The sequence below is a fragment of the Acanthochromis polyacanthus genome, chromosome 3 (assembly GCF_021347895.1).
Source record: "Acanthochromis polyacanthus isolate Apoly-LR-REF ecotype Palm Island chromosome 3, KAUST_Apoly_ChrSc, whole genome shotgun sequence".
NCBI classification, from domain to species: domain Eukaryota; kingdom Metazoa; phylum Chordata; class Actinopteri; family Pomacentridae; genus Acanthochromis; species Acanthochromis polyacanthus.
This window is the reverse complement of record NC_067115.1, coordinates 31,776,985-31,844,248: the sequence shown is the minus strand read 5'-3', so window position 1 is coordinate 31,844,248 and position 67,264 is coordinate 31,776,985. Positions and strand designations below refer to the sequence as shown.

At 38.0% G+C, this 67,264-nt stretch overlaps 1 protein-coding gene and 2 long non-coding RNA genes across 6 annotated transcripts; 1 reads left to right on the top strand and 2 right to left on the bottom strand.

Annotated features, from left to right (window-relative positions):
• Window positions 1–20,442: 20,442 nt before the first annotated feature.
• Window positions 20,443–21,997, bottom strand: LOC127533390 (uncharacterized). The gene is made up of 3 exons (XR_007941129.1): window positions 21,753–21,997; window positions 20,916–21,024; window positions 20,443–20,756 (listed from the first exon to the last, which is right to left on the bottom strand). It is a non-coding gene; the product is annotated as an uncharacterized LOC127533390 (long non-coding RNA).
• An 8,980-nt stretch (window positions 21,998–30,977) lies between these two features.
• LOC127533385 (uncharacterized) lies at window positions 30,978–43,301 on the bottom strand. Its single transcript, XR_007941124.1, has 4 exons — window positions 43,207–43,301; window positions 42,726–42,811; window positions 41,900–41,973; window positions 30,978–31,811 (listed from the first exon to the last, which is right to left on the bottom strand). It is a non-coding gene; the product is annotated as an uncharacterized LOC127533385 (long non-coding RNA).
• Window positions 33,757–40,449, top strand: LOC127533370 (sterile alpha motif domain-containing protein 3-like). 4 transcript variants are annotated; one of them, XM_051946215.1, is made up of 7 exons: window positions 33,757–34,021; window positions 34,520–34,562; window positions 35,942–36,057; window positions 37,276–38,246; window positions 38,809–38,967; window positions 39,124–39,216; window positions 39,444–40,449. In XM_051946215.1, the coding sequence occupies exons 3-7, from the start codon at window positions 36,027–36,029 to the stop codon at window positions 39,762–39,764; spliced, it is 1,575 nt and encodes a 524-aa protein (XP_051802175.1). In that variant the 5' UTR covers window positions 33,757–34,021; window positions 34,520–34,562; window positions 35,942–36,026; the 3' UTR covers window positions 39,765–40,449. The 4 variants fall into 4 exon arrangements, with proteins under 4 accessions (XP_051802175.1, XP_051802177.1, XP_051802174.1 ...); XM_051946217.1 differs by lacking the exon at window positions 35,942–36,057; XM_051946214.1 differs by lacking the exon at window positions 33,757–34,021 and having other exon boundaries at window positions 34,088–34,562.
• Window positions 43,302–67,264: the final 23,963 nt, after the last annotated feature.

Sequence of the window (67,264 nt, the reverse complement as noted above, 5' to 3'; positions counted from 1 at the left end):
GGGAGGGAGCAAGCAAACTCAGGCAGCAGAGGGAGGGAGCAAGCAAACTCAGGCAGGAGGGAGGGCAAGCAGGGCAGAGGGGGGAGCAAGCAGAGGCAGGGAGCAGAGGGAGGGAGCAAGCAGAGGCAGGGAGCAGAGGGAGGGAGCAAGCAGAGGCAGGGAGCAGAGGGAGGGAGCAAGCAGAGGCAGGGAGCAGAGGGAGGGAGCAAGCAGAGGCAGGGAGCAGAGGGAGGGAGCAAGCAGAGGCAGGGAGCAGAGGCAGGAGAGCAGAGGCAGGGAGCAGGGGAGAGGCAGGGAGCAGAGGCAGGGAGCAGAGGCAGGGAGCAGAGGCGGAGCAGAGGCAGGGAGCAGAGGCAGGGAGCAAACTCAGGAGGGAAACCACAGGAAGACTAACAGAGGAGACAAACTAAACTAGACAAAGGCTACAGGAACACAAAAAGACTACAGCAGGGGAAACTAACAGCTAACTAAAGAACAAAACTGGGATCTTACAACAATGAGTCCTGTGAGGGTAATCCGGAGAGGAGATGAAAGATGACAAAGTCCGATAACTGAAAGTCCAGCGAAAGGCGGTAGTGAAGAATAACTTGCATGAATTGTCCAACTATGCACCAGCAAAGGCTGAGGGGAAATGGCAGAGCTTAAGTAACAGGGAAGGGGACCAGGTGAATTGAGTGGAGCTGATTGCGACAGGTGAGGGTGATGAGCTAATGAGACAGAGCCAGGGACGAGCGAGTGGAAGAGGGACAGGATGAAAACACAGCCAGAGGGAGACAGAGACAAGCCAAAAACACACTAAAGGGCAACAACAAAAATGCACACAGACAAGCAACAAACAGAAGGAACAAAACAGGCCGCAAGAGGGCCGAATCCTGACAACATGAGCATGAATGCCTCCAGTCTCTCCTGGGTCAAAGTGCTCCTGACTCTGTTTTTTATTAATTTCACTTTTGGGAAACTTCTCTCACAGGCCACTTGTGTGATGTACAGTGTTAATACTTGTAGGCAAGTGCAATCATATGGTAGGCATCAGATTGTACTGAGAGGATGAAATGAACACAAATGACAGTTTTTAAAGGAGGAACAAATTTTGCTCTGCAGTTCAACATCCTGCTGTTCCCTGGAAGGATCCCCACCGCTTCCTTGTGGCATTCCACTAGCTGTCCTGACAGTGTAACCCTCCTGAGGGGGCATCTTTAGTCTGTCCCACTGACATGCGACGCTGCAGAGTTCACGATATAAACATACCAAATGCAGCTCTATTGTGAAATTTCAGCAGACATTTGCTTACTTCTTCCAGAGCCGAGCTTGGGAGTCTATTTCCCCTCACATGAACACGAGAAAGGCAAAATCTGAGCAAAGTTTGGCATTGGCAGAAAACCTTCTCTGGATACTGTCTACAAGCTCTTCCTGGCATTTGTTTCGTTTTTCTGAACCTTCTCTCAGGAAGGGCAGTCTGCACTACTAGCTCACAACTCTTCCTACTCTTTTTCATCAGCCCATTTCACAAACTCATCAGCTGCACACTTAACTGCTTTGAAGTCCACAGCACACTGCCCTGAGATCCTCCGCTGTTCCCTCAACCAAACGCTGAGCTGCCGATTATATTCATTCCCCTTGTCTGCAAGTATCTTGAAAGGGGGGATATCGTCTCAAAAATGCAAAGGAAAATTTGAGCAGTGATCGCTGTCTCACTTCAAAAGGCCTTTTTTGCTGTGATGCTTTTTAAACTTTGTTTCTATTAATATTATTTTTAACATAAGAACAAGAACATAACAACAGTCGACTTTAATACAATATTATAAATTCACTTATAATTGAGAGATGGAAAAAATCAATAAATAATAAACCTTGTCATTGTGGTTTCCAGGTTGGCATAAATCATGCATTAAACATTTTTGACCATTTGCCCCATCTAGTAGAATAGAGTTCTGGTTGTAGCCTTAACATGAATGTTAACCTCTCTAACTTGTGACTTTCTTTCATAACTTCAAGCCAGTCCTCAACTTTTGGAAGAGGGATTTGGAGTCATTTGCGGGTGATTGCTTTTTTTGCTGTGGCATAAGAATATTAAGTAAATATTTGTCATTATTATCTGGTTTGTAGGTAGATCTCCAATGTTAGTATTGTTTGGGATATTTTAAAACCCAAGATTTGTTCGATCGTCAGTCTGACTTCAGTCCAACGGGGTCTTATTTTTATACAGGACCAAAAATGTGTGTATGGTGAGCCTCGCCACATCCCCTCCAACATGTAGAACTGGCTGAATTTATTCTTAGTTGTTGCTTTGGAGTTACAAAATATCGTACCATGTTTTTCCAACTAAACTCTGTGAGCAGAGCTGGAAGTGGCATAAACAGTCTTACTTATATTGTCCCATTGTTCAGGTGATATGTCCATATTTAGTTCTTTCTCCCGAATTCTAATACAATCTGTTGAGGTCCCTTGACTAGTTATTAAATTTGGTACAGCTTGGAGATAACTGACTTGTGTGCCTCAGTATAGGCTTGAGAGATCAAAATTATTAATTTGTTGAGTTTAGAATTTCTGGATTTTATCATTTTAAACTTACATATTGTCTTGATTGTAGATATCTAAAAAATCTATTGATTTCAAATTATATTTTGTCTGACATAATGAGGATAAAGCGGTGTATAGAGAATGGATGGATGGATGTTTGAAAACTTGGTAAAGTATTCTTGTCCGCTATCCTACAACAAGCAGTCATTCCTTCCTGAATCCAATCTTTAAATCTTGAATCTATTTGATTGGGCTTAAATTCTAAATCAAAAGCCACCCGTCGAAGCACCCAAGTTTGCTTCAAAAACTTTAGATCCATTAACAAATGGAACCATGTTGATTAAGTAAAAACAAACAAAAAAAACGTAATGGGGTTAAGTTCTTTATGACAGGATAGCATTAATTTTTGGTCCCCAATTATAGCATGTAGAGGAACTTTTCCACATGTGCTTTCCATTTCCTTCCACCTTGTCTCACAAGAATGATCACACCACTGTACTAATGCTTTAAGTTGTGCCGCAAAATAGTAATTTCGGAGATTTGGCAATGACATGCCCCCTTTTCCTTTACAAGCTGTTAATGTTGAGTACTTAATTCGAAGTTTTTGTCCTTTTGGACTTCAAAGGGCCTTTTATGAATCCCTTTGCCTTGGCCCTGGGACTGTAGCTAGCTTCCCTGGACGTGGCCACAGGAGGAAAATTGATGACAAATGGAAGAGACGGATAACACGAATGGTAACAAAAGAGCTCATTACAACCTCTAAAGACATTAAAGGTGAACTCCAAGGTCAAGGTACATCAGTGTCAGATCGCACCATCCATTGTTGTTTGAGCCAAAGTGGACTTCATGGGAGACGACCAAGGAGGACAACATTGTTGAAAACAAGTCAGAAAAAAGCCAGACTGGAATTTTCCAAACTGCATATTGACAAGCCACAAAGCTTCTGGGAGGATGTTCTATGGACAGACGAGACAAAACTGAGACTTTCTGGCAAGGCACATCAGCTCTGTGTTCACAGACACAAAAATGAAGCATATCAAGAAAAGAACACTGTCCCTACTTTGAAACATGGGGATCTGTTATGTTCTGGGGCTGCTTTGCTGCATCTGACACAGGGTGTCTTGAATCTGTGGAGGCTACAATGAAATCGGGTCATTCCAGATGAAATGACTAGATATTCCTCGGGGGTGTTGCTGCACCATCTTCAAATTAGTCCTAAATTTGTATGCCATTAGATAGTCACAAAAGTACTTTCTATGCAAAATTGTAGGCCTGTAGCTCAAATAGTTTCTGAGTTGAGGGGGTCTGAAATTTTCAGAATTTGGGCTATAAAAAGCCTCGCCAGTGTTTTTTGCATCTTTAAGTGGTTATTTCTCAGCCTCTAGACATACCAGAGAGCTGTGAGTTGGTAAACAAGGCCTCTGCATGTAGCTAGTGCCCCACAAACATCCCCAGGTGTTTCCCTACACTCTGCAGGCCGTGGGGGCTTGCTAAAAATGCTAAAAAATTAAGAGACACCTACTCATGAGTGGAGTTTGGGACCTTAAAAGTACTAGAAATACTGCACAGAAGTGTTCTAACAGCCCTGGGTTCCATTCTACACAAACTTGTGTGATAACTTAGCAAACTGGAGCTTTCTAGGTACCTCAGTTTGGAAAATATGAGCTCCCAAAGTTGGACGAGATTTTAAATTGGCTATTTTGGGGGGCAAAAATCTCAGTGTAGGACAGGTACCAGAGACCCCAAATTTTTCTACAAGACAGTTCCATCTGTCGTCTATCACTGTACAAAAAAGCAGCAAGGTTATATTTGTAGTTACTGAGATATTCTTACTCAAAATGGCATGGGTGATGTCAAAATCGTTTTTTGCTTTTCAGTACTTTAAATTGGGATACAAATATTAGTAGTCATTCCAATGGTATTATGATGTATGTTTTGTTCTTTTTGAAATGTTAGTTGTTAAAAGTGAATACTTTCAAAAAGTGTAATGGTATAACTTAGGTATACCTAAGTTATAACTTAGGGATAGGTTCTTTTGCTTGTAACATGACATTGTACTATTAAATTTAACATGTTTAATCCCACTGCACTGATACTGTAAAATTCAACATTATTGTCGTATTTTTAAATTAATCAACCATGAACTACTACAGAGCTCCCTGAATTCAAGTTAGTACATGTAATTTGTATGTGTATGTTATAATTACATGTATGCATTGCAAATGGGTGTCAGCATGTCATGATATCTACAGGTATGGCTCTAAACCAGACCTTGTGACACAAAAAGGGCATTACACTTTTTGCTTTTCAGTACTTTAAATTGGGATACAAGTATTAGTAGTCATTCCAATGGTAGTATTATGTATGTTTTGTTCTTTTTGAAATGTTAGTTGTTAAAAGTGACTACCTTCAAAAAGTGTAATGACATGTTGCACAGGGAGTGGCCTGTTGCACAGGCTGGTATCCCTTTTATGAACCGTTCTGCCTTCATAAGAACATAACGACACAAAACAAACTAATTAACTGAACAAAAGTGCTGATTTTGGTTACTGCCACTCTGCTCCTGTGGGACAGAGTTTAGTGTCTGATTGTAATTCTGTTCAGTGAATGGATAATTTAAATTATGAAGTTATGTTTTGTTTTTGCACTTTATATTGTTTAGCTGGCTGATGTGGTCAACTTGGAGCTGTTGATTGTGTGCATTAAAATCCTCCAAGACAAATGTTACAAAGTGGTTGCATATACACACACTTGGACAAAACTGTTGGTACCCCTCGGTTAATACAAGAAAAGCCCACAATGATCACAAAAATGATTTGAATCTGACAAAAGTAATAATAGATAAAAATTCTATGAAAATTAACCAATGAAAATCCATTGCTTTTGAACCGTGGTTCAACAGAATTATTTTTAAAAAATAAACTCATGAAACAGGTCTGGACAAAAATTATGCTACCCTTAACTTAATAATTTGTTGCACAACCTTTTGAGCCGATCACTGCAATCAAATGATTTCTGTAACTGTCAGTGAGACTTCTGCAGCTCTCAGGTATCCTGGTCCACTCCTCATGAGCAGATTGCTCCAGTTGTCTCAGGTTTGAAGGGTTCCTTCTCCAGACGGCATGTTTCAGCTCCTTCCACAGATGTTCAATTGTATTTAGATCAGGGCTCATAGAAGGCCACTTTAGAAGAGTCCGATGTTTTCCTCTTAGCCATCCTTGGCTGTTTTTAGCTGTGTGTTTATCCTGTTGCAAGACCCATGACCTGTGACTGAGACCAAGCTTTCTGACACTGGGCAGCACATTTTGCTCCAGAATACTTTGATAGTCATGAGATTGGGTCATTCCGTGTGGTTTCACCAGATGGTGGTTGCCGCACCATTTTCAAATTAGTCCTAAATTTGTATGCCATTAGATACATCTGTGGAAGGAGCTGAAACATGCCGTCTGGAGAAGGAACCCTTCAAACCTGAGACAACTGGAGCAATCTGCTCATGAGGAGTGGAACTGGTTCATCTGGTTTATTCGGTTGTGAGCTCATGATGTGAGCAGTACCCGTGATTTTAATTTCTAATTATTGTTATTTTTAATACAACAGCACCGTATAGTACAGGGGTGTTCAGATAAAATTCGAAGAGGTCCAGTTAGATGAAATGTATTAAAGCACAGGTCCAGAATATCATAAAGTCTAACTTGAATTAGTTTATATATGGTGTTGTAACCTGGTAGTTTTATTAGTCTGCATTTAATCGATAGCTGACCGTCAAATAAATTCAGTACGGGTCAAAAACATTTTGACATTTATTAATGAATAACTTTTGGTACAACTGTACATCTTAAAATAAAGTGCAGAACTTTTAAAAAAAATAACAGACGGAACAGCTTGAAACATCTATAACATCTATACATCTATAACAATACCTAAATCCCAGAAAATTCATTGAACAGATTTACACGTTGTTCCTGTCCTCCATCACTCCCCTTATATCTCCACTGCTGAATGGGAGAACTGAGCTGCCAGTGTTTTAAATACTGACCTGAACGGTGTCAAGGTCATTCTCAAACACATTTGGAGCTCATCGATGAGTCTGGAATCATATTTAGTTTGGATCATATTCATAGCTGAGAAAGCTCCTTCTTCTCGGTGTCACTTTGTTTTTCTTTTTGTCTGTCCTGTCGTCTGTTTCTTGCGTCTCAACTGTTTCCTGAACGCAGCTTTGATGTTTATTGGCCGCAGTACAAACACACAGTGATGTCTGAACTCGTTCATAATTGGTCTGTGTGTTCCTGAGCTGATGGTCAATGCCAAACACTGGAAAATGTGCGCCGGTAAAATAGAAGCGACCCTTAACATCCCGCTACAATTTACTAATTACAGGTCCGGGTTCTTTTAAGACGGCGTTTGGGTCCAGATCCGGAACATGGTCCGCCAGTTAGTGAGCCCGAGTCCAGCAGCAGAGAAAACGGCGGTCTGTCAGGACTCAGTATGGAGCCGCCAAGAGACAGAGACTCTCTGTGTATGAATGTTTGACTTTATTCCTGCTTTGATTTTGCTCTTATTTAATAAAACAGCGGTGAGGACGAAGCTAACCGAGCAGTGGAAGGTCTGCTGGCAGCAATGAGGAATCTTGAGCTCACAGACAGAACCGAGCAACAAGTCGTAGATGAGGAAATGATGGATGTGGATGAAACAGTGAGTAAACCTGAAACACCATGATGTTTTATCTGACGATATCTCTGATACCTTTACTTTTTATGTCGGTCATAAATGCACCAATAAAGATTAAATTAGATGTAATTTATTGTCATTATACTTGTAATGAAATGCAGTTTGACTTAAAACCAGAAGAAGTGAAATAAGCAGCAAATGTAAGATTTATAAAATGTACAGAGATTTACAGGTGAATGAGACCTGATGAATTAAAACCATGAAATATGAATGGTTTGTTCTAAACATGTTACTGAGATGTTCTGCACATTTACAGATTATAAAATACAGTTGGAGGTGCGATGAATATGCAGATAAACAGAGTGTAGGCCTGTTAAAGATCTGTTAAATGTTCGTTTGTAAATAGAAGAAGACCAAATGTTATCTTTTCCTTGCCCCCCCCCCCCCCCCATAGTTATTTTATTTTAAATGTTTAAGCAAAAAAGCAAAGATTCCGTTAAAACGTTCTCGTTCCTTGATTGCATTTTAATTTAACGAATTCAATTAAATGATTTTTTTAATTAAAAATGTAACTGTTTCTGCCGTCATGCAGACATGAGCCTTATTTTTCTGGTTCTTGGTAGTTTGACACTGAGGCAGCAGAATAAATCAGCCTTCTTCCAGAATAAAGAACAAGTCTTCTCCATATGGGACTCCTTCATGTGCATATAGCTCTAAACTGAAGGATGTACACAAGAAGTGCAGAGTTCTCCTGTAAAACTATCAGCAGGCTTCACCTGTAAACATTCTGTTCCAGTTCTAAGCCTCGTTAATCCACTGTAGTGATGTCCACCTTTATTAATGCTTCTAACTGAAGTCTGATGGTTCTAAATAAACTGATGTGTTTTAAAGATTTGGTAAAATGGGTTTAATTCCTCATTTCTCTTGGTCCTAAATAAAGTGTCTTCTTCTGCATATTTCCACCTTCACTGTGATCAGGATCCAGAGGTTAACCTGCACACCATCACTACACCAGAACCACCTCCACCTCCAGAGCAGAGACCTTCCAGGTATGAACAACGAATCCAACGAGCGAGTAGATATTAAATTAATGTCCACACAGTTTTATCTTGCTGAATTATTTGCTGTTGTTCTTAGCAAATTACAAGATTCATCTTTAATTTTTTTTTTTTTAAGTTCTGGGCTAAAGGAAAGCTTTACTTAACATCAAACCAATTTTAATAAAATATCTAATTAATTAACTAATTAAAAATATGTTTAAAACCTCTCATAAACCTGGTTAAAAACTGTAAATATTGTGTCTCTGGTACAAGTCATTCCATCTTTAATATCAGTTTTTAAAAAACAATTTCTGTTCAATCATCTCCAATTAATTCAAAAACTACATATATGTTTAATATCTTTGATGCATTAGGTGTTAGATTGATAAATCAAATACTTGCCAGGATACATGATTTATTTATTTTTAATTTGCGGCTGTTGAACAACAATATCTCAGAAACTATTAGAGATAAAAACCTGAAACTTTCACCGTTATTTCTCATCATGCCATGGTTTAAAAATGTACAGTATTGGATCAAATCTCTGATTATTAACGAGTTAAAATATGAAAAAAATTAATCCGTCATGAAAAGTTCCATCTTTAAGCTCAGATGAACAAGAAATCTGATAATATAGAAGTCAGCTAGTGGTATTTTCTGAATCACATGAAGCCGTTTGTCACAATAATATTAAACTAAACATGCAGTAGAGTAGTATACTCTACTGCAGAATATTTCAGTTTAATATGAAATATTCTGCAGTAGCATTTAATAAGAGATCTGGAGCAGAATAACTTTGCAATGATACGCTTTATTCTGTCAAAAGCTAAAGAACTAAATCCTCCAGTCAGTCTTGGACACTAAAAATAAAATCCAAAAAGAAAAATGAAACGAACACGTTACCAGTTTACAGAAGAGGGTCTTTAAACTGTGAAATATCTGCACCGCTGAACATATTTTGATTACCTAAAACCAGGACACTCGGTCAAATGCTATTCAAAGAAGACTCAAAGATGCCTTATAACTTCAACAGATTTAAAGTATACCTCCTCTGTATGGATAGAAAATTGTTATTGCAATGCACTAGTGCAATCCATGGATCTGTAGCCGTTGTGGTGTTCCACAGTATGAAATGTGAACACACCTTCCTGCAGTCACAGCATCCTCGGGTCGAACAAAGATTAGACAAAGACAAAGAACTCCGTCAACTTTGTTGAACTACTCTCACCTCGCACAGCCTTTTCATGTTTTTCGGTGTCCGTGTGAGCTTTAAGATCACTGGCACCCCCACTGGACACCGAAACATATGTGCCAGCTTTACACACGGTGCACGCAGCCTCACACTTGTCCCGACCGGGAAGGTAAGTGGGGAACTGCTTGTGCAACTCATCAGTAAATCTGCATTTGCGCTTGGGCATGTTGCAGGGAAACACGTGCTCTGATGGCTGTTTGTTGTGAGAAAGGGAGCCGCCCACATGTCAGCCAGGAATGACATCACAGCAGCACGGAGAGCGCACTAAAAAAAGAGCCGGTCAATGAAAAACAATGAAGACCCGGACATTTTTGACGTGATGCATCCCATGCAAATTTGACAGTGGGTAACACCCACTATGAAGCATGGAGGTGGTAGTATCATGGTATCATGATGTTTACAGCAAGATCATGACCCTAAGCATTCTTTAAACCTCTGTCAGAGTTACTTAGACAAAAAAGAAGAGGAAAGTGTTCTTTAGAAGATGGTTTGGCCCCATCAACCTCCAGACCTCTCTGGAATTGTTACCATCAGTCAGAAAAGTCTCCCATGAATCAGTCTCTGACTGATCAACTTAAAAAAGCTTGGAGTGCAGTTCCTGGCACATACTTTAAAACTTGCAGGACACATGTCTCGTATATCCCATTCTGTTAAAGCCAGAGGAGGTTACTTTGAAGAAAGCAAAGTCTTAGCAGAAAAACACAAAAACTTGATAATTATTATAGTAAAAATGTATTCTGATGACTGACTTTTTATATTATAATCATGTTTTGTTGTTGATCTGACACTGAAACTATGATCTTTTTTGTCCAAATTTGATCTCGTTGGCAAACATTTGGCCTAATTGAGTTACTAATGTCCAAAAGAGAAGGGTGTAAGAAACCGGTTGTTAACAAAATGAGATGCTCTAACTCGGAGTGTCACTTGTTTTCATCCAACCTACAGCTGTAGGCTTGTTTCATTTCACTTATTTCAGCCTTCTCCATATTGTTGCATCATAACAAAGGAGGTTTTATTTCCTAGAATGCGTGTTGAGGATCAATGAGGCTGATCAGTCTCTAATTTCAATGTGAAGGAAAAAAATCTGCTGAAAATGAATCAGAGTTTTAAAAGGTCAAAGTTTCACAAATACCATTTTGAATATCCACAGTTTCTGATAAACTAAAAATCTAAAGCAAATCTGTGATGTTTGAGCAGAATCTCCTGATGATGGAATGACCCAGCTGTAGTTCAATGGATGAAAACAGTGATCAGTTCTTGCTTTCATGTTTGCTTGTTGTTTTTTTGTGCTTGCTTCCTTGACTCCCATGGGACAACAGTGGACCAAGCTCGCTCTCTGACTGACTCCTTCAAGTGCCTTTTTTGCAGAGGTTTGTAATTTAAATGTTAAGTAACTTTGCACTGGAAATGGACTTTTCAGTGATGAATCAGTAACAAGCAGGACTGTTCCTTAACCAATAGTCTACCACTAAAAAAAATCCTCAGAAAATCTACTGAGGCTTGAAATAAAAGAAATAAAGTGGATGCTTGCTGTGGGAGAGCCTTCTCCCAGCTTATTTAATGGAGTATGGAGTTTAACACTATCCTTGCAGAAAACATGTTACTCCTATAAAGAAGCTTGCCTTCAGTGACAACAGAGCTGTTGATGAGACACTTCAGAGCAGCAGCAGTAAAATGTCCCCCAGCAGCCTGACACCTGCAAGGAGAAATCCTACAGCTGATGTTGTAATGGAGGAAAGATCAAATCTTGAGGAACTCCTCATCCAACCAGCAGATGACCCACTGAGCTGGTGGCAGACCAAGGCCTCAGTCTGCCCCACCTGGTGAAGGTGATGGAGAAGATACTGTATTGTGGCATCTTCTGGTCCATCTGAGGGAACACTGGAAAGCTGCGCCGGTAAAATAGAAGCGACCTGTCATATTTACACCCGTATAGACGGAGTCTGGGTCCGGATCTGGATCCTTTTAGTGAGATATGTTCTCAGCCATACATCTTTCCCCGTCCCATACAACTTCACCGCTTCCTGACACAGAGAAGACGAATTTATGAACGAAAGGTGAACGTTATGTCAAAAAAAACTGATAGATATGTTTGCGCATTTTTAAGTGGCTATATGGAAATTCGGGACCTTTTCTAGTGGGTATACAGTGTATACCTGCGTATCACGTAGACTACACCCCTGGTGGTATGGACGATGAATTCAGTAATCTCACATGAAGTTTCTTAAGGCTCTAAGAGGCTGTTGTAGTTTATTCTTGCTGCTTGGCAGTGTTAAAAAAATAAAAGGGCTTTGGAACTCAGTACAAAACTAACAAAAATATAATTTCTAAACAGGTTTACTGCCAATACTATAAGGTCAACCACTATAAGTCCAGTGTTTTCTGATCAGTTTCGCTCTAGGCAGGTAGAACAATGAATTGTCTCTGAAATTAACTACAGCTCTGCAAACTCAAACCTTCTCCTCTCATCTGTGCTCCAAGCTCTGCTGGTGCCACGCCCTTTGCCCTGGATCCAGGTTTATCTTTCCCTCTCTTCCTCCAGCCATAATTGTGACACAAGCAGGTGGGAGGAATGAGTCATCTACCACTTCCTCCATATCATTCAGACAGTACTCATCACTGGACCGTTGAACAAGTCAGTTTGGACTCCCGCCTGCTCTTGCCCACCCTGGACCTTCCTTCCCCTGCACCCATCCCACCTGCGCATCTGTTGGATTCTGAAATTCTCCCCACACAGGAACCCCGTCTGATTGGAACTTGTTCACGCTGGAGTTCCTCAGCCACAGAACCTGTCTTACCACTAGACCATCAGTCACACATTGCCATCTCACACTACCCTAAGCCCCGCCACAACATCCAGTACTCTCCCACCCCCACCCCTCCATGTTTTTGCTTCAGTCAAGTCCAAGCTTGATCACTGCGCCAGATTTAGTCCTACTGTTCACTGTAGTCTCAGACAGTTCTAGCCAAGTGAAACTGTTTGTTTTCCAGTTTAATCCAAGTTATCTGAGTTCTTGCTTTCTCACCGAGGTCAAACCTTAGGTGGGTAATCTAATCAACAGGGTGGGCCATAAGTTTCCATACATGGGAAAAATAAACATTTTATGTTGGACAATTGTTTTTATTTCTATAATGTGCTCTCTATGATTAGCCTACCATTGTTTTGAAAACACATTAATTCATTCAAGTGCCCCCAAAGATAGCGTTAAATGCATCTTCTGGGGTATCTGAAACAAAAAAATATACATTATATATTTTCCTATGTATGGAAACTTATGGCCCACCGTGTAGTTTGTACATTGACTCTGGTTGTTGTATCTCCACCCATCCTTTAGCTCTAGTCAGCACTTGCTGAGTACCTCATGGGTACTTCCTGTTGTAGTTCTGCTCTCCATAGTCCTGCTAGGGATGTTTGTGTTGTAAATTAGTTTTATTTACCGATGCTTTGTGTTGAGCCTCTTTACCCTGCATTTGAGTCTCTGCCAGTGAAGGTGTTTGAAAAAAGCTGCAGTCATTTTGTTTTTGTTCAGTTTTACAGAAATATCCATTTCTAAGCTTTGAGAGCTTCAAATCATTTAAAAATGCTTGTTTATTAAAACATACCTTTTATTGTTGTGCCTGTTCTTGGATTCTTTATTTTTAATCTTGATCAGAGTGTAAAAGGCATACAGAATTAACTTTCAGGAAGTAGTTTTTATAGATTAATATCTATTAGTATTCATCATTGGTGGCTCGGTGGGTGGTGGTTAGCATTGGCACCTCACAGCTAGAAGGTCAGCAATAACCTTTAGAGTGAATGCTTTTTAAGACTCATTTTTTGACGCTGCTGGGGGACCTCTCTTGATGCACTGAGCCCTTCTCTAACTACCTTTGTATTGAATATATTGCATTACACTCACTATGTTTGTCCCTGTGTTCTTTCTCTGAGTGTCCCTGGTCCCAGAGTTGGATGCTTCAGGTCTGTGGTTGCTGTCCCACCAACTGGTCTAGTCTCCATCATGTCCACTATCTGACCTTCCTCCAGCCCACTGCTTCCAGCTGCCCATTTCCACCAATCTACTCTGCATCACCCTCACTATACTTGATATGCTCATTTACACACTGGTTGAATTTTACTACCAGTTATATATGTAGTATATTTAATGCCAGAGCCTTACATCATAACAGTAAACTATGAATCAGTTTCAATGTTAGCTTCTACTTTGTCTGTAACATCTAGCTTATCATGCATGTATCCAATTGTGTTTTATGCTCCTCGTTCCTTACCCTCCTCTTCTCCCATTCCTCTCCCTCCACCTCTCTCTCCCCCACTCCTTCCATCTCTTCTGTTCCTCTCAACCCACCACCAGCAGCCAGATGTGTCCTCCTACATAAAGAGCTGTGTTCTGCTCACAGTTTCCTCCCATTAAAAGAGAATTTTTTCTTGCCACTGTCGCCTTAGGGCTGCTCTGGGGGTTCAGCTATATGGGTTCTGTAAAGCATCTTGAGACAATTTGAACTTTAATTGGCGAAATAAAATAAAATTAAATTGAATGTAGAAGAAAAATGGAAGGACTTTAGTGTCTATATTTATAAGAGTTATGGAAATTGTACTGTTTCCTGTCCTCTCCAAATAAAGACAAAATTTTAAAAAATTTAATGTAGAAAACAATTAAATAAAAGAGCCTGTCCTCAAACCAAAAACGACCACATAGGTCGTCTGTACACGCCCGTATTACGACCCAGTGTTACGTTTTGACTATGCGACCTCTGGCGGTTGAGTAAATATCGACACTCTGGAGTCGCAGGTGAAACGTCATCATGAACAAACTTTTATCTAACACTATCCCTGTCCCTATCCCTAACCCTAACCTTAACCATAACCCTAAAAACGTGTTGGGAAAGTGAGAAAAAAGCCGTTTTGCGACGGAAAAGCCGTTTCGCGAATTAAATCCCGTAATGCGTTCGTTTTCCCCGTAGGGGCGCAAACGTTCATACGACCGCATAGGTCGTATTCCGGTGCACGGTGCAAACGACCAATGCGGTCGTATGAATTGGAGGACAGGTTTTGTTGAAATAAAATCCACTGAATGAGAAGATGTGTCCAAACTTTTGACTGCTAGTGCACTATACATGTATAAGTGTGCATGTGGGCATAAAGAAGTTGTTTATCAAAGACAAGTTCACATTTTATCTTTGTTCAAAGCAGAATTAACAAACACAACACTGAGACACCCACCAGCTCACATGGACATGTGATCAGAAACATGAAAGTACAAGAGTCCACCACTACAAAGGTCAGTTAAACACCTAAGTTTAACACCTACAGTTCTACTATTTCATTTAGCACATGGTTTGATCCAAAGCCTTGAAGGTTCACTGGTCATCAATCAGGACACCCAAGTTTCTAGCAGACTTTGTGGGTTTGAGTTCACACCTGATAGTTTTCTGCAGACAGAGTTACTGTAACTTCTGAACATCATGAAATCAACAAATGTTTGTTTGTAATGAAGCGCACAAATATAATCCCACTCAAAGAGCATATTACTGATCTCTACTAGGATGGGATTTTTCATTTTCATGATAAATTCGTACACTGGGTAGATTTTAGTAAATAAACTAAAGTAATAGCTGTTTTTAATGTATGGCGTGCTGGGTAAAAGCAACTGCAAATAGATCTGAAACTACATTCTCCAACATGCTGCAACTTGATTTGGTTACAGGGAAAGGGACCGCCCAGCTTTTATCAAATAATATGTCAACAGGTCAGACTGGTTCAGCAACAGATCTCCATGTAGGATTTCACCCAGTAAGTCAGAAACACAGAAATAAAGCAAAGCAACAACACGTTGATTGCTTTTTGTGAACCCCCCTGACTCAGACAGTCAGTAACTACTAAACCCTGTAGTGTTCTGTACACTGAACCTCTGATAACTACAAACCAGACACACATTCAGAAACCTCTACAGACCAACAAACACTTCACACTGAACCACAACTTCAGACACAAAACACAAGCAGCCTTCACAAAGAAAACAACACATTAAACATTCCTTATAGAGCAAATTGGTTCAGTTTTTCTTACCAGTCGTGCGATCAGCAGCTGAACAAGAAGGTAAATATGCAGAAATGGAATGTGTTTTCACATAAAACATCTAAAGGAGTGGCCTATACAGGAGGCTGGGTTATTTCCACAGCATCTGCTTTTGATTTACGTAATAGGGACATTTTGACATGAGAAGCAGCAACTCCTCTTTTTGCTGCTGTTTGCTTCATGACCACCAGCTGAAAAAAATCAGCTCAACTTAAATCCAGAAGCCTCACAGCACAAACATGATGGGAATCTCCTGATTCTCCTCAGCCTGAAGGTATTTTTAAACACTGTGTACTTCATAATTGGAGTACAATTTTAAACATTTTTCAGTTGATAACTTTAAAAGAGGAATTTGTTTCCAAACTGTGGAATGGTGATATTTACTTAATAAAAATAATTTCAAACACATCTTTAAGTTAACAACTGTTTAAAAATAAGTGGCTCCATTTTGATTTCCTTTGGTGGGTTTTAAAGATCAACTTTATTGATCTTCACAGACACAAATGAGGCCAGACAAGAAACACAAACCTGCAATAAGGATCAAATAAAGATATAATAAAGCTTATGTACTCTGATCACATGTACAGGTATGACATGATGGATAACGTACCAGATTATAGGATCCACAACAGAACTATATGTTATGATCCCTCCTCCTCCTTCTTCCTGTCTGTCTCCCTATATCTCTCTCCCTCACTCATCCTGTCTCTCCTTCTGGTTCCCTCTTTCTGCATCTGTCTGTCTCTGCATCAGCTCTCCTCATTCAGTCACTCCCTGTCAGACCATAGAACACAGATCCTCACATGGACTCAGTTCCCCTTTGGATTCCCACCGATCCCTGCTTCATCTCCTGACTGTCTTAGCCCACATGGATTCATCTCACCTCTATTTCCACTGGACTCTGGATTCCACACTTATCTTTCCCGCCACCAGCTCAGCTTCTGTTCTTCACACCCAGACCCTGTATCCTCTGATCCTGTGTTCCCCCTCAGTGTTCAGTTCCCCGTGTTTGCCTACACTGTTTGTTGGCTTAGTTTAGTTTACCTGCTTGGGTTTTTCTAATGTTTTCTGTTATGAGTGTTGTCGTTAGTTTTTGTACTTTTGGATATCTTTTGTATTCGGTCTGGTTTAGTTTTCCCTCCAGTTGTGTTTCCTGTTCTGGGATTTCTGACAGGTGTGGAGCTTTCCACCGTCACTGAGGGCAGCAGGATGTGCTTTGATGAAAATGCATCAGTTCAGACACACAGGACACAAACTGAAACTGAAGTACGGATCTCATTACACTGGTGTTCAATATCAATACCAATGCTGGTGTTGATATTATCGATATTTGGACCGATACGCCCACCGCTGCTCTTCACCCATAAGAACAGACGCCACTCACGACTCGTCGCCGGAACGTGAACAATCAACAGTCAGTTCTGTCTGGCTCTAGTCTGGACTCCTGCCTGCTCGTGCCACCCCTGAAACCATCTAAACCACGTCTTGCTGTCTGCTGCCACCCTTGGAACTCCCCTTCACTCACCGTCCCTCTGGATCCAAACTGCCACAGCTCCACACATCTAAACACACCTCTGCTTCTGCTACTGACTTCTCCTCCATTCCCTCTGCGTCTGCTCTCCCATCCTCCACCCATTGTTCTCAGCTAAGTCCTGTTTATAGTTTTGTCAGACTGTTAATTCAACCAAATCCATAGGCTAATATTTGTGACATAATTCTTGTTTCTTCAGAGGTTTGCATTCATTCACAGTCTCTAGCTTCCTAGTCTTGTGATTCCGATCTTGTTTCTCTGGTTAGTACAGTTCTTGTATTCTTCGTGCCTACATAGCTTGATCTGCTAAACTGCCTGCTTAGGTAGTCTATTACCTTCTGTGGGTTTAAGTCTAGCATCTGTGTTATTATTAGTTGTGGTTATTCCTCCATCTGCCCTCTTCCGGTTGTGGTAAACCGATGACAAATACTTCCTGTAGACATTCTATTTGTGTAGATAAAAGCTTTTAAATTGTACTGTCTTTTGTCTTGTCTCACATCCTGCACCTGAGTGTCTTTGAAACCACAACACAGACTCTAACATTAAAAATGACTCTCTAATTAGCTTCCATTTGTTAGAAGAGCTTACTCAAACAGCTTTCTAGAAATAATTGAAACTAAATAAATGATTATCATGTGGGACGTTGGGCTCTCATAGTACATTTGTGTGGCTCTTAAAAGAGCCGTTGTTTTGTAACGTTTTACTGGGACTCATTCTTGACAGCAACCTCACCTTCCAACAACACATCAACCAGATCATCCAGACCACCTTCTTTCACCTTAAAAACCTCACCCACCTTCATAACTCACTCTCCTTCTCTGCTGCTGAAACCCTGAAACAACATTCTCTATGGCTCATCTTCAAAAGTCCTCAGTAAACTTCAGTACATCTGAACTCTGCTGCTCGCCTCCTCCCCCACTCCCGCTCCCATGAACACATCACCCCGTCCTCCAAAACTGCAGCCTGCGTTCCGACGATAAAAATCTTCTCGCCTCGCCGCCCGCACCGAACCTGGGTGCTGGGCCAACACATAATAATGGTTACATTTAAATAGCGCTTTTCAAGACACCCAAAGCGCTTTACAGTGAATCCATCGCTCATTCGCTCACACATTCTCACTCTGGTGTCTGGTAGCAGCCACGGCTGCCAGCTGGAGCAGACTGACGGAAGCGTAATGCAGCATTGTTTTGTTCACACGCATTGGTACATACTGGTGCATGGTGTGTGGTGTGTGTCTTGCCCACGTGACTAAGCGAGAGCGAGAATCGAGCCCCAACCCTTCGATCATTAGACGACCCGCTCTACCACCTGAGCCACAGCCGCCCCGACCGCATCCATGACTGCACAGACCTGACCACTTTCAAAACAATCCTCAAGACCCACCAGTTCACAACTGCTCTTAACACATAAATACTAACTTATTTTGATGATGTGTTTTATGACTTGTTTTTGATGCTCCTCTGTTTTAATGTTTGCTGATGTTATATTTAAAGTGTCTGAATATTTTGGAAAGTGTAAAAGAGTGAAAATGCATGGATGTACACATATTCAAAGATATATTTTTTCAAGCTAATTATTACTTTACCCTATTTTGCTCAACATAACCCATGCTTGTTTTCATGCTTTTCTACAATGCATGTACTGTATCTTCCAGGTTATAGTTTGTGACCTTCCAGCTGTGTGTGACAGTTATGCAGTAGTTCCAAATCACAATAAAGAGCATTTAATTAATTTTAACATAATTAGAATTTGATAACGTTTCCCTCCTGTTTATGAATTGCATGGTCTTTTACAAACAGATGCTTTCACACGAGGACACAGAATCCCAGTGACAGGTTTTACTATGAGGGGAACCCATCCACATCGTCCTGCTGCCTCAGTGACGTCTCATCATGGAGCGTGTCAGCATCTCAGGAGGGAGAGAAAGCATCAAAACAAGCAGACATGCTGAGCAAAATAGGGTAAAGTAATATAGAAGCAGAATTAGCTTGAATATATATATATATATATATATATATATATATATATATATGGCATGCCGTTTAGGAAATTATATATATAATGAAAGTCGATATATATATAATGAAACTTGATATATATATAATGAAACTTGATATATATATAATGAAAGTCGATATATATATAATGAAACTTGATATATATATAATGAAAGTCGATATATATATAATGAAACTTGATATATATATAATGAAAGTCGATATATATATAATGAAACTTGATATATATATAATGAAACTTGATATATATATAATGAAACTTGATATATATATAATGAAAGTCGATATATATATAATGAAACTTGATATATATATAATGAAAGTCGATATATATATAATGAAACTTGATATATATATAATGAAAGTTGATATATATATAATGAAAGTTGATATATATATATAATGAAAGTTGATATATATATAATGAAAGTTGAGATATATATATGGAATGAAAGTCGGAATATAGAATGTTCAGATTTTCATTCCATCTATTCAAAGTTTCATTCCATATATTCAGACTTTTTCCTACTGAGCCCTGGAAGGACATGGCAAACAAAAACAGGAACCTTATTGGACATTTGCTCTTCAGATGAGCTCTTCTGTGATTATCTGTCTTCATGGTTGTCACAGGGAACGGCAACTACGTTTGAGAAAACAGGTAATTTTTAGAGATGTTTTGATTCTGAACACTGAACGTGTTAGCATTAGCTTAGCTACTTAGCTTCGACTACATTTGCATCCCTACATAGCTTAAAGGTTAAACACATGCACCATATGTTGATGATAATGATAATATCTATGTTTATCTTTATAGCTGGTCTTAAGGCTAATTACGAGGCAGAGGTCAGCTACTGCCTGGACACATCCATGATCACGCCACTGGTGGGACACAATTGTACTGGATTTCAGCTGAAGGCTGCTGTTCTGTCCAAACTGAGACATTTTTATTGTGACATACCCTCCACTGTTGTTAGCTTTTGATTCAATAAATTTTTTTGAGATGAGGAAATCACTACTGCATGTTTCTAGTTAAATACCCTACTTTTATGATATATCACTAAAGCATGCACTTTTTATATTTTCCATCAATTTCACCCAAAAGTTGAATAACTATTTGTGAGCAGTGTATGTAGACACATAATAGAAGCACATTTCAATAATATGTCTGCTGCAGTAGTGCAGTTTATCTACCTAGATTGGTGTAACAGTAAAAAAAAAATATGCTACTGATGTTTCTGACTAAAATCTGCTTGAAAAGCACAACTGCTTATCTGTCAAAATGTGTGTAACAAAAGTGTGCACTGAACACTGAATAAAGTCTCTGTAGATTATAGACAAAATTTGCATCTCTCATCACAAATTTCTGTTTATTCACCCAAAGTGCATGAGTAAAATACAAAACAGGTGAAGTACTAAAAAAGATTTATTTTCTAGAAAAGCCAATAGTCAACAATGCAGTTTAATTCTGGGACAGTTGCTCCAGCACCGACACCATGCGTCCCATCAGTGCAACCAAGGTTTTCATTCATCTTCTGGATGTTCTGGAGAATGGCAGAGGTCACGTCTTGGTGTCTTCCGATCTGTTCCAAGAACTGTTCCTCTGACCTCTCCAGATACTGCAGAGGATCCAAAGCAGCTTCCTGGTTCCCTTTTCCTGCATAAAAGCACCAAAAAGTACTAGTTGTCAGTAATTATTTTCTATTTTCATAAACACAGTTAACTTAAAGTAAATGTTCTATTTTGTGATTTTAGGATGGGTCAAAAGATAACATACTGATCATGTTGATGTCTGCATAGTCTAAACAGATCTTACTTGATTTGGTCTGTAGAGAGGAGGACAGCGTGGAGGAGCTGCAGGACGGAACCAGTAAGCTGCAGACTAGTGCTCCTGGTAACTGGACCTCATCATCCAAGGCCGACAACTAAATAAAATGAACAAGACATGCTGTTGATAGCATCTGTAATACAAATGATTTTATCCATTAAATGATTTATTGCTTTGTCCATACAATGTTAGAAAGTGTTACAAATAATACCTGTAATAATTTCCAACAGTGATAAATGCCTTGTTTTATTTTACAACAAAAAACACCAAAAGCATCTGTGTATAAGAAATCAGTGCATTGGATTTCCACATCTGCAAAGCTAGAAAATCACACATCAGAATTTTACCTTGAAATTATGAAAATAGCTGCAGATTACCAGTACTCTTTACTTCATTGTGTTAACTTGATCATTTGAATCAGTTTTTTAGACTTGTATTACTGATACGAAACATAATCAACACATAAATTAAAATGTGTTCGCAAAGAGTTCACTGGTTCTTCAAGGAAAATTTCAATGATAACCATATAGTTCAGTAATATGATTAATGGGTCATTGTGTAACAGCGTGGGAGGTTCTGAATACAGGTCTTGGACTGAAATATTGCTGCTGCTTTCCTCCGGTTTTATAAGGAGTTGTTTCATAGCTTGTTAGCTTACCAGCGGCTAACTGGCTGGCAAACAATAGTTCAACGCCAACCTCTAATCAGTGATCCGGTGTCCGGACCGCGTTAGCTGGCGGAACGTTCATAATACTGATGTGGGACTGTTGTAGCTAGCGTATTCATAGTAGGATAACAGCAGGATGTTGGAGAAATAAAACTTACCATTATCAGGATCGCTGGTCTGCATGGCAGACTCTTAGCGCATCGCACTGCTTGAATGTCTGTGTATTTCAGGCCAATTTCAAAATAAAACTCAATAAAATTCTCGTCCGGGTGAGTGTCCTTCATTGTCGCTTCGCCATACGGACATGTCCCTTCCGGGGCTCGGTAGGAAAAAAAGATTTGATATATATATAATGAAAGTTGATATATATATATATATAATGAAAGTCGATATATATATATAATGAAACTTGATATATATATAATGAAAGTTGATATATATATAATGAAAGTCGATATATATATAATGAAAGTTGATATATATATAATGAAAGTCGATATATATATAATGAAACTTGATATATATATATAATGAAAGTTGATATATATATAATGAAAGTTGATATATATATAATGAAAGTCGATATATATATATATATATATATATATCAAGTTTCATTATATATATATCAAGTTTCATTATATATATATCAAGTTTCATTATATATATATCGACTTTCATTATATATATATATATCAAGTTTCATTATATATATATCGACTTTCATTATATATATATCAAGTTTCATTATATATATATCAAGTTTCGTAATATATATATATATCAAGTTTCGTTATATATATATCGACTTTCATTATATATATATCAAGTTTCATTATATATATATCAAGTTTCATTATATATATAATTTCCTAAACGGCATGCCATATATATATATATATATATATATATATATATATATATATATGGCATGCTATGGCATGCCGTTTAGGAAATTATATATATAATGAAAGTCGATATATATATAATGAAAGTCGATATATATATAATGAAACTTGATATATATATAATGAAAGTCGATATATATATAATGAAAGTCGATATATATATAATGAAACTTGATATATATATAATGAAAGTTGATATATATATAATGAAACTTGATATATATATATAATGAAACTTGATATATATATAATGAAACTTGATATATATATAATGAAAGTCGATATATATATAATGAAACTTGATATATATATAATGAAAGTTGATATATATATATATAATGAAAGTCGATATATATATAATGAAACTTGATATATATATAATGAAAATTGATATATATATAATGAAAGTTGATATATATATATATATATATAATGAAAGTTGATATATATATAATGAAAGTTGATATATATATAATGAAAGTCGGAATATAGAATGTTCAGATTTTCATTCCATCTATTCAAAGTTTCATTCCATATATTCAGACTTTTTCCTACTGAGCCCTGGTAGGACATGGCAAACAAAAACAGGAACCTTATTGGACATTTGCTCTTCAGATGAGCTCTTCTGTGATTATCTATCTGTCTTCATGGTTGTCACAGGGAACGGCGACTACGTTTGAGAAAACAGGTAATTTTTAGAGATGTTTTGATTCTGAACACTGAACGTGTTAGCATTAGCTTAGCTACTTAGCTTCGACTACATTTGCATCCCTACATAGCTTAAAGGTTAAACACATGCACCATATGTTGATGATAATGATAATATCTATGTTTATCTTTATAGCTGGTCTTAAGGCTAATTACGAGGCAGAGGTCAGCTACTGCCTGGACACATCCATGATCACACCACTGGTGGGACACAGTTGTACTGGATTTCAGCTGAAGGCTGCTGTTCTGTCCAAACTGAGACATTTTTATTGTGACATACCCTCCACTGTTGTTAGCTTTTGATTCAATAATTTTTTTTGAGATGAGGAAATCACTATTGCATGTTTCTAGTTAAATACCCTACTTTTATGATATATCACTACAGCATGCACTTTTTATATTTTCCATCAATTTCACCCAAAAGTTGAATAACTATTTGTGAGCAGTGTATGTAGACACATAATAGAAGCACATTTCAATAATATGTCTGCTGCAGTAGTGCAGTTTATCTACCTAGATTGGTGTAACAGTAAAAAAAAAACATATGCTACTGATGTTTCTGACTAAAATCTGCTTGAAAAGCACAACTGCTTATCTGTCAAAATGTGTGTAACAAAAGTGTGCACTGAACACTGAATAAAGTCTCTGTAGATTATAGACAAAATTTGCATCTCTCATCACAAATTTCTGTTTATTCACCCAAAGTGCATGGGTAAAATACAAAACAGGTGAAGTACTAAAAAAGATTTATTTTCTAGAAAAGCCAATAGTCAACAATGCAGTTTAATTCTGGGACAGTTGCTCCAGCACCGACACCATGCGTCCCATCAGTGCAACCAAGGTTTTCATTCATCTTCTGGATGTTCTGGAGCATGGCAGAGGTCACGTCTTGGTGTCTTCCGATCTGTTCCAAGAACCGTTCCTCTGACCTCTCCAGATACTGCAGAGGATCCACAGCAGCTTCCTGGTTCCCTTTTCCTGCATAAAAGCACCAAAAAGTACTAGTTGTCAGTAATTATTTTCTATTTTCATAAACACAGTTAACTTAAAGTAAATGTTCTATTTTGTGATTTTAGGATGGGTCAAAAGATAACATACTGATCATGTTGATGTCTGCATAGTCTAAACAGATCTTACTTGATTTGGTCTGTAGAGAGGAGGACGGCGTGGAGGAGCTGCAGGACGGAACCAGTAAGCTGCGGACTAGTGCTCCTGGTAACTGGACCTCATCATCCAAGGCCGACAACTAAATAAAATGAACAAGACATGCTGTTGATAGCATCTGTAATACAAATGATTTTATCCATTAACTGATTTATTGCTTTGTCCATACAATCTTAGAAAGTGTTACAAATAATACCTGTAATAATTTCCAACAGTGATAAATGCCTTGTTTTATTTTACAACAAAAAACACCAAAAGCATCTGTGTATAAGAAATCAGTGCATTGGATTTCCACATCTGCAAAGCTAGAAAATCACACATCAGAATTTTACCTTGAAATTATGAAAATAGCTGCAGATTACCAGTACTCTTTACTTCATTGTGTTAACTTGATCATTTGAATCAGTTTTTTAGACTTGTATTACTGATACGAAACATAATCAACACATAAATTAAAATGTGTTCGCAAAGAGTTCACTGGTTCTTCAAGGAAAATTTCAATGATAACCATATAGTTCAGTAATATGATTAATGGGTCATTGTGTAACAGCGTGGGAGGTTCTGAATACAGGTCTTGGACTGAAATATTGCTGCTGCTTTCCTCCGGTTTTATAAGGAGTTGTTTCATAGCTTGTTAGCTTACCAGCGGCTAACTCTGGCTAGCAAACAATAGTTCAACGCCAACCTCTAATCAGTGATCCGGTGTCCGGACCGCGTTAGCTGGCGGAACGTTCATAATACTGATGTGGGACTGTTGTAGCTAGTGTATTCATAGTAGGATAACAGCAGGATGTTGGAGAAATAAAACTTACCATTATCAGGATCGCTGGTCTGCATGGCAGACTCTTAGCGCATCGCACTGCTTGAATGTCTGTGTATTTCAGGCCGATTTCAAAATAAAACTCAATAAAATTCTCGTCCGGGTGAGTGTCCTTCATTGTCGCTTCGCCATACCGACATGTCCCTTCCGGGGCTCGGTAGGAAAAAAAGATTTGATATATATATAATGAAAGTTGATATATATATATATAATGAAAGTCGATATATATATATAATGAAAGTTGATATATATATAATGAAAGTCGATATATATATATAATGAAAGTTGATATATATATAATGAAAGTTGATATATATATATAATGAAAGTCGATATATATATAATGAAAGTTGATATATATATAATGAAACTTGATATATATATAATGAAAGTTGATATATATATATAATGAAACTTGATATATATATAATGAAAGTTGATATATATATAATGAAAGTCGATATATATATAATGAAAGTTGATATATATATAATGAAAGTTGATATATATATAATGAAAGTCGATATATATATAACGAAACTTGATATATATATAATGAAAGTTGATATATATATATAATGAAAGTTGATATATATATAATGAAAGTTGATATATATATAATGAAACTTGATATATATATAATGAAAGTTGATATATATATATAATGAAACTTGATATATATATAATGAAAGTTGATATATATATAATGAAAGTCGATATATATATAATGAAAGTTGATATATATATAATGAAAGTTGATATATATATAATGAAAGTTGATATATATATAATGAAAGTCGATATATATATAACGAAACTTGATATATATATAATGAAAGTTGATATATATATAATGAAAGTCGATATATATATAACGAAACTTGATATATATATAATGAAAGTTGATATATATATATAATGAAAGTTGATATATATATAATGAAAGTTGATATATATATATAATGAAAGTTGATATATATATAATGAAAGTTGATATATATATAATGAAACTTGATATATATATAATGAAAGTTGATATATATATAATGAAACTTGATATATATATAATGAAACTTGATATATATATAATGAAAGTCGATATATATATAACGAAACTTGATATATATATAATGAAAGTTGATATATATATAATGAAAGTCGATATATATATAACGAAACTTGATATATATATAATGAAAGTTGATATATATATAATGAAAGTCGATATATATATAATGAAACTTGATATATATATAATGAAAGTTGATATATATATATATATATATATATATATATATATATATCGACTTTCATTATATATATATCAACTTTCATTATATATATATATATCAACTTTCATTATATATATATCAAATCTTTTTTTCCTACCGAGCCCCGGAAGGGACATGTCCGTATGGCGAAGCGACAATGAAGGACACTCACCCGGACGAGAATTTTATTGAGTTTTATTTTGAAATCGGCCTGAAATACACAGACATTCAAGCAGTGCGATGCGCTAAGAGTCTGCCATGCAGACCAGCGATCCTGATAATGGTAAGTTTTATTTCTCCAACATCCTGCTGTTATCCTACTATGAATACGCTAGCTACAACAGTCCCACATCAGTATTATGAACGTTCCGCCAGCTAACGCGGTCCGGACACCGGATCACTGATTAGAGGTTGGCGTTGAACTATTGTTTGCCAGCCAGTTAGCCGCTGGTAAGCTAACAAGCTATGAAACAACTCCTTATAAAACCGGAGGAAAGCAGCAGCAATATTTCAGTCCAAGACCTGTATTCAGAACCTCCCACGCTGTTACACAATGACCCATTAATCATATTACTGAACTATATGGTTATCATTGAAATTTTCCTTGAAGAACCAGTGAACTCTTTGCGAACACATTTTAATTTATGTGTTGATTATGTTTCGTATCAGTAATACAAGTCTAAAAAACTGATTCAAATGATCAAGTTAACACAATGAAGTAAAGAGTACTGGTAATCTGCAGCTATTTTCATAATTTCAAGGTAAAATTCTGATGTGTGATTTTCTAGCTTTGCAGATGTGGAAATCCAATGCACTGATTTCTTATACACAGATGCTTTTGGTGTTTTTTGTTGTAAAATAAAACAAGGCATTTATTACTGTTGGAAATTATTACAGGTATTATTTGTAACACTTTCTAAGATTGTATGGACAAAGCAATAAATCAGTTAATGGATAAAATCATTTGTATTACAGATGCTATCAACAGCATGTCTTGTTCATTTTATTTAGTTGTCGGCCTTGGATGATGAGGTCCAGTTACCAGGAGCACTAGTCCGCAGCTTACTGGTTCCGTCCTGCAGCTCCTCCACGCCGTCCTCCTCTCTACAGACCAAATCAAGTAAGATCTGTTTAGACTATGCAGACATCAACATGATCAGTATGTTATCTTTTGACCCATCCTAAAATCACAAAATAGAACATTTACTTTAAGTTAACTGTGTTTATGAAAATAGAAAATAATTACTGACAACTAGTACTTTTTGGTGCTTTTATGCAGGAAAAGGGAACCAGGAAGCTGCTGTGGATCCTCTGCAGTATCTGGAGAGGTCAGAGGAACGGTTCTTGGAACAGATCGGAAGACACCAAGACGTGACCTCTGCCATTCTCCAGAACATCCAGAAGATGAATGAAAACCTTGGTTGCACTGATGGGACGCATGGTGTCGGTGCTGGAGCAACTGTCCCAGAATTAAACTGCATTGTTGACTATTGGCTTTTCTAGAAAATAAATCTTTTTTAGTACTTCACCTGTTTTGTATTTTACTCATGCACTTTGGGTGAATAAACAGAAATTTGTGATGAGAGATGCAAATTTTGTCTATAATCTACAGAGACTTTATTCAGTGTTCAGTGCACACTTTTGTTACACACATTTTGACAGATAAGCAGTTGTGCTTTTCAAGCAGATTTTAGTCAGAAACATCAGTAGCATATTTTTTTTTACTGTTACACCAATCTAGGTAGATAAACTGCACTACTGCAGCAGATATATTATTGAAATGTGCTTCTATTATGTGTCTACATACACTGCTCACAAATAGTTATTCAACTTTTGGGTGAAATTGATGGAAAATATAAAAAGTGCATGCTGTAGTGATATATCATAAAAGTAGGGTATTTAACTAGAAACATGCAGTAGTGATTTCCTCATCTCAAAAAATTTGATTGAATCAAAAGCTAACAACAGTGGAGGGTATGTCACAATAAAAATGTCTCAGTTTGGACAGAACAGCAGCCTTCAGCTGAAATCCAGTGCAATTGTGTCCCACCAGTGGCGTGATCATGGATGTGTCCAGGCAGCAGCTGACCTCTGCCTCGTAATTAGCCTTAAGACCAGCTATAAAGATAAACATAGATATTATCATTATCATCAACATATGGTGCATGTGTTTAACCTTTAAGCTATGTAGGGATGCAAATGTAGTCGAAGCTAAGTAGCTAAGCTAATGCTAACACGTTCAGTGTTCAGAATCAAAACATCTCTAAAAATTACCTGTTTTCTCAAACGTAGTTGCCGTTCCCTGTGACAACCATGAAGACAGATAGATAATCACAGAAGAGCTCATGTGAAGAGCAAATGTCCAATAAGGTTCCTGTTTTTGTTTGCCATGTCCTTCCAGGGCTCAGTAGGAAAAAGTCTGAATATATGGAATGAAACTTTGAATAGATGGAATGAAAATCTGAACATTCTATATTCCGACTTTCATTCCATATATATATCTCAACTTTCATTATATATATATATATCGACTTTCATTATATATATATCAAGTTTCATTATATATATATATCGACTTTCATTATATATATATCAAGTTTGATTATATATATATCGACTTTCATTATATATATATCAAGTTTCATTATATATATATCAAGTTTGATTATATATATATCGACTTTCATTATATATATATCAAGTTTCATTATATATATATCGACTTTCATTATATATATATATCGACTTTCATTATATATATATCGAGTTTCATTATATATATATCGACTTTCATTATATATATATCGACTTTCATTATATATATAATTTCCTAAACGGCATGCCATACGGCATGCCATATATATATATATATATATATATATATATATATATTAGTATGGCATGCCATATATATGTACACACATATATATATATATATCTTTGAATATGTGTATACATCCATGCATCATCACTCTCTTCACTAGATTGCCATAAGAGAGATCATACAAGGTTCACGTCACGTTCTATTTCCACTTTGTCTTCTCCGTCTGATGATCGTTCATCTGACAACTACACAGAATGCCTGTCTTCAGAGCATATTGTGATACTGTGGAATAGATGATTCTAGATATCATGGCTTTGAGACACAGAAAGATACACGACATGAACAGACAGAATAGAATCAAGAAATTATCACTGGGTAGAAAATTTCATTAGGACCTTAAACCACAGTCCTGACTTAAACCAATTCCACAAGTCCCAGCCTTTTTCTTCATGAAAATCTCTGCTTTTCATCTGTTCTATAAGTTCTTTCAGATGTTCTACCACATACCCAGACCATGTTGTAGGACAGCTCTAACCGAAATCTGAAGGTGCATATACCGTCACCTTTGTGCCATTCAGATTAAATGTAGACAGATTAAACATTAAGAATGGTACATGTCGATGCTATATTGTCAGACAGCAAATGAAGAGTTCATTTCCAAAAACAGATAACTCCGTTTTGATAAATTTTCAGAAAACTTTTTTGTTTATTGTTTACTTGAGATAATATCAATCAAACTGAAGTTGAGTGGATTTGACTCAGTAGAAAAATACATGAAAAAATAGAGAAAAATCAGTTATTAGTGTTATTATTATTATTATCTCAAGTAAACAATAAAAATGAGTTTTCTGAAAACGGAGTTACCTGTTTTTGTGAATGAACTCTTCAAATATTCACTTGGCTTTCATGAAGAGCTTTCCACACAGGCTGCCATAACTGATCTGACAACTGGTAGAATTTCCTCAATTTAGGTCAGAGTTCCTCATCTTTGTACACAGAGAGGTACTTGCAGTGTCAGTTTGCCCTACCTATGGCTCATGACTCCTCTGACTTATTGTCAGATTTGTGACGTTGGAGAATGCTTTGGGGCGTCTAGATTGTTGTCCAAATGCTGAGCCAACTGAAATGCTGTTACACTGTCATGTTATGTCTTATTAGCTCCAAACATTTCTCCTATGAATACACTTAAAGTGGTATTTCTGTGAACACGCCGTGGCAGAAGAATGGGGCTGGTTAACTTAAATTGAAAAAGGAGCAAAAAATATTCAAATGGATAGCACTGATAGTGAATTTAGGCCCGAGTTACATGACTCAGCATTTAAACAGTGGAAGGAAAATGGAACGACTGCATTTTGAACTGCGACAGAAAATGGAGAAATAAGAAGTTTTGAAGATTTAAAGAGAAAATTTGCAGTTAAGAACCAAGACCTGTTGAGATATCTTCAGTTGAGGGAATATTAGAATAAAGAGATTAAGAGGGCTACACCAGAAGAAATGAATCCAGTGAAGTGATGGTTAAAGCATACAACCAAAAAATATCAAGGGTTCTATCAAGACTTTACCACAGTATAATGGAATGCCAGAATAAATCAACGCTATACATTAAACACAAGTGGGACAAAGAGTTGAATGTCATAATCTCTGAAGAAGAATGGTATCATGTGTGAAACTCAACAGACATCCACAGATTCATTTACATGGAGAGAATTTAATTGGAAGAATTTAACACATTTTTTATGACACCAAATTTAAAAAACAAACAATTATTAAAACAGCAAACATGCTGGAGGCAATGTGGTGAAATAAATGCTAACCATACACATATCTTTTGGGATGAAGTCAACTCTGTGATGAACAAAGTACTCGGATATACGATGATTAAGAAGTGCTTCACTCTATACCTGGGAAATAAAGGTAAAGTTGAACTGAAGGAAGAAAACTATCTGGTTAAAATTCTTCTCACAGCTGGCAGGAAGGCTATAGCAAGAAACTGGCTTGCTTCAGATCCACCGAGACATCAACAATGGTTAGATATATAGTACAGGAAACATGTGTGATGAAAACATGACATATTGCTCCCCAATGCAATTTCAATGATCAATTTTCCAAAAAAATCCAGCCAGTATGCATGATCTTATCAAAACAATTCAGGACAGTTAACCTTACCTCCTAAACACTCACAGAAATTTAATAGTATTCAATTTGCAGAGTTTTTGTTTGTTTTTACAAACAACAGGTCTCTGCTCACCTTATTTCAGGACGACTTTGTGAGTGATGAGGGGTCCTGCTGAAAATCTTCAGTCACGGACTCCGTTGAATTCTTCTTCTGAGTATTTAGTCAGGTAACATACGGATGGCGTCTAAAGCTTCATCCACACCCTTCAGCCTTAAGTAACTGTCTCCAAAACCAGCAGTCATACATTTGGGACAACGCTGTATACGCCTAGGTCCATCCTGGAGACAAGCAGCACATCCCACAATGCTCTGGCAGCGAGGACACATGATGGGGTCTGTCACCGTCTCTGCAAGAAAAAGTAGAAATGAGAGACGAGTTCAAGCTGCTGTTAGCATGTGTTTGCTGTTACCTGCTAGTTTATTAATTTATTTAAACAGGAAGTCCCATCAAGATTAGGATACCTGGCCAAGGTAGCAGCCATACAAAACTGAAAAGTTAAATAAAATAGATACATGATACACAAATAAACAGTAAAACAATAAAACAATAAAACAGATTGACAGCTATTCAGTGACCTACACAAACATCTTCACTGTTTTCTTTATGATGTTCTTAAACTCATTAATGGGTGTGAATGTTAGTTGAAGAGGTTTTTGAAGATTATTCCATGACCGTGGTGCATGATGGGAAAACACTTTGTCAGAGTCCACGCAGCATTCAAAAGCAGCCACTTGGAGGCGCCAGATGGTAACTAGAGCTTAACCCTCCTGTCGTCCTGCGGGTCAAAGTGCCCCTTTTTAAAGTTTTAAAAATGTGGAAAAAACTTCACAGTGAAAAACTCTACATTTTCAAAAATTTTGTAGGAAATTTTTGAGCATTTTTTGGTGAAAAAAAAACAAATTTAAATTTTTTAAAGAACATTCAGAAAAAAAAACAAAATCCAGTGGATTTCGCCGTCAAATTTGGAGATTTTTTTATTTAAAAAAAACAAACTTTTGAAGGAAACTTTTCAGGAATTTTCTTCCTGAAGATTTTGCATTTTTTTTTATAAATTTGGGGACATTTTTTCTGAATTTCTGGACTTTTTTCAGACAAGGCAACAACATTTTTCTTCTATTTCATGCTGTGTTTTTGATTTATTCCTGCTGGAACCAGAACTGGGACCTGTCCAACATGTTCTACGCTGACCTTCAGACCTCAGGATCCAGCTGATAGATCCTCATGATCAGGTTGACCTCTGTGTTAACGTGTTTTACTGAGCTGCTGAAGATGCAGCGTTTTCTTTTATTCATGATAATGTCAGACAGAAGAACCAAACAACAAACTGTCATAAATCAGAATCTGTCTTCAGCCTTCAACATCTGAACTGAAAGGCCAACAGGCTGGTTTTAATCCAAAAGGTTCCAGCAGCTTCATGGAGGTCTTTATACTGGGACGCAACCAGAAGGAATGCAGTGGTATCAACAAGAATTCAACTACTGGATACATCAGTGATTTCTGGATGTTCTGATGGTTCTGATGGACCCAGCAGAACATCTGCTTGAAGTGCTTCATAATAAATACACATAAAATCAGTTCTAGTAATAAAGCACAGGATATTTTTGACACCAGCAATTTAATTAAAGCAGAAGAAGGCAGATATATTGATCAGTGATCATGTTTTTAGCTTCACATGAACTGATTCTGATCAGAAAGTAAGTATTAATATTAATAATAATATTAATGTCATGTGGTGCATTAACATGTAATCAGACGCTGAATTAAAGTGTTTAACAGCTTTAATCCATCTGGCTTAAACAATACAATGTCTATGTATATTATTGTACGTTGGCACATCAATAAAACTGTAATTAATATTAATTTATTAACTCCACAGCGATTTTTAACATTATTTTTGCATATTTACTCCATTAATTCACCACAGCGGGTTAAAAACACACAGCAGGAAAGTCATTCTGACTGTTGTCCGTCTTAAACTTTGATTCTGCGCGGTTATGTCCTTTAAAATAGAGAAATAAATGAGTTTAAACGGGTAAAGTAGCGTCAGCGGGCCGATTTGAACTGCCACGGTGGCGTTAGGGAAATCCCGAGTCATGCGACCTAATTGGAACAATCGGGGCTATCCCATTGGTTGCCAAAAACTCAACAGCGAGCGACGTGATTGGCCGAGCAACCGCAGCATTCGTCACAAGCAGGAAGTGGTGCACACGGCACCATGACTGAGGAGAGGAGGCCTGCACTGTAAAATGTAATTGTATATCATACTTAAAATATAAAGTGACCTTAACTTATTTCAGCTTACTCTGTTGAGTCTCCTCACTTAAACCTAGTAAAGACAACTTTCTACTGAGGCAAGTAAACAAACTTGTCAGCAGCAAGTTACCTATACTTTGAAGTATGAGTGAGCAAGAAGCGTCTGCTCAACCTGGAGAAACTCGGCAGCTTTCGGCACCATTCGGCATTTCTCGTTGAGTGCACATGCGCAGTTGCCATGTTTTGAATCAGGCGGTCAAATCTGAAGCGGGACGAGACGTACTATTCCTGCATATTGTCACGGTAAGTTTAACTGGTTTTATTGATAGCAAATGCATTGTCGTTTTTATTTGTCATGTCATTTATTCGTTAGTTCAAGTTTGGAGGTGAACTTTGTGTTATTGATTTAGCCGTGGCTGGGACTTTCAAGCCGAAATTCTGAAGTTTATTTAGTGGCGTTTTGTTGTTGCTCGAGTCGGTCCTCACAATGCCGCGTTTATATCAAACGTGAGCTAACGTTAACGTAAAGATTAATGTTAGCATTTGCAAGCTAAAGTCAACCAACCCTTCATGTAACGTTACGCGATGCAAACAGATAACTGGAGCTTCAGCGTGCTTATTAACGGTTGAAAAAGCAACTCTGCTGATCTTTCAGGGTCACTCTTCAACAAAGAATGAGTTTGTCGTTGTCCATTGCTCCTTTTTAACTTGGTAGAGATGCTTTTAGTTTACTGTTGTCCCTTTTTAAACTGGTCACATATGTAACAGTTTAACTGACTGATTTTGTTGTTTCTTTTGTAGGCTTTCATTTCTGAAGACTGAAACCTAGCTATGCATTGGAAGTGTAAGTACTGCTTGTTTTCTTCTGAAAAGAGGGCTCAATTATTCAAACACTACCGCTTAAAACATGGAAGCTATGCCAGGACTAGTCCAATTCCATGCCTCCACACAGATTGTCTGTGTTCATTCAAGTCATTTAATGCCCTAAAAGTGCATCTAACAAGAAATCACTCCCATGAAGTACATGATGGGCAGATGAGTGGAGCTGATGAAATCCCTGTGATATTCCATTGTCCTCTTTGCAATTTTGAAGAACCCTGCACAGAACTGACTTTTTTTTCCCATTTGCGCCAACATCTTAAAAATAAGGAAACTGTGAAATGTCCATATGAAAGCTGCATTTTTGAGAGCAACGTCTACTCAACATTTAATGCTCATAAATGTAAAGAGCATCGGCTTCCCAGTCAGAAGCGGTTGAAACCTGACATTGCCTTGAGCAGTACACCTCACAATTCAGATCCAGATGTGGAACAAGATGTACAAGAAGTTGAGGATTTTTCAAGTGAGGAAGAAGCGAAAATTGAAAATTTGGATCACTTATAGCATCAACTGGAGCATAATTTAGCCTCACTCTTTCTTAAACTGCAGGCGATCTTGCATGTATCTGACATGGCAGTACAGGAGGTAATTCAACAGCTAAACCAGCTTGTTCTTCTCTCAGAGCCCCTTTTGCATAATGCCATTCAGCAAATTCTCAGTGAACATGGTGTCAGTGACGATTCAGTTGTGAGAAAGATTGTGAATGCTGTCAAAGAGAATAACCTGTTATTGAAAATGACTGATGCTGGGCAGTCACTGTCCACAGCTAATAAAAGAGCCTCCTACTTTCAGAGGGAATTTCCTATGGTCATGCCAGTTGAATACAAACTTGAAAAAGACTTACAATCACTCTCTTATGTGCCAATTCTGAAAATGTTACAAAAACTATTAAACAGAGCTGATGTTCTAGATAAAATTCTCACACATGAGTGCACCGTTGATGGATTTAACACTTATAGAGATGGCACTCACTATCGCAGGAATGATTTTTTTAAGACTGAGACCTTAAGGATTGCACTTGGCCTTTACATTGATGAATTTGAGATAGCCAATCCTCTGGGCACTTCCAAAAAAAAACACAAACTGTGTGGTATTTATTGGGTTCTTGCCAATCTTCCCTCAAAACATTGCTCCTGTCTCCACTCTATTCAGCTAGCAATATTGTGCAGAGCAAGTGCAATCAAACAGCATGGCTATGCAGCTGTCCTTCATCCACTTCTTCATGATCTGGTCACTCTTGAAAAACACGGTGTCTATGTTGAGCAGTTAGGCGAGTGTGTGAAAGGAACTGTGCTCTATGTGTCAGCCGATAACTTAGGTGCTCATTCTTTGGCTGGTTTTCAGGAGAGTTTCACAGTGCAGCACCCCTGTCGATTTTGCATGGTGAAGAGGAGTGACATCCAGCAGAGAGAGGTCCGATCAGGAGCATATGAGTACAGAACCAGGCAGGATCATGACAGGCAAGTTTCTGAAGTGTTAGAAAATCCAAATCTGGTGAAAGAGTATGGTGTGAAAGGCCCTTGTGTTTTAAGCGACAATCTTGAACATTTCCACACTGTCAAAGGCTTTCCACCTGACATAATGCATGACCTCTTGGAAGGTATTATCCCTGTTGAGATGTCTCTGTGCATTAATGACTTGATCTCCAAGAAGTACATCACCCTTGAGTCCTTGAACAAAGTCATCAAACATTTTCCTTACAAATTCACTGACAGGACTGATCAGCCTCAGGTTATCCCAGCCACATTTGCCTCTAGAGGTACAATTGGCGGTAACGGCCATGAAAACTGGGCACTCACAAGACTTCTTCCACTCATGATTGGTTTTGATGTCCCAGAGAATGATCCAACATGGGAAATTTTAATGCTTTTGAAGGACATCGTAGAACTGTCAGCATCATTCAGACTAACAGAAGATTCTCTTGACTTCCTTGATGCCAAGATCTCAGAGCACAGAGGTTTACTTTTAACAGTATTTCCTCACTTCACATTGCGCCCAAAGCACCACTTTGTGGAACATTATCCACAGTTGATGAGGATGTATGGGCCGCTCAGACATATGTGGACAATGCGCTTTGAGGGAAAACATAAATTCTTCAAACAAGTCATTCACAACACAAAGAACTTCAAAAACGTCCCACAAACTCTGGCTGTCCGGCATCAGAGAATGATGGCATACCATGTAGACTCCTCATTTTTCAAGCCATCCATCCAAATGGACAAGGTGACACTTTCTTTAGTTTCATCTTTACCCGAGAATATTCAGAACTTGTTGAAACAGAGGTATGCATCTCAGAACACTGTCCTTGTAGCATCATCTGTGAGTGTTGATGGCATCAAATACAGTCCAGATATGATTGTGTCTATTGGTGCTTGTTCATGCCTACCTGAATTTAGGCAAATTCACAACATCCTTGTCATTAACAGTGATATTTTGCTTCTGTGCAAACATATGACATCATGGTATAATGAGCATCTGCGTTCTTATGAGCTTTGCAGTCATGTGTCCTCGATGTCAGTCAGCATGCTCTCTGATCTGAATGACCCTTTTCCTCTGGCAGCCTACAGAATCAGGGGCAGAACATTTGTTACCCTTAGACATTATATTTTGTGCTGATTGGATGGTGAAGATTTTTATGTCAAGTGTCATGAGGTAACTGAACTTATTTTTTTCTATAGAATCACAGCCAACAAAGGAGATGAAACTAAGGATAATTGTCCATGACAATGACATCAGGAAAATTACACTCTCTGGGAAACCACAGACACTTGACTCACTTGTTGAACAGCTTGAGGAGAAGCTGGGTCTTCTGTACAAATTCTCCCTCCAGTATGAGGATCCTGATTTTAACAATGCCTTCGTCAACCTCACTGACATTACTGACCTGCCTGACAAATCCACCCTAAAGATAATCGCACTGGTTCCAGCCCCCACATCAAGCATAGCCAGCACAGCCAGCACCGATGACACCGAGATCCTCTCTTTTTCCTCCCCTGAAAGTCGGTCATCTCTTACTCGCTCTCCATGGCCAGACACTTTTGACATTCCTTATTTTCCTGTGGACATCGAGTACAGATTACGCCAAGGGAATCTTCTGTATATGAGAGACAAGACGTATCTACAGGTATCCAGGGACATGAAGCATGAGATACTTGAAAAACTTGCTGAGGCAATTTACAGCTTCAAGGCATATCCCTGCGATCAAGAATTCAATGATGTTGCAACTGCACTGATTCAAAAACATCCATGCCTCACTGAACCAGGCTCTGTCAATGGATGCAACAGCTGGAAAAATAGCATCAAGTTCAAAATGGGAAACTATCGCACCAAACTGCGACGAGCTGGATGTACAGATGTGACTGTAAATCAAGGGAAAAGAAAAGGCCAAGCTCCTCAGAGAGGCATCAAAAGACCCAAACGGTTTGAAATCAATTTTCTACCCAATTTCCCTGATGGTGAAGATGAGACCAGTATGGAGTTCAAACGAAAGGAACTTGTAGAAGAGATGAAGAAACGTCGTCCACCTGCTGCTCTGATAACCAAAAACATGGACTCGACTTTTGCCTTGAGAAGACAAGAGTTGGTGAACTTGGAGCCTCCAGTGAAAGACACAATGGAAAGGTGGCCAGCACTCTTTACAGAGTGTCAGGTAATTGAACACTCTTCCTCTCTTTTATGCGTTAGTTGTTTGTTTTTTTTTAGTTCTTTGTCTTATCTTTGATTAACTTACGGAATTAGCTTCAATGTCCTACAAGTGAAAAGTAGTCCTAAGATGTTAAAGATTCCTTCCAAACATGTTTTAAGATGTACATAAATTCTTTACTTTTTTTCCACAAAAGTTATCTTGATAAAATCCTTAAAATTATATCTACTACTTCTCGTTGAAATCCCTATTTTTTTCTGCAGTTGAATGCAGAATCCACCTTTCATTGTCAAACTGCACAGTGAAGCCCAAATATTCAACTTCAATAGGAACACTAAGAAAAATGTTTTTGAGTGGAGGTTGATTTCATGATTTAAGAAATTGATCACTGTAAATCTGAGTGCTGAAGTGTCTCATCATATAGTAACAAAACACTTAATCACATGGGCAGAAACAGTATTGTACTGGCCTCCAAAGATTAGATACAGATTTCTATTTTTTGTTATTCTTTAATGTAGGTGAAATATGGCTACATCTTGAATAATAACTTATCATACTTTTCCTTTAGATTCTGGAAGAGTTCTGTCGCTTGTCAAGCAAAAACCTGAATACAGAATTCTTCAAAGAACTTGACAAATACACTCCTCGCTTCTTTGAGATCTTCAAGACCAAGGGGGGAAGTGTTGGCCAGAAACTTAAGACTTATCTGCAACAAGTCACACCAGAGGTAAGTTTCACGGATACAAAAAAATTCATTTTTTATCATGTGGGGAACAAAAAATGCAACCCCATTGTGTATGCAGAGGTATTAATTGATTGTCCTTAACCACAGAAGTGATGTGTGTTTGATATGATTGTTTTTGTTTTGTTTTTTTCCCCCCAGAGTACAGATGTTACTGCGAAGCGAACAGCTGTCCTCCGTGGCCTTCCTGTCATCCTTGGAGATGAGAACACAGACTTCTTCATGACATGCTTTGTAAGTCGTCTATACTACTAAATTTTTATTCCACACCACAGGATGTCCACTCTATTTAATTCTCCTTATGTTACTTTGATAGCTTTAGGTTAAGTTATTTTACCTCCACACAGCCTCTAATATCAGAATATCACTTACTTTTAGTGGCTGTCTTGTGTTTTCTGCCGTAGAAATTCAAGATAACATCTGATATGTAATTGTGGCTGTATTTCTGCTATTGCTGTTAGGACTGCGATGACCCAGGCATATCTCACACCCCCATTGGAATCCTGACCACTGTTCCTGAGGACGAACAGCTCTCCCTTGACTCACTGCACCTTCAGACTTCAGGTACCGCAATCATTTTGGAAGGAAGAATTGTGATGGATGACCTTGAAAATCTTCCACATGCCATGTGCTTGCTCTTTGGACTTACTTACGCCCTGAATTTGGAGTACCCTCAACAACTGAAGTACACCTTTGACTTCATTCAAAGGGTGCTTCTCTCACTTGGACATAAATCCCTAAAACCAAAAATACAATCACTCAAAAATCTTCTGATGCAATGAGTGAATGTAATCATGATGTGAATGTGACTTGACATCTTGGGTCACATTGATGCCTTTACCCTTATTGGAAAAGTGATATTTTTTTCTTGTTTGAGCCTTTTTTGTGGGAAGGAACCTCATCACCCATTTTAGACTACTGAATGTTTTTTATGTTCATGAGGAGAAAAATGAACACCTACTTTCCTTTTAGCTTTTGTTTTTCCTTTTGTGTTGATGCTGAAATGATCGTGGTGATATTGATTACCAGGTTCTGGAGCAAGTTCTCTCTGACTTAATATATTTCGTAAGTCAAGCTCTGCTGCAGTTCTAAACTCAACCACTAAGAATTAAAATCAGAAAGCTCTTAGCAGTTTTTAGCGGGAGCTGGCTCAAACATAAGAATTACAGTTGCACATTCAGTTGAAATAATAGGTGGATTGTAAACAGTTGAGCAATGTCTGCTGTTCACTTTATTGATGTTAAGATAAATGTTAGACCCTGCAATTGACTACTGAGTTTATCTGTAGTTCACACTATAGTCAACAGAGATATTTAAGCAGGAATTCTCAAAGTTTTACTGGAAGCATGCATTTCATGTCACCTTTACTCAGTGGGTTGCCATTGTAGACTGCACTTTAAGAACCCCTGTATGTAAGGTGTGTTCTGAACAAAAAAGTTAAATTATTAAACTTTGTTTCCATTCAAACTGTTGTCTTTCTTTGTTTCTATAGCTTATCACTTTAAGTTCATCTTACTTGAACATATCAAGGCAATCGGTTTCCTGATATTTTGCTAGTAAGGTGAATGCTTAAACTTGTAAAGTTAACTTATTGTTTACGAGTACTGCTTAATTTACATAACTCATGAATTTAAGTAGACAAAATTGACATTTTATAGTGAAACTATAATGATTTTGAGTTAACTTTACTCAAATTTACTGGCACTGTATGACTTGTCTGAATTTATATTTTATAGTTAACCTAACTAATGATTTTTAGTTAACTTCACTCAGGTTTACTGACATTATCTGAGTTGTCTAAACACAGTTATTTTCAGCTTTAACAACTTAAAATGAATTATCTACTTTACTTGGGAATTTTGAGGCAATCGGTTTCCTGACTTTTTTTAAGTAAAGTCAACTTATTACATTTTACAGTGTGGGGGCCAGGGGGGAAATTGGAACAATTGGAACAGAGGAGATTGAGAATCGATAGGAGTTTACCCAGCAGAGCTTTATAGAAGAACATAAATCAGTTTTGTGTCTATAAATGCTTAGTGATGTCCAGACAACCAGATCATAGAGAATACAGCGGTGAGTGAGAGATTTTACATTTGAAGTGAAACATGATCCACTGGATCAGGTCTCTGTAGGAGGAGGAGGCTGCATGGCTGCACAGTAGATCAGCACAATCAGTCACAGATAGTTTAGGAGCCATAAATGAAAGGTTAAGGGCTATATCAACTGTTGTTTGTGTTTGTTTGTGTTGTTCGTTTACTATATAATTTTGGAATTATGTTGAACAGACTATAATATGTGCGGGGATAATCTCCTGTCCTCACTTGTTTCGTTGTTTGGAGGAGCTGAGCTGGGCCACCGTATTTTTTGCTGAACGCTATTTTTCTTCGACTGCTTTGATTGCTTTCATTGTGACTTTGCGCACGTTGTCATGAGCCGATTGTCGTTTTTTTTCTTGAATAAAAGCTTAGCTATATTTATTCGTTGTAGATCTCAGTGGATTCTTCCGTTCGCCCGTCTCACAGCCTCAGTCTCTCCGTCTCTTGTTCATTTAGTCGCTGCAGATAAAAAGGTGGTTTGCACAAGTTTTCTTCTTGCTTCATGTTTGAAATAAAAGCCAAACTTCAATTTGACATTCTGAATTAAATTGGAGATGTTTTTCTTCGATCCCTATTCCCTAAACCAACTTTTTCATAAATAATGAATATATTATCTATAATCAATAAATATGTTTATTTGTGCATCATGTGTGTGTTTTATAAAACTTTTACATTTTGTACAGCTGCTCCCTTGGCCAGGCCTCCCTTATAAAAGAGATGTCAGGATGATACTGTTTCCAACTTTAACACTGCTACGACAATAAAAATATGAAAAGTGCAAAAGTTCCAAAGCAGAGTCCCTGAACATTTAGAATACAAACCGTGGCAGATAAGACACATGAAGGATTCCTTCAGAGAGAGGACTTGGTCGTTCATCAAGTTCACATTGTTGTCCCTTTGGAGTCCAGGAAACAAGAAACACAACGAGAAAGCAACAATGTATTATTTCCACTCTACAGCTGGGTCGTTCAGTCATCAGGAGATTCTGCTCAAACATCTCGGATTTTCTTGAGCTTTTTGTTTGATCAGAAAGTAAAGATATTCAAAACGGTGTTTGCAAAAATTTTTGACTTGTTATATCAAATACTTTTAAAGACTGTCTGTTGACCCATTTAAGCAGATTTTGTTTCCTTCACATTGAAAGTTGAGACTGATCAGCCTCCTCGATCCTCCACACACATTTCAGAAAATAGTATTCACAAGCCAAAAAAAGAAGTGTTGCATTTTGCCTTTGCACTGAGGTTAAGCACTGTCCTTCCTGTGGTTAAATACATCCGTCAATAATTTTCTTCTGCCGTGCGGCTGTGAGCGGCTGAGATTGTTGAATAGAAACTGTCTGTTGGAAACTCATATTAAAGGTGGAGTGACTTGTGCCAGAGACACAGTATTATTTGCAGTTTTTAACCAGGTTTATGGGAGGTTTTAAATGTATTTTTATGTCGTTAATTAATTTGATATTTTATCAAAATTGGTTTGATTTAGAGCAAAGCTTTCCTTTAGCCAAGAACTTTATAAGACATCTGCAGATGAATTATACATCTTGTAATTTGCTAAGACCAACAGCAAATAATTTAGTAAGATAAAACATGTAAAACTGTCGACATTAAATTAATATCTACTCGTTTGAAAGATTCGTTGTGTTCATACCTGGAAGGTCTCCTCTGTGGAAGTGGAAGTGGTCCTGGCATCAGAGGATTTATGATTATGTTGCACAACACGCCTAGCATCTGACCCTTATCACCAAAAACAAGGAAGAGTTTCCATTATTATTTAACATTTGGTCTTCTGTTTACAAACGAACATTAAACAGATCTTTAACAGGCCTACACCATGTTTATCTGCATATTCATCACACCTCCAACTGTATTTTATAATCTGTAAATGTGCAGAACATCTCAGTAACATTATGTTTAGAACAAACCATTCATATTTCATGGTTTTAATTTATCAGGTCTCATTCACCTGTAAATCTCTGTACATTTTATAAATCTGCATTTCATTACAAGTAGAACGATAATAAATTACATCTAATCTAATCTGCTCTGGTGCATTTTTACATGCGCAAATCTGACCGACATAAAAACTAAAGGTATCATGTCGTCGGTATCATGTTTCCACTGTGACTCACCATTTCATCCACTGTTAAAATGCCTCAAGTGCCACTTGTTGCTCTTCAGCTCAGCCAGCAGACGCGTTCCTGTGCTACTGCTAAACAATGCTGTTAAATTAAAATAATAATAACAATTACAAAGAAAATCACTTCACGAGCTCACAGCCCAAAATGGAGAGATCAGGTTTCTCGTGGAAAACGCAGTACAGATGAAAGATTATCCAAAGCTAGCACCTAAAGGACTTAACGGAGCGGAGGACGGTGGCATCGGCCTGTTGTCTCTGTCTCAGGGACACTGTGAGACGGAGGAGCATGCATGTGGTGTGTGCAAATCACGCCACCCCCGGATTTGATCACAAATTTGGTGGTGTGGGAGGCGGCGCTTGCGCCCAAATTTGGTGGTGTGGGAGGCGGCGCTTGCGCCTCCCACACCACCAAATTTGTGATCAAATCCGGGGGTGGCGTGATTTGCACACACCACATGCATGCTCTTCCGTCTCACAGTGTCCCTGAGACGGAGATTTTGCGCCTCTGGAGGGTTGGGCTGAGGCGCAAATCAGGGCCCAACCCTCTACAGGCCAGACCAGGGAGGAGCTTTGGGTTTGCTCAGCCAGGGCCGGGGCCTGTGCTGGCAGCGCGGGTGTGTTTTTGGGTGCCGTCCGTGTGGGGCCCGGCACGGGGGCCTTCGGGCCGCTGGTGTTGCCCTGGGGTGCTGGCTCGTGTATAGAAGAGCCTAAATGCTCTTCTAGACAAGTAGAATGTTTATACAAAGTTTCCCAGTCAGGACTGACTCATGGTTGCTAAAAACTTTACAAGACCGACTGACTTTAGTGATTTAGTAGGTGTAAAATATTGAATAAAATGTTGTGCTGCATGACTGGCTTTATTTCACTGTCACATTTAACTTTATTGCCCAAATTTACAAGTGGATTGCTGATATTGTCTCCAAATGCATTTTGGGTAGAACTCGTCATCAGTGTCCACAAACGTCTTCATCTGTCATTTGTCAACAGATTTCAAACTAGGTAGAGCATTTTTACGGACTAAGCTAACATGAGTGGCACTTCATAAAAGCATAAAAGTGGAGCGACAAAGCGAAAAGAAAAGGAAACAAGAGAGCAAGGAAAAGCCAAGTTACAAAAACTGGACTTATATTTTGTTCGTCATGAAGCCGACTTTTTTGTTGGCAGCGATTCAGGCCTCCCAAAACTGCAGCACAGCCAGGTTAATTACAGACAGGGCAGACGTCAAAAGTTTCTTGTCGGGTTCTTATGTAATTTTTCCAATGATTAATTTTTAGAATCCAATGAGCCTTGGGGCAAAACTGTATCTTACATATTTAATGCGATAATTTGCATAATTAAATAGATGCATTAATTTTTGGCAATTGATCTAATTTCTCAGGGCATGGGATTCATATTACAGCCACTTTTGGTCAATAACTAGTCACCTGTGAGCTTAGTGCACGTGTATTACCATATTCATATATTTAAACAGTAATTTGCATATTCATACCAGCCGATTGGTTGACTTATATCAATAACGCACTTTGTCCTTACATTATTTTTTTCGTTTAAAAATCATTTTTATTCTTCATAATGAGATTTTTGTAGATGTGCATTTATTATTATTATGAGTAATTCGAATGAAATAAACATATATAGTACTGAAATACGTCTTTCCACTTGATATTAAGGCTGTACTGATGCTCATCAACAGTTCCATGGTTTAAAAAGCAACACATGAATGCTTTTTAAATAATCTGATATTAAAGGTATGTATATATTCCACTAATAGTATCATGACATTTCTTTTAATGCAGACTTCCTATGGCACAAGGTAACTTTTGTTCGGTTTACTTTTAAGCTGACTTTTGAAAGTTTTGAAGTTCATGTTCCATTTTGATTTATATTCATATTGAAGTTCTTCATTTTTCTCTTTCTCCAGGAATAAGTTACTTTCTAATGTCATGTTAACTACAGGAAGGTCAACATTCTATATGTAATAAATATGCTATATGTTTTTATGCTATAAATGTGTTATAGTTTGGATTACATACTAACACCAACTGTGAGTTTAAAGATGCAACCTGATATAATAATTAGAATTTTAAACCATGTGATTACATTTTGTTTTCCAGGAGTAATGTATCCAGTTGCGTGTTTCTTGGGATAAGATTACAAATTAAACAGGGTTAAAATGTTTGCTAAATCATTTTTGAGTGTTGATCCTGAAGAATTACCAAAATGTCTTTTGTGCAACGAGAAAATTGAAGAAACTGAATCAAAGCAGTCGATTAAAAGCTCATGGTTGGAAGACTATTAAGGACAAGGACAAGGGACAAAATTAATATTCCAGAGGAAAATGAAAATTACAAAGAATACATCCTAGTTACAGACAGACTGGCAATAAGTCAGACGGGCAGTACCTTGTATACGTCCACGTAAACTGTTCATGATTGTAGATTTTAGTAGTCCAGCCGAATAGCTTACATCCCCTTCTTTCTCTCTTGGCGGTATAGCAGGGATTCAGCAGTTGCGAGCTGCAGAGCCAGACCTGGTGACTGACCAACAGCCCCCCTCCTCACCGGCGCTGGACTGGAAATAAAAGCAGCAGCAAACCTTCCGCTGACACACAGAGCATAAAAGCCCTCCTCTGGAATGATTTCCGTCTGATTGAGCCAATTTTGCTAAACAGTCTGACTTTTGATCGTTTTCCTGTAATTCCAGCGTCTCACAGTGAGTATAATAGCTTCTTTATCCTTTCTGTTGATTTTAGGTGCTAGCTTTGGTTAATCTTTCATCTATCTAACCTTTCCATGAGAAACCTGATCTCTCCATTTTGGGCTGTGAGCTCGTGAAGTGATTTTATTTGTAATTGTTGTTATTATTATTTTAATTTAACAGCATTGTTTAGCAGTAGCACAGGAACGCGTCTGCTGGCTGAGCTGAAGAGCAACAAGTGGCACTTGAGGCATTTTAACTGTGGATGAAATGGTGAGTCACAGTGGAAACAAATGATGTTTAACCCGATATGATACCTTTAGTTTTTATGTCGGTCAGATTTGCCCATGTAAAAATGCACCAGAGCAGATTAGATTAGATGTAATTTATTGTCATTATACTTGTAATGAAATGCAGTTTGACAACCAGAACAAGTGAAATAAGCAGCAAGTGTAAGATTTATGAAATGTACAGAGATTTACAGGTGAATGAGACCTGATAAATTAAAACCATGAAATATGAATGGTTTGTTCTAAACATAATGTTACTGAGATGTTCTGCATATTTACAGATTATAAAATACAGTTGGAGGTGTGATGAATATGCAGATAAACATGGTGTAGGCCTGTTAAAGATCTGTTAAATGTTCGTTTGTAAACAGAAGAAGACCAAATGTTCGATGATCATGGAAACTTTTCCGTGTTGTGCAACATAATCATAAATCCTCTGATGCCAGGACCACTTCCACTTCCAGAGAGGAGACCTTCCAGGTATGAACACAACGAATCTTTCAAACGAGTAAATATTAATTTAATGTCGACACAGCAGGGGCGCCGAAAAGGGGGGGAAAAGGGGAAGGATTCTAGGGGCCCATCATAAACAGGGGCCCAGAAAGGCCCCTGATAAAATTATAATACTGACAAAATGAATATGGCACTATCTTGTTAATTTATAATCACAAATAAATATTATTTACAATGTGCTGGTAACACTAAGTTTATTTGTTTTGGAAACATTTCTCAAGGGCCCCCTCTCTCTTTTTCTGTAAAATGGTTCAGTCCTACAGAATCAACTGAACTGCTGCGCGCCGCCGTGCTTCAGTCAGACTGAGTAGGGTGATGACAGTATGCCTCAGAAGTCAGGTAGTCAGAAACGAAAAGAAAAAAGATAAGGCAGGAGAGAGAGGCCAAGGGCCGGCAATATGTTACCCAGTTTTTCAAAAAAACAAGGTGGGTTTGGTTCATGTGGTGGAAAGTTCTGGAACATTAGCCTGTTGTTTCTACTCTATCTTAACTTTGTGATTTTTAAGCTAGCTCACTTTTCTCCCCATATTAGCTCATATTTTTGAAGAAAACTCTGGAATTTTATATTTCACTGTTCACATTCAGCAAGCGGCCCATATTTAATCAGCCCCCCCACACCCCCACACCCCACCCCCCCGTGTCAAAATTATGCGTGTTTGAACAGACACGTCAAGTGCAGCAGCAGCAGCAGCTGCTGTCTATGAGGCCTGTGAGCCCCCTACGCCTGAACAAGCCCCAGTACCCACAACTGAAGAAGGAGGGGAGCAACTGTAGCCACCAGAAGAAAAGGCGAAGATTCCATGATGAGACCTCTGAAGAGGAGAGGTCTCAGGAGAGTGCAGAAACTATGTTTCAGAACACTGTGTTTTTTACTGCTATGGACAGTATCATAAGTGACTTGGGAACTAGGTTCCAGACCACAGCAAATATTGTAAATGAATTTTCTGCTGTTCTGAAAGTTGGGCAGATTAGTGAGGACAAAATCTCTTCTCTGTGCCAACAATTGATCACAAAGTATTCTGGTGATCTTACACCTGATTTTGAAAATGAAGTAAGACACCTTAACAGTGGATACGCTTCCAATTTCCTCCCTAACTTGTCCCCTCTTGAACTCCTGAATGCTGTTTGTGAGCTCCAGCTGCAAAGCATCTTTGGAGAAGTGTGTATTGCTTTGCGTATATTTTGCACACTGCCAGTTAGTGTTGCAGGTGGTGAGAGAGCTTTCAGCAAGCTAAAAATGATTTTAAAAAAACTACTTTAGGTCCAAAACGTCACAGGAAAGGCTCTGCAGTCTTACCATGCTGTCCATCGAATGTCAGTTGGCTAGAAAGCTAGACTTCAAATACCTGATCAAGGATTTTGCTACTGAGAAGGCTCGGCGTTGGGCTCTTGGTTAGAAAGGTTGAGCAAGGGCCAGTTGTAAATATGGCTTGTAAATATGTGTGCAAGAGAAAGCTTGGCTGAGCAAGGTTGTATCTGGCCTGTTATGTTTTTTCTTTATGAATGGGCCTACTTTGTTTACTTAGTTTAACATCTCCAGCTGATTTTATTATTGTGCTTGTATGATTCTATAGATGGTGATGACAAATCATAAAAGGCAGTTGGCTTTTTGTATTTTATTTATTTATTTATTTTACTTTATTTTTATTTTATCTGTTTCTTCACAGAAGATAATTGCAATTTATTTAATGGAAGAGGTTATTTTATATTCAAGTTTTGTATTATTCAGGTGTGTAATTTAATTTGGGGAAGTTTTATGCTGAAGAATGAGAATCAATGTTGCAGTAAATAAATGAAACATTGTATTCAGAGTGTTAAATGCTTCCCCTACCAAGTAACTGTCACATTTTCCTTTTCACAAATATGGGAAATAATAGTCAAAAATATCATTAAAATGCACAGTTTTATGTAAACAGCACAAAATATTTTTGCTGGCCTTATGTCCGGCGCTACAGGGGCCAAGTAAAATTTCTTTTCATGGGGCCCAAACTCCCTGATGGCTCCCCTGATTATGACTCAGAGAAGAACATTTGAGTTATATTGTGTTTTGTGTTTGTAGTTTTCACGATGTCTGAGGAAGAAGGAGAGATTAAAAAAAATCTTTTAAAGACGTCCGTATAGGGTGGTCCTTTAAAGCATCAAACCAGTGCGCTTGCAGGGAGATCGGCGAAAGTTTCACTGCAGCCCTCCACCAGTCGGGGCTTTATGGCAGAGTGGCCCGACGGAAGCCTCTCCTCAGTACAGACACATGAAAGCCCACATAGAGTTTGCCAAAAAACACACGAAGGACTCGCAGACTATGAGAAATAAGATTCTCTGGTCTGATCAGATCAAGATGGAACTTTTTGGTGTTAATTCTAAGCGGTATGTGTGGAGAAAACCAGGTACTGCTCATCACCTGCCCAATACAATCCCTACAGTGAAACATGGTGGTGGGAGCATCATGTTGTGGGGGTGTTTTTCAGCTGCAGGGACAGGACGACTGGTTGCAATTGAAGGAAGGATGAATGCGGCCAAGTACAGAGATATCCTGGAAGAAAACCTCTTCCAGAGTGCTCAGGACCTCAGACTGGGCCCAAGGTTCACCTTTCAACAGGACAATGACCCTAAGCACACAGCTAAAATAACAAAGGAGCGACTTCAGAACAACTCTGTGACCGTTCTTGACTGGCCCAGCCAGAGCCCTGACCTAAACCCAATTGAGCATCTCTGGAGAGACCTCAAAATGGCTGTCCACCAACGTTCACCATCCAACCTGACAGAACTGGAGAGGATCTGCAAGGAAGAATGGCAGAGGATCCCCAAATCCAGGTGTGAAAAACTTGTTGCGTCATTCCCAAGAAGACTCATGGCTGTACTAGCTGAAAAGGTGCTTCTACTCAATACTGAGCACAGGGTCTGAATGCTTATGACCATGGGATATTTCAGTTTTTGTTTTTCAATAAATTTGCACAAATTTCTACATTTCTGTTTTTTCTGTCAAGATGGGGTGCTGAGTGCACATTAATGAGAAATAAAATGAACTTTTTTGATTTTGGCAAATGGCTGCAATGACACAGAGAGTGAAAAATTTCAAGGAGTCTGAATACTTTCTGTACCCACTGTATATCATATTATAAGGGCTTCACAGTGAAATAGTGGTTAGCACTTTCGCCTTGCAGCAAGAAGATCCCCGGTTCAAATCCCGGCCTGTGCCTGGGATCTTTCTGCATGGAGTTTGCATGTTCTCCCTGTGCATAGGTTTTCTCCAGGTATTCCGACTTCCTTCCACAGTGCTGAGGTTAATTGGTTACTCTAAATTGCCCGTAGGTGTGAATGTGAGTGTGATTGTTTGTCTGTATATGTAGCCCTGTGACAGACTGGCGACCTGTTCAGGGTGTCCCCTGCCTTCGCCCGAGACAGCTGGGATAGGCTCCAGCACCCCCCGCGACCCTAGTGAGGATGAAGCGGTGTATAGTGGATGGATGGATGGTTTAATGGACATGACCCACGATGAAATGCATGGGGTCTGAGCCAAAAGTCCTATCAACACGACACGACGGAATTTGATAAGATTTTTCCTCATTATGAAAAAATAAGAAACACCACATGCTACACATCATCATCTGTATAATAACTTTAGCACAGAACAATACTATAACAAACATGAGACTGAGAAAGATTTCGTTGCTATGGTAACAAGATATTCTATAAGCAGGACGGAACAATAGAATAGTGAAAATTGGACAAACAGATTGAAAGTAAAATTCTATTGAAGTTAAAAACCAAAGACTAACCATGTCTTGTGATATGAGGTCAGTGCGATACAGCAGACTATATTTTCCAGTTAAACATACAAAATACCTTTTTAAATGGAGTCAAAATTGTGATGAGTTCAAAATATAACCCAGTTATAACAGACTGTTACTAGAATTGATCATTTGCCAAAAACTCTATCACAAACACTATTTCCGTTACTAAGGTGATGTTTCAACTGCTTTTGCAGTTTTTATTCTAATTGCATTTTTATTCAATTCCGTCCTGTTGTGCAGAAGCTTTTCCCAAATTCAAAGGTAATTTTTGAGAACGGTAAAGGATCATAATGAGACAAGAACATAAAACACAGTGGGAAGAGTCAGTTTGGACTCATCTTTTCTAAGTATAACTCTTAGAGTTTCACTCATGTTGTATTTGTTTCTTTTTCCCCCCCCTTGTCTGCATTATCTTTCTGGCTGACCACTGTATCCGATGACAGCATTGAAAAGATCTATGCATTTTTATCTTTGCAGTGAGAAATATTAAATGTGAATCACTGCCGGTGACCTTCACTGGACCTCCCTTCAGGCTACTCCATCAAATAACTTTATTAAACCCCTGATGTGAGCTGCAGGGGAGGGCTGTGATACACCACAGTGTGAAAGAAGGGGAAATAGTGACAGAAAGGATGAAACAAGACAGACGGGGAGAACGACAAACAGGTAGTGTTATTAATTGGGGGTAGCAGTCCAAGTGCTGTGCTAAGCTAAATCCATGCAGGAAATAAAGGCTGTAAGAAAACCAGAGATGTGGGGTCTTGATAGTGGGGGGGTGGTAGGCCCATAGGGATGAGAAAAGGAGGGAGCATGCATCACATGATGTAAAAAGTGTGTGAGGATGCCCAACTCAGTATGTTCTGACAGAACAAATCAAAAGAAAAACACATTTCTTTAAGAATGGCAGGTGATTACAGGGCTCTGGTGATCACAATGTTTTCCTGCAATGACTCTATGCTTCACCCTCTACAAAACAATCTATTCATAAAACGTCCCAAAATGCTGAATTTAGCCTCAACAGTCCACATGCAACACAAACTGAACAGGGTTAAAGGGAGTCACCAATCTACTGTCTAAAGGTATTTAAAACCCATTTTCTCAAGTAATGTGATCCTATGCCGGTGCATATTCAATTAATTTGATCATGATTTTATTAAAAACTGAAACTTACTAAAATATAAGCTCATGTAAGACCAAACAAGAGGACTATGAGGATTTATAATACACAGACATCAAACTTCTGTAAAGTATGTTCACACATAATCTATGAAACCAGACCAACAAAATTCTGCTTCCACAACCTCAGCAGTGTTACAGATGGATTGTCTCCATGCTACGCCACACTGATGCAGGAATTTGTGCAAAAAGGAGCCTCAACCAAGTACTGAGAGCATAAATTAACACACTGTACAGAAGACTGACATTTCTGTATCATAAATCCCTTTTTATGTTGGTCTTACATGTTTTTATATTTTGAGATTCTGGATTTTTGATTTTCATGAGCTGTAAGATGCAATAAAAGGTTTATTTTAAAGGTTTGAATTATTTCCCTTTGTCTAATGAATCTTGAGTGTATTAAAGTATTCTTTTTGAATTAAATTGCAGTGAAAAAAATTAACTTTTGTAGTGTTTTGAGATGCTCCTTTAAATGATTGTCAAGGTTAGAAAAGTTTGATAATTTTGTGATTTTTTTCAATACCAAGTTATGGTCATTATTTGCAGTAGTATTTGTTTTACATCAAGTACTAATAATTAGCAAACTGTGAAAGTGTTGAATCTAAACAAATTTCCTGTGATATATATATATATATATATATATATATATATATATATGTATACACACACATATATATATATATATATATATATATATATATATATATATCCATCCATCCTCTATACACCGCTTTGTCCTCACTAGGGTCGCGGGATATATATATATATATATACATATATATATATACATATATATATATATATATATATATGTCATTCCTCCTATTCTGGCATCCAAAAACACAGCAGGACGACATTTTAGAAAAGTTGATAGAGCCTTGTCCCTCAGTCTTTCACCTTTCTGTCCGGCCGCGGGCTTCCTCTTTTGCCTCCAGCTGAAGCTGTGACGTCATTCGTGACGTGGGTCATTAAAGGGTCTATACCACTGATACTAAACCAAATATTAAACGCAAAGCTTTTTTTTTATATTGCAGACAGTACAACACAGATTTCTGTTTTATTCAGGAGTCTCACTCTGTGGAGCTTGATGGCAGCTTCTGGAGATCCCAATGGGGAGGTGACTTATGGTTCGCTCATGGTACAGAACGTTCAGGAGGGGTGGGCATTCTGAAAAATCGTTTCAATGGTAAGATTTTACATTCAGACCTAGATAAGGGCGGCCATTACATTACTTTAGTATTGGAAAAAGATCATATTATCTTTATTATTGTTAATGTGTATGGCTTTAACAATCTGAATGAGAACAAAAACTTGTTTACTACAATAGAGAAGCGTATGTCGTTCTGGTTGAATAAATACCCTACAAGCTTTATCATTCTGGGAGGAGATTTTAATGTGGTATTAAGTAATGAGCTGGATCGTATCCCCCCGAAAAAGCCAGATTCATCAAGTAACTTTGTTAAATTTCTTGCTCAAAAATTTGATTTAATTGACTCGTGGAGGGAGGGTCACCTATCTCTGAAGGCATTTACCTGGTCGAACAAAACGTTAACAAGACAGTCACGTATTGATTTTTGGTTGACCTCTAAAACTTTAAAAAATGTTACCTCAGATATTTTCCCTGCCCCATTGACGGACCACAAAACCATTAGTCTCCATATTTCAACTGGAGCAAACTCTCCTAAACCATCATACTGGAAGCTTAATAGCTCAATTTTAGAGGAGAATGAAGTGGCTAATACTATTTTGGAATTAATAAGCGAGTACTGGACAAAAGCAACGGAGCAAAAAAGATTTAATATTAACTGGGAACTTTTCAAATTTGCGTCAGCAAAATACTTACGGAAATTTAGTAGTGATGTAGCAAAGAAAAAAAGGAAAGCCGAAAATGATATAATTCTAAGAACTACAACCTTATTATCAAAATCTGTCAGTGATATCACTGAATCTGAAAAAACTGAACTTAATGACCTTCAACAAAAATTGGATGAAATTTACAAGAACAGAGCTGAAGGAGCTTATGTAAGATCACGTAGACAGTGGCTTGAAGAAGGAGAGCAAAATTCTGCTTACTTTTTTAGGCTGGAAAGACAGCAGGGTAATAAAAATATTATAAATAAACTTAATATCAATGGATCTGTTATGGACAATCCAGCAAAATTAGCGGAATATTGCTCCCAATTCTATAGTAGTCTTTACTCCTCAACATTCTGCCAGCAAACTGCCTACACTTTTTTTCAATCATTTCCAGCACCTGAGCAGCTTTCACAAGTGGATAAAGAACTCTGTGATAAAAATATTACTTTGAAAGAAGTTGAAGATGCTATTAATCTATTAAAACTAAATAAATCCCCAGGTAATGATGGGTTAACTTCTGAATTTTATAAGAGATTTTCAGCTAGTCTATGTCCCTTTCTTTTGAAAGTGTTCGAAGAGTCTATAGATAGAGAATCACTGCCTGCCACGCTCACTCAAGGCCTCATAACTTTAATACCAAAGGCTAAAAAAGACCCATTATTTCTGGATAATTGGCGTCCTATCTCTTTACTTAATAATGATTATAAAATTATGGCATCAATATTTGCGTCTCGAGTTAAAATAGTGTTACCAAAAATTATAGACGAATGTCAGTCGGGCTTTATGCGTGATAGGCATATTTCAAATAATATTAGGTTAGTTCTCGATATTCTTGATTACAGTGACTTAGTCCAGGATCAGAGTCTGATTCTCTTCCTTGACTTCTATAAAGCGTTTGATTCACTTGAACATGGATTTATGCTCTCTGCGATCGAAAAGTATGGTTTTGGCGGGTTCTTTCAGAGTGCGTTGCGCACCTTGTACTCGAATGCCAATAGCTCCATTAAATTGAGCCACGGCACCACACCAAGGTTCCCCTTAAATCGAGGTGTCCGTCAAGGGTGCCCTTTGTCCCCCTATATTTTCCTTATAGCTGTACAATTTCTTAACTTGCAGGTTAAAAACAGCTCTCTTAAGGGTGTGTCCATTGCAAAGAATGAAATAAAAATTAGCCAACTGGCAGATGACACGGTTTTGTTTTTGAAAGATGATTCGCAGGTCCCTGTTGCAATAAATGTGATACAGTCCTTCTCCAAGGCTTCAGGGCTCAAATTAAATGTTAATAAATGTGTGCTTTTGCCCGTGAAAAATTGCTTAAGAAACTTAATTTGTGATATCCCAGTTAAGGACTCTGTCGTTTACTTGGGCGTCACTATAACCAAAGATTTGTCTAAGCGAAATAATGAAAACTTTGCACCAATGATTGAAAAGACTCAAGTTGTTTTTAATCGTTGGTTGCAGAGGGACCTGTCTCTTGCGGGCAGAGTACTGCTGTCCAAAGCAGAGGGTCTATCGCGTTTGACGTATGCTGCTCAGGTTCTGGACGTGGAGCCCTCCGTGTGCAAGAAAGTAGATCAGGTTTTGACCAATTTTGTATGGAAAAATAAGACCCACTATGTTAAAAAATCTGTGATTCTGAATCCCCTTGATAAAGGGGGTCTGGGGCTAATTGATTTTGCTTCTCTTAATAATACTTTTAAAATTAATTGGATTAGGCAATATCTCGCAAACCCTACTTCTATTTGGAATTTTATTCCACATTTTGTTTTCTCTCAAATCGGTGGTTTGAAACTTATTCTGCTGTGCAGTTATAGTATTCAGAAAATTCCAATTAAACTCTCATCATTTCATAAACAAGTACTGCTCTCGTGGACGCTGATTTTCAAACATAACTTTTCTCCACACAAAAGTTACATATGGAATAATCAGCATATTGTGTTCAAAAACAAGTCGCTATACTTAGAAAACTGGTGTGGTAATGGTATTTTATTGATTAGCCAGCTCTTCAATGAAAGTGGTCTTCTCTATAGTTACAGTGAATTTTTGGAAAGGTACAAAGTACCAGTGCCACCCCGGGAATATGCTATTGTTTTTGATGCAATACCGTCTGGTCTACGGATGCTCTGCAAATGCTCTAACTTTAAACCTCCGGTTGTAGTGTCCCCCTGTGACCCAACTAAAACACATGTTGGAAAAATTTGTTTCTCCATGTTAAGTAGTGGTAGAAATGGCAGAATTCGAGCCCTGTTTCAGGAGAACATAACATCTGTTCCAGCTGCAATTGCACACTGGGCTAAATCCGTACCAGATGTTCAATGGAAATACACTTGGACCCTAACACAACGTTTTTTTCTCACAAATAAAGTTAAAGAAATATCATATAGAATATTACATCGATTTTACTCAGTGAAACACTTTTTAGTGAGATTTAAAAAAGACATAGATACCATGTGCGCTTTCTGCAGAGGCTCACCTGAAACTCTGGCTCACCTTTTTTGGTCGTGTCCAGCTACCAAGCGGTTCTGGAATGATGTTAATATCTTGATTACATCAAAAGTCAGTGCCTCATTCTCCCTTTACTTTAAATATATTCTTTTTGGTTTCCAAACTGATAAAATGTCCCAGAGGGGGCCCTTTATCATTAATCTCCTCATTCTCCTTGCAAAATTTCATATTCACAAGATGAAATATGCCAACTCTACCCCTAGTTTTGTAGTATTTAAAAAGGAACTTGAACATTATTTGGCCATCATTAAATTATGTAATCATAAGAAGGCTGTGAAAACATTAACCATCTGTAACAGTCTGAAGCTGCTATGAAAAAGGTGGGGAACCCCACGCTTGACCCTGTACTGGCCACTCCCATCCGCTAGCGGCCGGGGTTGGCCAGTTGGGGGTCGAGGTGTTTGGCTCGCTTTACACAGGGTATATGTGTATTGGTGTATACCATGTATATATATGAATGAAGACTGGAATATTGGCTGTCTTTATGCATAGGTCGTTGTGTTACATCATGTGCTGTCTGTAATTGTTGTAGAGTTAGTGTGTATTGTCTTTTTCTTTTTTTCCTTTTTTTTTTTTTTTTTTCTCTTCTCTCTTTTTTTTCCTTTACTTAACCCCTCGCAATTTTAATCTAGCAATGCTGTATATCTGCTGTCAACTATCAGGCAGAAATTGTCTAGAAACTTTTTAGAAAGTCTTGATGAACCTGCTGCTAAATCATGTTTGAAGCTGTTAAGCATTGTAAATGTTCTCTGGAAAAAAAAATAAATAAATAAAAAAAAAAAAAAAAAAAAAAAGATACTAAACCAAAAGCATAAAACACGTAATACTCCCACCTTGAATTATCATAAAAATAAATTTTGTTCTTCTTCAAAGATACCATGACCTAACAATGATAATAATTAAAGAATAATCTACCTCAGAAACCAACCATGACACAAATCACGTAAACAATGAAACAGAACCTTACATAATATTCACAACATATATGGTATAATTAGAACTATCTTGCTCTAGTAACATTACAGCCACTACATTTAAGATTTGATTTAATTTAATTTTTGTATTTTACCAGTTTCTATTCTCCAAGCAACCCTTTGAATTAATAACTAAGAATTTGTGCTACGTAATGCTCTTTTAGTTTTATTTTAAAGTTTTCGATGTTCCTCTGTTGAGTTGCATAAATGGGGAGCTAATTCCATTCTTTCACTGCTCTGTATGTTACTGTAGAATGAGAAAATGACTTCGATAAGGTGAAACAAGCATGTCCAACAGCATGTCTTGTTGAGTAATTATGTGTTTCTTTTTATTTTAATGTTTTAGTTTTGCTTTTTTATTAGATAGTTTCAGTAAAGGTAAACAGGAAAGGGGGGAGACAAGCAGCAAAGGGCAGGAGTCGAATCCGGTAACGTTGCTCCTCCTCACTGTCCTTGCCCGCATTCTTGTGCAGCTTCAACTCAACTTTCTGCCATCGTTTTCACTCCGTTCAATCGAGCTGGTCCTCATTTTCCTCTGCAATGTCTAACAGTGAGTATAATAACCTGTTTATTCTCTATTCTGTTGTTTTTAAGTTAGTAGCTTTGGTTCATCCTGCAACTAATCTTGTCTTATATTCGACTGTGAGCTCCTGATGTTAGCGGTAGCCGTGGGATTTTTATGTGTTATTATTATTATTATTATTATTATTATTATTATTATTATTATTATTATTATAACAGGGTAGTACCACCGGAACTCTTCTGCAGAATAGAGGGTTTTTAAAGTAACTGAACATTCTGATGAGGAACCGAAACATCAGTAGCATTACATGTAAAATATTTGACGCCTAAAGCAACATTTTTTTTATTATTACAGCCCAAAACTTGTTCTTTCTGTGTTTGTTCGCTTCAATCTTCAGGCCTCCAGCAGCAGAGAAAACGCCCGTCTGTCAGGACTCAGTATGGAGCCGCCAAGAGACAGAGACTGGAGGAGTCCAGGTTTGAACTTGAGTCCATCTCTATGTATGAATGTTTGACTTTATTCCTGCTTTGATTTTGCTCTTATTTAATAAAACAGCGGTGAGGACGAAGCTAACCGAGCAGTGGAAGATCTGCTGGCAGCAATGAGGAATCTTGAGCTCACAGACAGAACCGAGCAACAAGTCGTAGATGAGGAAATGATGGATGTGGATGAAACAGTGAGTAAACCTGAAACACCATGATGTTTTATCTGACGATATCTCTGATACCTTTACTTTTTATGTCGATCATAAATGCACCAATAAAGATTAAATCAGATGTAATTTATTGTCGTTATACTTGTAATGAAATGCAGTTTGACTTAAAACCAGAAGAAGTGAAATAAGCAGCAAATGGAAGATTTATATAATGTACAGAGATTTACAGGTGAATGAGACCTGATGAATTAAAACCATGAAATATGAATGGTTTGTTCTAAACATGTTACTGAGATGTTCTGCACATTTACAGATTATAAAATACAGTTGGAGGTGTGATGACTAGATACATAACACAGGGAAGATCCTTTAAATGTTCGTTTGTAAACAGAAGAAGACCAGGTTTTAGATGATCATGGAAACTTTTCCTTCTTTATTTTAGTTTAAATGTTTAAGCAAAAGAAGAAACGTTCTCGTTCCTTTATTGCCGCGGCATTTTACCCAAAATTAAATACTTTTGGAGTCTTCAATATCATTTTCATTAATTCTAAAAATGTAATTGAAGAGTTCATTTGCAAAAACAGATAACTCCGTTTTGATACATTTTCAGAAAACTTTTTTTTTATTGTTAACTTAATATCAATCAAACTGAAGTGGAATGGATTTGACTCAGTAGAAAAATACATGACGGCGGGGATGTGTCCCCCCCACTTTTTGTCAGGGGTCATTTTGTCTCCAACACATTCAAATTCTTCACATGTAAGCCGTTGTAAACCCAGTTATTTTCAGTAGTATAGAAAATTCCGACGCTCCTGAACGCACCATCCGCACACGGCCGAGAGTTGCACAGACACGCAGCACACCTTCCTGAGGTTAAAAAAAACGTGCATATGCTAAATTTGCGCCCGTGCCAAGTGGAAGCTCTGACCAGAGGCGTGCAGGGGCAAAATTTCGGCCCGGGAGAATTAGTACTATAGCGGCCCACAGACCCCTTCACCCGCATGTACTGATAGCTCAACGGATTGAGCCTCCTCCTTTGGTGCGGTGGTTGTGAGTTCGAACCCAGCTTGTGGCATTTTGCCGCCGTTCATCGACATTTTCTCAAAGTGCTGTCTTACCAACGACACGGAAGCATATGAGAAAAGCAGGCGTGCCGCACCAATGCTAAACTTTGATCTCAAGTAGAGGGCCACAAATCATGGGTCGCCAACCCATGATTTAAAGCATTACTATTATTATCCATCCATCCATTCTCTATACACCGCTTTATCCTCACTAGGGTCGCTGGAGCCTATTCCAGCTGACTCGGGCGAAGGCAGGGGACACCCTGGACAGGTCGCCAGTCTGTCACAGGGCTACATATGCAGACAAACAATCACACTCACACCTACGGACAATTTAGAGTAATCAACTAACCTCAGCATAGGGTACCCGGAGAAAACCCACACATGCACAGGGAGAACATGCAAACTCCATGCAGAAAGATCCCAGGCCTGCCCCGGGATTCGAACCAGACATCTTCTTGCTGCAAGGCGAAAGTGCTAACCACGACACCACTGAGCAGCCTATTATTATTATTATTATTATTATTATTATTATTATTATTATTATTATTATTATTATTATTATTATTATTATTATTATTATTATTATTATTATTATTATTATTATTTTATGACTGGAGCGGCCCAACAATAAAGCGGCCCACTGGGGATATCCCCGGTGTTCCCGATTACCCAGCACGCCACCCAGGGTGTGCATTTCCATCTGACAATGACTGTGGTCTCCACCCCCCCCCCCCCCCCCCACACACACACACACACACACTTTTAAAAACAAACTGACGCCCTTGGACATGAGCCTTATTTTTCTGGTTCTTGGTAGTTTGATACTGAGGCAGCAGAATAAATCAACCTTCTTCCAGAATAAAGAACAAGTCTTCTCCATATGGGACTCTTTCATGTGCATATAGCTCTAAAATTTTCCCCAGTCACACCGTGAACTGCACAGGAAGCATTACTTCTCAAATTTACTCTAGAACTTGAGCAACACGAATAAAACTGAAGGATGTACACAAGAAGTGCAGAGTTCTCCTGTAAAACTATCAGCAGGCTTCACCTGTAAACATTCTGTTCCAGTTCTAAGCCTCGTTAATCCACTGTAGTGATGTCCACCTTTATTAATGCTTCTAACTGAAGTTTGATGGTTCTAAATAAACTGATGTGTTTTAAAGATCTGGTAAAATGGGTTTAATTCCTCATTTCTCTTGGTCCTAAATAAACTGTCTTCTTCTGCATATTTCCACCTTCACTGTGATCAGGATCCAGAGGTTAACCTGCACACCATCACTACACCAGAACCACCTCCACCTCCAGAGCAGAGACCTTCCAGGTATGAACAACGAATCCAACGAGCGAGTAGATATTAAATTAATGTCCACACAGTTTTATCTTGCTGAATTATTTGCTGTTGTTCTTAGCCAATTACAAGACGTATCTGTAACTGTCATTTTTAAAGTTCCTGGCTAAAGGAAAGCTTTGCTCGAAATCAAACCAATTTCAATAAAATATCACTTAACGACATAAAAATGTATTTAAAACCTCCCATAAACCTGGTTAAAAACCCTCAAATAATGTGTCTCTGTATTGTATTTCTGTTCAATCATCTAAAATTTGTTTAATTTAAAAACTACATATATGTTTAATATCTTTGATGCATTAGGTGTTAGGTTGATAAATCAAATAATTGTCGGGATACACGATTTATTTATTTTTTAATTTGCGGCTGTTGAACAACAATATCTCAGGAACTATCAGATATAAAAACCTGAAACTTATTCCAAACTTTCTTACTAACAAACTTCCATAGGAGACTCTGTTCCCACTCACTTTAATACACACACGGTTCCCTCGCACCTTTAAACAAGACAGTGTACGATATTTTCCCACATATTAAGGCACTTCATGTTAGCTTTCCATTCACGTCACAGAACCCGACTGTGAGGTTCTCAATTTTAGATTTCTAAGGTACTTAGTATTCCCACATCCACTTATATATTCTCACACCTGAAGCCAAACTATGAACTCTCATCATCCCATGGGTTAAAAATGTGCAATATTGGATCAAATAATCTGATTATTAGCGAATTAAAATATGAAAAAAAAACCGTCATGAAAAGTTCCATCTTTAAGCTCATATGAACAAGAAATCTGATAATATAGAAGTCAGATAGTGGTATTTTCTGAATCACATGAAGCTGTTTGCCACAATAATATTAAACTAAACATGTAGAATAGTTTTATATGAAATATTCTGCAGTAGTGTTTAATAAGAGATCTGGAGCAGAATAACTTTGCAACGATCAGATTTATTCTACCAAAAGCTAAACATCTAAATCCTCCAGTCAGTGGTGGACATTAAAATATCAAAAACAAAACGAAGAATTGAACGAACACGTGAACATTTGAACTACAGAATAGGATCGTTAAACTGAAATATCTGCACCGCTCACCTCAAACACAGCGGTAAAAGGTGAAGCAGAGCTTCTCCAGAAAGTAGACGGAGCCCACAGACACTTCATGTCGGGATGCATTTGTCAGGGCTGGTTTGTCCTGGAGGACTGCTGGAGAACCCGGTGAGAACCCAGAGAGAGAACATGCAAGCTGCGAGGCCGCAGATTCATGAGCCGCTATTTTACAGCACTGTCCGAGTGCAAGTGAAGGCATCACTGCAGAGTTCACTTAAAAGAACCTGATCGACTCCCAAGTTACTCCTCAGATTTCCTGTTGCTTAAAATGGTTTATTACCAAAAATGATGTACAATTAATATAAACACAACAGGCTGAAAGTTTGGAAACAACTTCACGTTTCCGATCACAGTATCTTTCTTAAAGCCAGAATGAATTCTGGGATGTATTTACTGAATCATCAGACTTTGCTCTCACCAACATGCACCATTTTCCTCAGTTTACCTTTTAGGTGTACGTGGAAGTTACCAGACAACTGCTGAATAAATGTTAACAAAAGAACAGAAGGACTTAGTTTTAGGGTTCAGAAGATTTACAAGAGTCACAACTTCAGTAGAAAAGTAAAAAATAATCAGTTTGTATTATTCACTTTAGCTCTTTAACTTTTGAGAGTTTGCAGACAAAAATCCCACTAAATCTCAGCTGTGTCCATGTCTCTATAACTATTACAGAAATGAAAGAAACAGCTGAGAAAAGAAACAAGAGTACAGATTTAAACACTGAGGAAAGAAGTAGAAAACACCTTATGGTGTCCAAATAAAGGAGTTCACTACACTATGAAGAGACAGGAAGTTATGACAGAAAAAGGTCTGGAGGAAAGAGTGTTACTCCAATAACAGAGAATAAAATAATCATTGCCACTAGTGAGAGAGACGAGCAGAAAACTGCTCCACAAATAAGGGAGAAAATCAACAATACAAGGTTAAAACCCAAATCTCTGACAACTGTGATAAGACGTTTGATAAAGGCGCTCTGAAGGGTTGTGTATCTGCAAGTAAACACTAGTTTGTCCAAAGAACAATAAACAGAAATATGAGTGGGCAAAAGCACACAAAAAATAAACCTATGATGATCAGAAACAAGTTCTCTGAACCGACAAAGGCAAGTTTGAACTATCTGGTTCAAATCCCAGAGTCTGTGTCTGCAGACAAACTGGTGAAAGCCTTAAAGTACCGTGGTAACACCCACTATGAAGCATGGAGGTGGTAGTATCATGGTATGGGGATGTTTACAGCAAGATCATGACCCTAAGCATTCTTTAAACCTCTGTCAGAGTTACTTAGACAAAAAAGAAGAGGAAAGTGTTCTTTAGAAGATGGTTTGGTCCCATCAACCTCCAGACCTCTCTGGAATTGCTACCATCAGTCAGAAAAGTGTCCCATGAATCAGTCTCTCACTGATCAACTTAAAAAAGCTTGGAGTGCAGTTTCTGGCACATATTTCAAAAACTTGTGGGACAAATGTCGTGTAGGTCATTTTGTTGTTAAATCCAGAGGAGGTTACTGTGAATATGTTTATGGTAAAAATCTATTTTGATGACTGACTCTTTATACATACATATTTACATATATATATTAAAAGGTCAAAGTTTCACAAATACCATTTTAAATATCCACACTTTCTAATAAAATAAAAATCTAAAGCAAATCAGTGATGTTTAATCAGAATCTCCTGATGATGGAATGACCCAGTGATCAATTCTTGCTTTCATGTTTGTTGTTGTTTTTTGTCTTGTTTCCTCCCATGGGACTCAGTGTGACTTTGATGGAGGACCAACCTCGCTCTCTGACCGACTCCTCTGAGTGCCTTATTTGCACAGGTTTGTCATCTAATTTTTAAACGACTCTTTACTTTTCAGATTTTTACTGTCATAGCAGTGTTAAAGTTGAAAACAGTTTCATCCTGATGTTTTGCTTTGATTTATAACCAGTCATGGTTCTTCACTTCAGGCTGCTTGGACACAACTTCAGTGATGAAGTTCCTTAACCAATAGTCTGCCACTAAAAAATCCTCAGAAAATCTACTGAGGCTTGAAATAAATGAAACAAAGTGGATGCTTTGACATTTACTGATAAAACTATTTTAACACTAAGTCAGCTCAGTCACATCAGGAAAATGAAAAACGTCTAAAGTAAACAGCAGGTAAAGGAATTATAAATGAAATGGCAAAAATCACTTCACTCATGAGTGTCTCTTGAATCTATTTATTTATTTACATTTATTGAACCAGGAAGTCCTATTGAGATTAGAAATTTATATCTGTTTTATACAACTTTTACATTTTGTACAGCTGCTCGCTTGGTCAGGTCTCCCTTGTGAAAGAGATCTCTGATCTCAGTGGGACTTCCTGGTTCAATAACTAAATAAATAAACTTGCAGGTAACAGCACAAACATGCAAACAGCATCTTTAAACTGTCTCTGTGATCATTTATGCTTTTTTTTGCAGAGACCAATAAAGACCTCATCATGTGCCCTCACTGCAAGAACCTCATGGGATGTCGTCATTGTGTCCTGAAGTGGCTTACTTCAAACAGTGTTTGTCCGTTATGTCGATACGACAGATTAGCAGAAAGCTTTTTTGCTGAATTTGATGGATGATGCTCTCCCAGTCCTCCACACATTTTCTGATTGACTTGGGCTGTATGCTTTTCTTTTAACCCACAAGCCAGATTGAGTTTGAGAAATTAATAAAATATTTTACGCAAAAGTCTGGATTTTTTTCATCTTTCTTCAAAATTCAGATGCTTTTTAAAAAATCAGCAAACAAAAGAGTTTTCTATACATATGTCAAAACAAAATCAAGGGTTAAAACTGACTTGGTTTATTTATATTTTGGGAAAATCAAGTAAGTCTAAGGATGAGCTGAATGCTGAGTTGAGGCTGTCAATCTCATCGTTTACGGTATACGACTCACAGATGTGGTTTGAGTTGCAGAACAAAGTGGCATTAATACTGAATCTATTGCCAAACAAGTGTTCAAGCACTTCTATATGTTATATTTAAATCATATTGTTCAAAAATGAACCATTTTTTGGTAGGCCATCATGTATGGACTCTGCTGATTCATTTGAAATAATCACTTTCATAGGATTAACTGGTGTCACAGTATTAAAGTATACAGCTTTGTTTATGCAAACAGAGTTCATACTTTGGCTTCAGATCTTGTGATCAGGATGAAATGACTCAAACAGCCAAAGTTATGCGCAGTGTGTTCTACAAGAAAGTGGTGATAAATAGTCACTTGCCCTAAAAAAAATTACATTTCTTTAAAAATATGAGTTTGCCTTCTTCCTAAGTCAGCTGGGATAGACTCCAGGCCTCCGTGACCCTCATGAGGACTAAGGGCGTAGAGATAATGGATGGATGGATGGGAGAAATATGAGCTTCTTTGGAAGAAGAGCTCAGAGAGTTCAACATTAACTCTGAAACAATGCTGCCATCTAGTGACTGCAAACATTATTGATGCTCAGCTGTAAAATGACTCCTGAACACCAGAACAGAACATCAGGTTGACAAACATCTCCTGAGGCTCTTCTCACATATTTGATTCCTGCTTTATATCTGGTCAAACGATTGAACTCGTTTCTTTCAAATGGCCTTGTTGGGATCTTTACACCTTTATATGCTAAAATCTGTGAAAAGTCTAATTTTCAACAACCATTCAAAGAATAAATCTTTTCAATTCAGTTTTAATTTTCAGGATTTTAACCCTTATAAATGCTAGTTTATATTCATACTGTCGTTATTATTTTTACCTTCTCTGTTGTAACAACCAAATTATTCTATTCTATCCTATTCTGAAACAATAAGTCACTCTACTGTCCTCACTCCCGTCTCTCTGGTAGTGTGGTCTGTGTTAGTTTTATCCTCTCTATGTTGTCATTCTGTATAGAAAGAGCTGGTAGATGTCTGTCAAAGGTGACATGTAGTCAAAAAACAATGAAACTCAGAATCAATATCAAATTTTAACAAAGCGAAAATGTGCACATGACATCATGGAGGCCTGTCTGTAGAAAAGGTCCCAAAGTTAGTTCATGTGTTCACACATTGTTAGATTTCTTTCAGTTAGATTCTGCGTTATTGTGGTCTTTCAGGGGCAGGGCGTCGCCCATGTGAAACATGTGTGATGAGTGACGTCATGTGATGGTATGCGGCATGATAGAGGAGTGAGTGATGCCGGCGGTCCGGCAAGATGGCGGAGTGAGTAGTCACTGCTTTTCGAGCTCTTGGCATCAAACCTTATTTAAGGCACACGTTTTATTATCAGTATCTGTAAGAACAGCTATTATAGCTTCCACGATATAAATAACGCAAAATGCCTAAAAGATCCAGACAGAAACGTCCTGTTTGTGACTCCGGTGAGAAGGCTAACGATAGCCTCTTAGCTAGCGACCACGATTACAGCAGCAACGGAATGGACTGCAGCCTGCTATCAAGCCTCGATGAAGAATTCCCCCCTCTCCCTGTGACACCTCACAAGCCTCCGGTTCTGAAAAAAACAACTCTTTTCTTAAATATAGAAACCGAGGTGCGCTCAAATGATACGGTGCGCTCCCTGGCTGATCTTATCAATAACCGAAGCGACACCCTCGAAGAATTGCTGGAATCGGTTCGTGGCGAAATTAAAACTTTAAATGTCAAAGTCGCTCACATTGAAAAGCGGGTGGAAAGAAACGAGGATTTTGCTTTGAAAACTGTGAACCGGGTCAGCGAGCTGGAACGCTACAGCCGACGGTGGAACTTGCGGCTCCAAGGTTTGCCAGAAGAGAGGGAGGAGGATGTGTGGGCCCGGGTGACCAGTGTTTGCCAGGCAGTCTTACCGAAGGAAAAGGATACGCTCCCCGCTGCTATAGACGTCGCACACCGAGTGGGAAAACTTCGACAAGACAACACAAAACCCCGAGGCGTTATTATGAGGTTCATCTCCCGCAGGTGCAGGGATGCCCTGTGGAAAGTAGCTAAAAACAACTCTTGTCTCAAGAATAAGGGCCTTCGATTCACAGAGGACTTAACTCAGGAGGACAGAGAGAACAGACAGAAACTGTGGCCCCACATAAGGAAAGCTCGAGAAGAAGGGAAAACAGCCTACTTCGTTGGAGGAAAAGGTTTTGTGAATGGGTTGGAAATAGATCCGTGATCTGTTTAAGCTCAGATCCAAAGGTTTGCCTAAGCTGTGCCCTCTATTCTGGTAATAGTTAACCAGTTCATTTCTCAGGGATGCTTTTTTGCCAGAGTCTTTAGGCTAAGTTTCTATATCTGTCAGTTTGTTTAAATATCAGATGGAATACCTGCTGGTTCAAAAAGGGTATAATGTTTACGCATTTGTATTGTTTATCTCATGAGTAATTATACGTTTTACTCATTATGAGTTTCTGTTTATACCTAAACAACTGAAACACCACATTAATGTGCTTAGTTAACAAGCTAACATGATGCTGATCTCGACGACTTTTTGTCACTTTTCAACACTACTGTTTAATACTTAACCAAGACTTATGTAGGTTTTGGTTCATTTTTCTTTTTATACATAGTTCTTATTAG

What these genes read in the sequence shown, in the direction of transcription:
- LOC127533370 (XM_051946215.1), top strand. Translation starts at nt 36,027, where the DNA reads ATGAGTACAGAACCAGGCAGGATCATGACAG. An exon ending in ACCAGGCAGGATCATGACAG is followed by an intron (nt 36,058 to 37,275) that starts GCAAGTTTCTGA and finishes TTTTTTCTATAG; the next exon opens with AATCACAGCCAACAAAGGAG. An exon ending in TGCAACAAGTCACACCAGAG is followed by an intron (nt 38,968 to 39,123) that starts GTAAGTTTCACG and finishes TTTTCCCCCCAG; the next exon opens with AGTACAGATGTTACTGCGAA.